This window comes from Bidens hawaiensis, unplaced genomic scaffold (assembly GCF_021521415.1).
Source record: "Bidens hawaiensis isolate Kalapana, Puna unplaced genomic scaffold, B.hawaiensis_p1.1 tig00005028_1, whole genome shotgun sequence".
In the NCBI taxonomy this organism is placed as follows: Eukaryota; Viridiplantae; Streptophyta; class Magnoliopsida; order Asterales; family Asteraceae; genus Bidens; species Bidens hawaiensis.
The window spans coordinates 576,653-648,741 of record NW_027491319.1 but is presented as its reverse complement, the minus strand read 5'-3'; the positions used below and the strand labels follow the sequence as shown (position 1 = coordinate 648,741).

At 38.6% G+C, this 72,089-nt stretch overlaps 2 protein-coding genes and 1 pseudogene across 3 annotated transcripts in view; all 3 read right to left on the bottom strand.

The window, feature by feature from the left end:
- Window positions 1-30,260: 30,260 nt before the first annotated feature.
- Window positions 30,261-32,357, bottom strand: LOC143628599 (putative NAC domain-containing protein 94). The gene is made up of 3 exons (XM_077098147.1): window positions 31,720-32,357; window positions 31,327-31,628; window positions 30,261-31,031 (listed from the first exon to the last, which is right to left on the bottom strand). The coding sequence occupies exons 1-3, from the start codon at window positions 31,934-31,936 to the stop codon at window positions 30,495-30,497; spliced, it is 1,056 nt and encodes a 351-aa protein (XP_076954262.1). The 5' UTR covers window positions 31,937-32,357; the 3' UTR covers window positions 30,261-30,494.
- Window positions 32,358-36,169: 3,812 nt separating this feature from the next.
- Window positions 36,170-56,449, bottom strand: LOC143628600 (protease Do-like 8, chloroplastic; annotated as a pseudogene). Its single transcript, XR_013152775.1, has 14 exons — window positions 56,274-56,449; window positions 55,208-55,215; window positions 54,609-54,728; window positions 54,441-54,523; window positions 54,235-54,333; window positions 54,092-54,158; window positions 53,936-54,011; window positions 53,767-53,833; window positions 53,480-53,697; window positions 51,333-51,400; window positions 36,891-36,970; window positions 36,723-36,809; window positions 36,543-36,650; window positions 36,170-36,459 (listed from the first exon to the last, which is right to left on the bottom strand). The product of XR_013152775.1 is annotated as a protease Do-like 8, chloroplastic (transcript).
- A 14,262-nt stretch (window positions 56,450-70,711) lies between these two features.
- The window catches only part of LOC143628598 (putative NAC domain-containing protein 94), a 1,987-nt gene continuing 609 nt past the window's right edge, over window positions 70,712-72,089 (bottom strand). The window contains exons 1-3 of the mRNA XM_077098146.1: window positions 72,079-72,089; window positions 71,686-71,987; window positions 70,712-71,343 (exon numbers count right to left, since the gene is read on the bottom strand). The exon at window positions 72,079-72,089 is cut by the window's right edge and continues 609 nt beyond it. Coding sequence (XP_076954261.1) covers window positions 70,807-71,343; window positions 71,686-71,987; window positions 72,079-72,089 — 850 coding nt within the window. The 3' untranslated portion in view covers window positions 70,712-70,806. The remainder of the gene's footprint in view (window positions 71,344-71,685; window positions 71,988-72,078) is intronic.

Here is a 72,089-nt window from a genome sequence, read left to right as displayed (position 1 = left end):
GAATGCCCTTTTTGGCAAAATCGCTCAGAGCCTGGGAGAAGTTTTTGGATTGTCCCCCCGACAGAAGGCGGTTATTGAATGCTTACAAGGTCCTCATGCCCAAGATTTTCTGACCGTTATCCCAATTGATGGCTTGGGCCAAAGCATGTCTGCGGTCGAGTATAGGTCCATTCTTAAGTACCGTTTGATGGTCCCAATGTACCCAGAAGACGAAACATGTCCGATCTGCCGTAAGGCTTGCCTGGATAAATTCGGAGAGCATGCGGTTCATTGCAAGGAGATGCCTGGGTTCAAATACCGACATGAGTGGGTGCGGGACGTTCTTTGGGACATCTTAAGGCGAGCTGGGATATCAACTAAAAAGGAAGCCCCTGTAAACTTCCTTACAGACCCCACGGAAGGGAGATCCACTCTACGACCGGCAGATTTGCTCGTCTTTGGTTGGGCCGGGGGAAAACACGCTTGTGTTGACCTCACAAGGGTATCTCCTTTAGCTGGTTTGAGGGATAATGGGTTTGTAGCTGGGCAAGCAATGAAAAGGGCTGAAACGAAGAAGGTGGAGAAACATGCTAAAGCCTGCGAAGAGAACCAACATGTTTTTGTCCCTATGGCTTTTGATACCTTTGGCTCATTGGCACCGGAAGCTATCCGTTTCCTAACCAGGGTCCATCGGGTTGTGCATAGCAATGTGTCGACTCCAAAGGTGCAGGGGTATGTCTTTAGCAGGTTAGGGTTTGCAATTCAGAAAGGGGTGGCGGCGCAGCTTGTTGCCCGCCTACCTGCTATGTTGATGTAATATCTATGTTTCTTATTAAATATATAATATAAATTTTATTTTGTTTTAAAAAATAAAATAAATAAAATAAATATTCTTATTAAATATAAAATTGAGATATATTTATAATTATTCGAATAAATAGAATAACAAATATATAAATGTTTGAATTGATAAGTGTTTAAGTAATTAATTATAATATGTAATAATAACGTTTAAATAAATATATCAAATAAATATATAAATGTAGTATGTAATATTTTAAACGAATAAGTATTTCGAATCTTTAACGAAAATCAATTTACGGAAAAATTATAGTTAACGTACTTTTTTATATTTATTATACCACTTAGTTATAAAACACACACACACACACACATATATATATATTATAAATATATATATACATACATATATCCTACTCTTCTAATAAAAGAAAAGAAGTATGACACGTGACACTTTGTGGTTAAACCTCAAATTTTTATCCCTCCAAAAACTAAGATCTTAATTGACCATAATATATGTCATAGATCAATAATTAACCAATTTCCTTTTACACCATATTTATATTATATCTATACATTTTTATAAAAATAAAGATTAACACATTATGTTACTATAATTCCAAAATACTTGGTGAAATTTAAATCCAACAACAAAGGATGTTTGTTAAACATTGAAAATAATATAATTTTAAATTTTATAATTAACATACTATACCATTAATATTGTTGAAGATTGTAAAAAACACAAAACTCGAATATGCTTTCATTTTTAAAACCAATTTTTTTAATCATTAAATTATAAACATATAATTAAAAGTCGATCCATTTTGGTATAATCATCCACTAATCTATTATTATTATTATTATTGTAAATTGTCATAAATTTATAAATTATAAGTATATGCTTTAAATCTATCCATTTATTTTTCCGGTTAATTTAGTAAACTACATATATGTTAAATTGTAAGGATGGTATACCAATCACTATCATATATAACAAAGTTTATCATATTTAATTTCTTAAATTTTTTATCAAATATTTTTTCGGGATTTTTGTGTAACTTAAATTTAATAATTATGCTTCAAAAGTTGGTAAATAAATTGTTTGGTACAAGCTAACTACATTCGGTTCAAATTGTTACGGGTCAAAAATGGAAAATATGAGTACTTTTAAAAGTTTGAGAATGCAAATAGATTTATTGTCAAATTTGTTACGGGTTCAAAGTTTAGACTTGAAAATGTCAAACTGATAAAAGTTAAAATTTTAAACATGATTTGGGTTTCAAATTTATTTTCAAGTGCGTTTTTGAAAATAATCCAAAGGTTCTGGATTTGACAAATTTACTATTTTTCCCTCGACTATTAAAATTTAAAAAAATATAGCAAACACTTCCGACATGCCACCCTCATGCCTATCAATGCTTATAACTTTATCAAATTTGAAACATTCGTGTCAGCATTAATTTTCCTTCAATGGTGATCAAAATGTCGTATGGGAAGCATATCATGCAAAAATATACTCAAATGAAGTAAAATATTCACAAAATTGAATGTGTTAACATGCTATTTTTTATATTGTAGTTATGGCAAAAGTCGAGGAGCCCCATGAAACTCATCAAAATCTTTTCATGGTGTAACTCAGAAAAACATAATTCTTGAAGAACAATGTCATTACAATTTATGGGTGGTAAATGATAAATATTTATATCAAAACGTAACACCCATTTGTATTTACGCTAAGTGATCAGAAATACTATTGTATGAGAAGTCTTCTTCCCGAAATTGGTTCATAACCAAAATTCTGTCAATTATACATATATGATACTAAGAATGGAATTTTCAATATAAGGGCATTCTTGGGTACGTTTTTGCATGCACATTTTTTTTATTAAGTTCATTTAAAAATTCATTTTGTGATATAAAATCAATTTATGTACGCATAGCATAGATACAAGCATATATGTAATATATTTTTCCATATATGTTATGTAATTAATTCTTTACTTGTAATTTTATAATTTGAATCATCCCATGTTATCCACGTGCTCTAAAACTAGTATACTTATATAATGGTTAAAAATACAAAGAAGAGTAAACGTCCAGAAATCAATATAAGGTGTCGGTTACATACATTATTAATTTATGTTTGTTATTAGTTATAGTTTAATTAATAAGCATTAAATAAATCAAAAAAAATGAAAAGACAAAAGTGGACTGGCCAGGGCTCGAACCCGCACCCCTGGCCGGCTCACAGATTCATAAGACACACCACACCGCAAGTTGCGCTGGGGTGTCTGATGGTAACAAAACACAAAGAAAATTTAAATACAGTAAACAGATTTTCCCCCAAATTGAATATGAACCCTAGATGGTGACAACATCAAGGTCGTATACCTAGGTTTAATTGGTTTATGATGTTCGTTAGATGGTATCTTCGTAAACGAGTTATAGGCAGTTGTAATAATATGTTAATTCGCATCCTATACGATCTTGTTTCCTAATTCCAATGGCGGTGAGGCCGTAAATGAAGTGAATAACAATATGTACAAATGAATTCCAAGTTTAGAGCGAGGATTAAGCAACAAGTAAGATAAACGGGTACGGGTTAGGGTTTAGATGTGGGCATAGTAATTAGGTTAAAGGTAAGAAATTAATAATATAATAATGTTGAAGATTTTACAATTTGGTCCCTGAATTATTGAGATGGAATCATATAAGGCTAAAACCATTGTTTAGGGTTATTTTTGTATATTTTTCAAAGTTAATTTATATATACTAATAATCAATTAAAATAAAATAACACTTACTCGAATAACGCGATGTTTTTATTGATAAAATTTCCTGAACATAAAACGGGTTGGGTAAACGGATAAAAATATTAAATGGAAAAACCGAGTTGTTATACTTACCCATAAATGTAAAGTTTTTTCCATCTTCACCCGATTTTCTAATCTCATCCGAACTAGGGATGAGATCGGGACCGTACCCGTACCTATACCCGTACATTTACCCGAAAGTACCCGTACCTAATATCAGTAAATCTTGGTAGCCATACCCGTACCCGAATTATATGGTACGGGTATGGGTACGGGTAAAGGTACTTTGGGTACGGTACTCATTTTGGTACCTCTTTGTTATTTTTTTTAAAAAAAATCTCCACTTAATTAGGTATCGGTAATTGTACACAATCAATTATCTATTATACCAAAACCGTAATACCGCAACCAAAACATAATACCAAAACGAAAAATAAAACAAATCCGACATATATAAAATCCATTCCCTTTTCCGTTTCTCAGTTTATTGTTTCCTCAATTTCTATAGAAAAATAAGAGAGAAAGTTAATACATGTTATTTGATTATATACACAATTACATATACATGAAATAAAAATATACGAATACACAATATATGAATATACACATATAAATTGAGAATGAACTTATTCAACTAATATATATTATGTTTTGAAAATCTCGCTTGAAAGTTAAGTTATAAGTGTTAGAAACATAATAAAAGCCCCTACATATTCTAAACGGGTACCAGTACCCGTAATACCCGTACTTGTACCCATAACTGTACCCGAAAATACCCGTACCTAGAATCAGTAAACTTGCATACCCATACCCGTACCCAATAGACACATACATGTACGGCTACAAGTACGGGTACTGAACAGGTACGGGTACGGGTATTTAGAAAAAAATGATCATCCCTAATCCGAACTATTAAACAATTTCAATGTGACAACAGTAAAGAATATGCAAATTCCTCTTTCCAACAATATTATCACCAAAATGGCATGGTTTTCGCTTCTATTGCCCACATACCTCTTCACAAAATAGAAAAGCCGAACACACCATTCAATCGATCAATAATATAATACGAACCCTAATGGACCAAGCTCACATACCAAAGAATTTATGGCATCACGCCTTGGAAACCACCACCTATCTTCTATACATTTTCCCAAAGAAAAACAACAAACTTATTAGTCCAACCCAATCACTCTACCACCACATATCCACATACAAACACCTTCATGTGTACGGATATCTATGATAGGGATGAGCAAAACCGGTACTGGTATTTCCTGAATTTTCATGAAATATCATTACCGAACTGCACATTTCGGCACATGTACCATATATTTTCAAATTTCAGGATCGGTATTTTCGGGGTCGGTACCGGTACCGTCCCAAGTTTATTACTAAGCTTTTCTACCCCGTTCTTCCTCACAACACAATCAACAAACTCCAAACTCGATCCAAACCATATGTTTTTCTCGGATATCCCACTCAGCAACGTGGCTACAAAATGCCTCGACTTAACAAATCATAAAGTCATCATTTGTTATCATGTTCACTTTGATGGACAACTTTTCCTTTTGCAAATCTTACGTAACCTAAACTTCAAACCTATGAATTCCTAACTAATTCTCTGCATCCCCTCTAATGGTCCCACACTAAAGTTATATATCGCCCAACCTAACCATCCTCTTCCCACTGCCCATAAAGCCCAACCCATCTATTCCCATCCCACCAGCAACCACCCCACTTTCTGGTTCAACTTCGGCACATAACTACAACCCTTATCCCACTACTAATCCACTCCAAACTTATAGCCCCAAGTCTCCAACCTACACTACATAAACTCAAACAGCCCACACCACATATACAAAAACAGTCCCTTCCACAGCCATCCCCAACCCTTCTGGCTCAAATCCGAACCCAATAGTCCAAACAACCCACAACCCACCTCCCACCGGTCGAAAAATTCAAACCCTCTCCATGGACAAAACTGATAAACCAAAACAACCATTTATCCTAAACACTACGGTCATTGAACCAATACCAAAACCCCAAACGATTGCTTTATCCACTCTGGAATGGCTCAATGGCATAACAATCGAGTTTAATTCTCTTATTAAAACCAACACGGGAAATTTAGTTCCTCGCCAACCCAATATGAATGTTATTCATAGCATGTGGCTATTTCGTCACAGGTTCAATTTCGACAGAACTCTTGAATGCTACAAACCTCGATTAGTATGTGGTGGTTGTAATCAACAAATTTGTGTGGACTATGGTGAAACAATTAGTCAGATCGTTAAACCAGCTACCATATGCACGGTAGTATCCCTTGTTGTAGCCCAATTTTGGTCTATCAACTAATGGGTTTTAACATCGGGATCTGAACCATGTTTGTTGTTCAAAGAAGTCTCTATGCGATTTAAAACAGACTCCTAGGGGGTGGTATCAACGTTTTAACAACTTTGAATGCTATTGGCTTTGTACAAAGTCGTTGTGACAATTCATTATTTGTTTACAACCATGGTCCGAACATGGCATATTCTCATTTATGCAGATGATATAATCCCTACCACATCCAAGGATCAACTCCACCTGATAGCTTGTCTATCCAAAGAGTTTGACATGAAAGATTTGAGTCCCCTAAGCTGTTATTTGGGCATTACAATTTCCAGGACATGTAACAATTTATTTCTATCTCAACAAGGGTACACAAGTGACCTCCTCAAATGTGTAGGCATGGAACACTATAAATCAGTTCCCACCCCTGTCGAGACTAAACCAAATCTAAGAAACGCATACAACCCTAATTTTGATGACCCGGCTCTTTTTCGCAGTGTCGTAGGGGCTTTACAGTACCTGACATTTCCACGTACATATATTTCATATGTGGTTCAACATATTTTCATCCACATGCATTTAGCAAACATTCGCTAGGAAGATCTCCAACACATTTTAAGGTATCTAAAAGGAACCGCCTCCTATGGCTTAACTTTAGGTTTTCGAAAACAGTCACCTTACGTGCCTACACTGAGTCGATTGGGTCGGCTTCCCCGATACACGTCGGTCCATGTCCAGATATTGTGTATATCTTGGAGAAAATATTATATCTTGGTCGTCTAAAAGACAAGCTACTATCTCCCGATCAAGTGCAAAAGCCAAATACCGTGTTGTGGAGAATGTCGTTGTCGAAATTTGCTAGTTAAGAAATCTCCTGCTAGTCCTTTAATATAATGTTAGTGCCATCAGCCTATCCGGAAATTCAGTTCAACATCGGCGCACAAAACATATAAAATTGGACATCCATGTTGTTCGCAAACAAGTTCAACGGGGCACTATGCGGATGTAGTTTGGAGCAGCATGAAATTCTTGAAGTGAATGTTGTTTGGAGCAGCAGATGTAGCAGAACCATTCGATTTGAAGCTTTGGATCTGAGTTACGATAGTAGGCATAGCCGCAGCAAATTCTTTGGTAATCCTAGCAGCCAGACGGCGGTCATGAGAACCACATAAACGACGTTGGTTACGATGATGGTCTCTTAGAAAAGACATTTTGCGGTAACCAGTAATGAAATTGCATAAAATGGAGGGTAAGTTGTGTAAATTTCATGAGTTGATGCAAAATAATGTGATCAATGAGAGATAATTAGGTGAGCGAGGTTTGTTTAAAACTTAGAATTATTTCATAAAACAGATTGAAATATTTGATAAAATTTATTGAGTTGGGCTCCCCATGAGCTTTCCTTGGCAATTTGAAAACCCAACTTAAATATTGACAATGCTTCGTGGGTTGGCCTCCCAAGCGCTTTCCATGGCATTTTAAGTTACTCAACTAAATAATGCGACAAACATTGTGAATTGGGCCTCTCATGAGAGTTCCATGGCATTTTTAACGGCCCAATTAAAATAATATAACTTCAAATCGTGAGTTGGGCCTCTCATGTGCGTTCCATGGCATTTTAAATGGCCTAACTAATTAACGAATTATCAAAAATTTAATTTGGTCGGCCCATGAGCGTTCCATGGTATTTTAACTGCTCCAACTGAATAACGAATTAACGAAACAAATGTATGGGTAGTTGGAACCACAACGGATGATAATGCTCCAACAAAATATAAAAGTCAAAACAGGTTGAGAAATGGATTGTTGGAGTGTCCATGAATTTACATGGGTTTTACACCCAACTAAACATTTAAAAAATATAATATAAACATCTGGAATTTTTTTTTCTGAATTTAGCCACGAACCACCGTGAATTCGGTTTTAATATCAGGAATATAACCGTTTAACTGGTTACGTTGACTACTTAAAGTTCCGGTTGTATAACAATTGTTCCAATTTGGCCTATAAGCTCGAGTACTGTGTCTGGGTTATCCTCCAGTTAAAGAATAGCATCTTACCTTTGATTCTCTGAATCGTTTTGCCAAGGCCCAACTCACAGTACTTTCATCCTTCTGGTTACTACAAGAACTTGTCATACCCCATACTTTAAGGTGCGGGAGTAAACACAAAAAAGGGAATTTTTAAGGAATTTCCCAAAATAAAATCAATCTACTAAGTTATTTAAAAAAAATCATTTGAGAATGAGGCATAGCCTCGGAGTTTCTGTGTGTGTATGATAAAATAAATAAATAATTAACTAATTAAATAAGTAAGTTGTAAACACATAAAAATAGAATGCATTATGTTGTCAAATAAGGATGTATGAGGTCCTAAGCATGTTACTAGGGCAACTCTAACGACCTATCTTACAACCTTCGGCTTTAATATCAATCTGTCGCACCCCCACCTACGGCAGAAATGTCGGGGCGCGAACTAATTGCTCATAGCTCACAAGGTACGACCATGCAATTTAAATATGACAATATCTAATTAATTATTTACTAAATCCAAAATTTCATACAAGTACACAAGTTCAAAGCAAATAACAAGTTAATCCCAAATCAACCCAACATCTCAAATACTAAAATCAACCACACTAGTCTTTTTATTAAAGTAACTTAAGGTATCTCTAAATGATTCTTCACCTTAGCTTCAAACCATATGGTAACCTGCAATATGCGAAAAAATAGATATATTTTGTTAACAATATAGTGAGTGAGAAAATCACCAGTTTTCGACACTAAATACAATATAAGATAAAAACTGCAAACCAATATTGTGAGTATCAACAATTAAATCAAAGCAAGTAATTGGTGTCGTTTGGCCATTGCTTAGTGAATCGGGCTTTGGCTACTAAGACGACATGCTAGAATCAATGATGGACCTCTCCGAATGCTAGAATTTAACAGATAAGAAAGTAAACAATTAACAAATAAACATTTAATTGATCAACAAAACAATAATCATGATTTTCTAGTATGAATAATATGTAGTATGAAAAATAAAAATTAGTACGCATAAAGTCCCCAAAAGTATTTGAAAACAGTAAAATATGGGAGTGATTACTCACCTTGACGATTAAGTGAGTACACTGTGAGATAGAACAAACAAGCAAGGTTATCGCAAAAAGTATTCTGATCCAAACACGCCTGAGACTTATACAAAAACAAATAGAGTAAAAACCGAGAATATGGCCGTTGTATTCAATCTAAACGGATGTATAGAACTCCAGTTATGAGGTTTTTAATATATAAGCGAGTTGGTACTGACCTGAATTCGAAAAGCGATTCGAGAGTCGGGTTTTTGGTTAGTGCACTAAAAATCTCAAAATAAACGTAAAGGTCTTCTTGCCCGAAAGCTAATTCTTACAAGAAGTGATAGAAATCGATTAGTCAACTTTGTTGACTAATTTGCCCTTGAACGGGTTGGAGCCCAATTGACCCGATAAATCCCTTCAATCTTAGAAATTGATTGAGGTTTAATGATTATTGAATAAAAGTGAACAAAATTGCAGAAGACAACTGATGTGTTGTAAAACACACTTACTTTCCTTATGATTTTATCATGGTTTTTATGCTTAATTGTTTATTTTATGAAAGTATTGGGGGTTAAGTGTAATAATTTATAAAGTTTAAATGTTAATTGTAGGTTTATGAAAGATGGTGAAAAAAGAGTTAAGTTGGAAGACTCTAGGGGCTTTTTGGTTAAGTTTTAAAACTACAACTCAAGGCCCGACCCATGCCCACAAGTTAGAAGCCTTACATGATATTATATTAAGTTAATTAACTTAATTTTCTGCCATAATCCAGCCCTAAATCCTGAAATTCAGCAGCCCCAACCCCCTAGGCAGATTGCGATCGGCAGCAGCAAGGAGAAGGAAGAAAAAGCTTGTAGCGGCTAGGGTTTGGTGGCTGTGACGGCTGGAAAAGTAGAAGAACACCAAGGAGGGTTTTATTCAGCAGCTAAAGGTCTTATAAATCCATAAACTCAGCTCATAAACCTTAAGTAATCATCTTTAAACTTTGTTTCTTGTTCAAGAACCCTAACTTTTTTAGTTTGATCTTTTTGTTGGATTGTTTTGAAAGTTACTTAGAGCTTGATTTGTGTTTGATTGTTCTTGATCATTGAATGAGTTTTCTTATGTTTATGATGAGTTATATGATGATTTACTCGAATGTATGCTGCTGTCCAAACTTAATGAGTAGCTAATCTTGTTTGTTCTACCTAGGTTTGATGAATATTGTTAGGTTTTGACTAGTAATATGGATTGTTAATGATCATGGCTTAAATTGTTAATGTAAAGTTTGATTTAATAGTAAATTAGATTGTGTTTAGTGGCTGTGTTTTGTTTGATTATACCTAATAACCCCGTGCTTTAATTAATTGAATCGGTTTTGATTAGTTGTTGTATGTTTAAGGCTCTTTACTTTGTGTTTAGGGTTTATTTGCGGGAAGTACAACCGTAGGGATAAGTGGGTAAATTAATTAGATAAAATCAGTTGTGAAACACCTTCTTAGAGACCGAGAGGTGATAAGAAGTAAACTCGTCTCATTACTTTTACTTGTTAGAATTAAGATCGCGCGAGAGCGGGTTTTGTTCTTGTCGGGTTTGGGTGTTTGAGCGATTAGTTGGTCTAGTTTAAGTTAAGTTGAATTGTTCCTCTATCCTTGGTTGCGTAGTATTCGTTTCCATTAGGCTAGTGTGTCGGTGAGACCGAGAGGTGAGTCGGCATTAGAACACGTTAATAATTTGTTTTCCCGGTTTGTTCTTAAAATCAACTAAGATAAGTTAGAGTTTGTTAGTGAGACCGAGAGGTGATCTGACCTTCTTGAGCGAACCTTAGTAGTGTCATCCTTTAGAACCGGTGTCGTGAGAGTTTTCAATCCATTGTCTTGTCATCTCCTTCAATATGATTCTTACCTAGGTAGACGTTTTTATCACTGCAGTCTAAGTTTCCGAAGTTTTGTCAAAAGTTTTCATTTAGTTAAGTTAAGTAGTTAAATCAATTAAATATTTTGGTGAGTCTTGGTTAGAGTTTAGTGATTATAAACGTTTTCACGTGTCTTCGAGTTCGATATCCGGACTTTCCTCATCTGTGCTATACGCGACCGGTACACTTGCCGTTTGTGTGAACTATGATAGATTGTTTGGTTTTTAAAGCTTAGTTGCGACTTGTGTTTTATATATATATATATATATATATATATATATATATTCGCACATCAAGTTTTTGGCGCCGTTGCCGGGGACACGGTTTGAGGCGTATTAAGAACGACTCGAGTTAGGACTTGCCTTGTTTACTACTTGTCTTTCTTATTTGTTTTGTTTGTTAGTTTAAAATAGTTTAGCTAATTATAGTTTCTTTTATTTATTTTAATAGTTGTATGCGACGTACTCAGTCTCTAGGACCACCAGAAATTGATGGATTTCCCGAACCAGAGAGAGAGCTTTTTGAGAGACGTCGTACAAAACCGTCTTCCAGTTCATCTACATCTGTCGGTAATACGTTCTCTTCTCCTACTTTTTCTGAACCCGTCATTAGGGATAGGATTATGGGCGACGCGGATCCACCACCGAGGAGGACAGTTGCAGACCGGGCCCGTCCGGTCGATGCTGGCGCGAGATCCAGCATTGCTCCACCAGCTATAGGAGTTCAAACGACTTGGCAGATTCCATCTAATGTTCTGAACACGATTGCTCATTCTGCTCAATTTCACGGGTTACTCCATGAGAACCCACATGCTCATATCACTCGCATCACACGAATTTGCGACACGTTTCATCTTGCCGGCGTATCCGAAAACGCCATCAAACTCCGAATCTTTCCGTTCTCACTCGTTGATCATGCGAGTCTGTGGCTTGAGTCCCTCCCATAGGGATCCATTGCTACTTTGGCTGCCATGCAGACCCAATTTCTTGAAAAATATGATCCTCCGGCTAAGGCCGCTCGTTTGCGTAACCAAATTCATTCTTTCCAGATGGAGGACACCGAGAGCTTCTACAAGGCGTGGGAAAGGTTCAAAAATCTACTTGCGTTATGTCCAAACCACGGCTACAAGACTGGTCGGTTGTTGAGAAGTTCTACAACGGAGTGACGTACGCAACTCAGAGTATGCTCGACACAGCTGCAGGAGGTAACCTACTGACAATGAAGGATACAGATGAGTGCATTGCCTTATTTAATGGTTTAGCCATGAGTGGATACCAGCGACCACCAGTTAAGAGTACCAAAAACGTCGATTCCCTATCACGCGGCATGCATTCGGTCGACACGAGCACCGCACTTGCGGCACAAGTTGAAACGTTAGCAAAGATCGTGAAGGACTTGCAGGTGAAAGTAGGTTATGCGAGATTTGTAGAAGGGGACATGATATTGTTCAGTGCCCCGTAGGTTTCCAGGAGGAGGCAGTCGACTTCGTTAATAATCCAAACCGAAATCAACATTCTTTCAATTCTTATAATTCAGGGTGGAGAGGTAACCAAAATTCCAACTGGAGGAACGGAAATCAGTCCGGCTTCCAGCAACGTCAGAGCCTATTCCAGGATTCCGGTGAGGGAACGAGTAGTGGGGAGAAGAAGCCCACGTTAGAGGAGATGATGGCACAGCAGACACAGATGCTGTCGTAACTCATGACTCGAGAGGACTCCCGTCACAAAGAAACTCAAGAGAAATTCCGGGAACACGAGTCATTCATGAGAAATCAAGGAGCGTCAATTCAAAATCTTGAGCGTCAGATAGGAGAGATAGCAAGTTGTCTAAATGAGAGGTCGCCAGGTACACTTCCAAGTAACAGTGAACAAAATCCGAAGGCGTTCGCGAAGGCTGTGACGACAAGGAGCGGTGCAGGGGCACGTAGCGAGCCCGTGATTCAAGAGGCGATGAGAGGAGTCGTTAACGAGCCTGCGGTAGATGTAGAGGAGCAGGTAGACGAGGAGATTCAGTTGGAGTCTCCACCGGCCAAGGTGCATCAGAGGCACAACCCCGGAAGTTCAGCACAGGCCGAGAACCAACCATTACCCAGCACACCACCGAGAGTCTACAAACCTAGACTCCCATATCCCGGGAGAGTCCGTAAGGATAGAGACGAGGAGCAGAACTCCAAATTTCTTGATCTTCTGAAGCAACTTCATCTTAATATTCCTTTCCTTGAGGCACTTACGCAAATGCCCAAATACACAAAGAGAAGTTAGCCGAAGTCTCTTCCATTCCTCTGAGTGCTGGTTGCTCTGCAGTCTTGCAGAGAAAGTTACCAGAAAAGTTGTCCGATCCTGGGAGTTTCACAATTCCCTGCATCTTGAGTGATAATACGATCGTCCATGCGCTGGCAGATCTTGGTGCCAGTATTAATCTCATGCCGTATTCCGTGTATCGCAAGTTGGGTCTAGGCGAACCGAGGCCTACCCGTATGAGTATCCAGCTTGCTGATCGTTCTGTGAAATACCCCCGAGGGGTGGTCGAGAACATGCTTGTTCGTGTCGACAAGTTCATCTTCCCGGTGGACTTTGTCATCCTGGACATGAACGATGACGATAGTGTCCCACTCATCTTGGACCGACCATTCCTTGCCACTGCACAGGCATTGATCGATGTCTGCGAGGGTAAATTAATCTTAAGAATTGGGGATGAGAACGTCACCTTTGACGTTCGACAGTCTCTGAAACACCCCAAGTCTGCTGATGACTCCTTATACTTCATTGATACTATCATGGAGCATGTTGGGGAGTTTATCAGCGAAATTTGTGGAGGATCTGCCTCCGACACCCAGATTCTCGATAGGGAGATTCCGGAGATTGAAATGGTTGCCGTAACCAATCAGTCCTTAAATGACGACACCGAGTCGCATACCCCTGAATCTGGCGTGTATGCTGAGATCATACGAGACGATCCGATGGACCGACCTTCGGTCGAGAGTCCTCATTCTTCCTTAGAGCTTAAGAATTTACCTTCCCACCTTGAGTATGCATTTTTAGATGAAGAGAGGAAGCTTCCGGTTATCATTGCATCTGCTTTGACCGAGGTCGAGAAGGAGAAGTTGTTGAGGGTGCTACGAGAGCACAAGGAGGCTATTGCATGGAAGATTATCGACATCAAGGGTATCAACCCTTCGTTTTGCACTCATAAAATCCTCATTGAGGAAAATTTCAAAAATGTTGTCCAGCCGCAACGGCGGCTTAATCCGAAAATGCAAGAGGTCGTAAAGAAGGAGATCATTAAACTCCTTGATGTGGGGATCATTTTCCCCATTTCTGATAGTGCTTGGGTGAGTCCAGTCCAAGTGGTTCCTAAAAAGGGTGGCATGACTGTCGTCACCAACGAGAGGAACGAGCTTATTCCCACGAGGACTGTGACGGGATGGCGAGTCTGCATCGACTATCGCCGACTGAATGATGCCACCAGGAAAGACCACTTTCCTCTCCCATTCATTGATCAGATGTTAAAGCGTTTAGCAGGTCAGCAGTACTACTGCTTCCTAGATGGTTTCTCCGGGTACTTCTAGGTTCCGATAGCTCCCGACGACCAGGAGAAAACCACTTTCACCTGTCCTTACGGAACGTTTGCTTACAAACGTTTGCCGTTCAGACTTTGTAACGCTCCGGCCACATTCCAGAGGTGTATGGTGGCCATTTTCCATGATATGATCGAGGACTCCTTGGAGGTGTTCATGGACGATTTTTCCGTATTTGGGAGTTCCTTCGATCATTGTTTATCAAATCTCGAGAGGATGATGTCCCGCTGCGTTGACACCAACCTAGTCCTTAACTGGGAGAAGTGTCATTTCATGGTTCGCGAGGGCATTGTTCTAGGTCATCGGATCTCAAGTGCGGGGATAGAGGTTGACCGGGAAAAGGTCGAGACAATTTCTAATCTTCCCCCACCTACTTCTGTGAGATCAATTTGTAGCTTTCTAGGTCATGCCGGGTTCTACCGCCGGTTCATCAAAGATTTTCTAAAATCGCGAGACCCATGACCAAACTTTTGGAGAAGGATGCTCCATCTGTTTTTTCTGAACAGTGTATCGAGGCGTTTGATCTTCTAAAAGACAAACTCGTTAACGCCCCAATCATGGTTGCTCCCGACTGGTCGTTAACATTCGAGTTGATGTGTGACGTGAGGGACTTCGCAGTCGGAGCAGTTCTTGGACAACGGAAGGATAAACACTTCCATCCGATCTACTACGCGAGCCGGACCTTAAATGGCGCACAGGAAAGCTATACCACCACCGAAAAGGAGCTTTTAGCTGTGGTGTTCGCTTTCGACAAATTTAGGTCCTATCTGGTTTTGTCCAAAACGATTGTTTATACGGATCATGCCGCTATTAAATATCTTTTCAGCAAACAGGATGCTAAGCCTCGTCTTATCCTATGGATCCTGTTGCTTCAAGAGTTCGATATAGAGATCCGTGATAAAAAGGGGGCCGAGAATGTGGCGGCTGATCATCTTTCACGTCTAGAGGGAGTTGATTTAGGAGATTCGGGAGTTAGGATCGACGATCGTTTTCCGACGGAGAGTCTGATGTTTGTTACTGCATAAGAGGAAGGTTTTCCATGGTTTGCTAATTTCGCGAACTATCTCGCTGACGGATACCTCCCAAAGATGCCTTACCAGCAAAAGAAGAAATTCTTTGCTGACATCAAATTTTACCTTTGGGGCGATCCATATCTTTTCCGCATTGGTGCTGATCAGCTTATTAGAAGGTGTGTAGAAGTCAAGGAAGGATGGCAAATTTTGAGCCATTGTCATGTGGGACCGACTGGAGGTCACCACGGTGTGAGTTCTACGGCAAAGAAAGTCTTTGATTCTGGTTTTTACCGGCGGTCTATCTTTAAGGATGCTCATCTGTTCGTTAAGAGTTGTGATCGTTGCCAGCGTGTCGGCAACATTTCTTCGCGAAACGAAATGCCCCAGAATGCCATTCAAGTTTGTGAGGTTTTTGATATTTGGGGTATTGATTTCATGGGACCGTTTCCATCTTCGCGTGGAAACAAATACATACTCGTGGCCGTCGATTACGTGTCTAAGTGGGTTGAGGCCAAAGCTCTACCCACCAATGATGCCCGAGTGGTAGTCCGTTTTCTAAAAAGTCTATTTGCTCGTTTTGGAGTCCCGAAAGCCTTGATCAATGATCGAGGTACTCACTTCTGCAACTCGCAGATGGATAAGGCGTTGAAGCGTTATGGGGTCACCCATCGGCTTGCGACCGCCTACCACCCACAGACTAGTAGGCAAGTAGAAGTGAGTAATCGGGGAATCAAACGTATTCTCGAGAAAACGGTTGGTTCAAATCGTCGGGATTGGTCCGACAAATTAGATGACGCTCTGTGGGCCTTCCGTACAGCATACAAGACTCCGACTGGTTCCACACCATTTAGGATGATTTATGGGAAGGCATGTCATCTTCTTGTTGAATTGGAACACCGCGCTTCATGGGCCCTTGAAAGGGTTAATCTTGATTTACCCGCCGCAGAGGGTAATCGTTTCCATCAATTACACGAATTAGAGGAGCTCCGGGATCACGCATACGCACAATCATTTCGGTATAAGGAGCATACGAAGGAACTGCATGACAGGAAATTGAAGGGTAATAAGCAGTTTAAGTGTGGGGATAAGGTTTTACTGTATAACTCACGGTTGAGGTTATTCGCGGGAAAGTTGAAATCCCGATGGTCGGGACCGTTCACGGTCACTGAGGTTTTCCCGTATGGCACGATTGAGATACAAGATTGAAGCGGGAAGTTTAAGGTGAACGGCCATAGATTGAAGCACTACATAGGAGATCCGATAACTGATCAGACAGTCAAGGTGTTCTACCTTGACTCATTCACCGAGGAATAGGCGTGATGGATGCATCACTCGGGAGACAGCCCAAGTTGTAGAGTTTGTATTATGATTCTCTTTATTATCTTTTTTTATTTGTTTTATTTTTATTTATATTTATAAAAACATAAAAATCAAAAAAAATAAAAAAATCAAAAAAAAAATCAAAAACACAAAAATATTTTTATTTTTTATGTTTTTGTTTTTTGTTTTGTACGCCGCTACATGCGAGCGAGTTTGAGTTTTTACAGGTATTATTATGCGCATGGTAGCTCTGATGGCATTTTGGAACTGGTTCACCCGAGGTTGCGGCCGCGAATGAAATGCTATACGGTCGTTCGTTCGAGTCATACACAGCTGATGAAGAATCTGCATCTAAACCAGGGGAGTAACTCGTTCTCTATTTTAATTTATGTTCTTTGAAGTTTTAATTTTATGCTTTACGTTTTATTTTTATTTTATTTCTTTTCCTTGTTCTCATCGAGGACGATTTCGTTCTAAGTGTGGGGATGGGAATTTATTTTACTTAGTTGTAGAAAAAAAATAAAAAATAATAATAAAAAGTTTCACTTGTTTTTCGTTTTTGTACGTTGTTTATGTTTAAAAAATGTCCATTGTTTTTAGTTTTTTTTGCATTAAAGTGGGAGATGATGATATTTAGCGGAAATCGGTTTTTCAAACTACTAATAATATGAGATAAATAAAAGAAAACGCACTTAACTTGGGATGTGTTGGTAGGCTCAGCCTTGAAAATGAAAGGGCAAATTTGATAAAACGGTTAAACGGAAATCTTTTGTTGGTAAAGCGTTTTGTCCATGGAAAATAAGCAATGAAAGGTCGGGCCATACTCAAGCCTCAAATTTTGGTATGAAAAAGTGGAAGTATCGTGAGTTTTAAAAATTTGAATACGTTATCATATGATGCTTGGGTAGGTTTAACGTTAGAGTATGCCATGTAGCCTGTGATATAAATCTTAAATTGCTAGTTTTGTGTTTTACACCTCATTGGCGTATGGTTTTATAACCTTAAATCCTGTATTGATGGGATGCTTCGGGTCCGGAGACCATGGGTCTGTATGCAATCTACTTATCTGGGTATTCACAATTCCAAAGTGGGGTTGTGGATATTTAAAATAAAGCCAAAGAGCAAACCCTTATAAGTCTATAAACATGATCACAAAAGTACAAATACACTACAAACCTGATCATCCACGCTGTTAGCCATGTGTGGTCCCCTTGCTCGCGTCTCATTACCATTAAGAAACGGACCACAAGGGACACGCTACATGTAAGCCCTACAGATGAAATTTTGCATACTCACCTATGGTGATGGTTTCGGGGTATTGCTTGATAACGGGGGTATGTCATGTTGTGGGAAACACTAGCTATAAATTAAATGAACCTTAATCGTATCTAATGGCTGCTTGGTAGACTTTGATGCTTAAGCTTAGGTGGAAAAACAATACCCTTGATCGTCTTAACTATTCATAAATATTGAGCAACAAAGTTTTAAATCTGCTAACTTTGAGGTTTAAGTCAAGTTGGGGTGGTCTGGTCCGGTAAAAGCTGAAAATAAGCGGGTCTTAATTGTGTAAACCACTAAGTAATATTATTGTCGGATCTTATTTGTCCCGGTAAAGATTAAGGCATGGGTTTAGGTGGACAACAATATCGATGATCGCAGTTTTTGCGTTTTTCTGAGCTTTAAAATCTAACCTATATGTTTGATTTGACTACGATTTTCCGATTCTGATCCAACTGCAGTCAAATCTTTTTCAGGGACGAAAAAGTCTTAAGTGTGGGGATGTTTGATGTGTTGTAAAACACACTTACTTTCCTTATGATTTTATCATGGTTTTTATGCTTAATTGTTTATTTTATGAAAGTATTGCGGGTTAAGTGCAATAATTTACAATGTTTAAATGTTAATTGTAGGTTTATGAAAGATGGTGAAAAAAGAGTTAAGTTGGAAGACTCTAGGGGCCTTTTTGGTCAAGTTTTAAAACTACAACTCAATGCCCGACCCAAGCCCACAAGTTAGAAGCCTTACATGATATTATATTAAGTTAATTAACTTAATTTTCTGCCATAATCCAGCCCTAAATCCCGAAATTCAGAAGCCCCAACCCCCTAGGCAGATTGCGATCGGCAGCAGCAAGGAGAAGGAAGAAAAAGCTTGTAGCGGCTAGGTTTTGGTGGCTGTGACGGCTGGAAGAGAAGAAGAACACCAAGGAGGGTTTTATACAGCAGCTAAAGGTCTTATAAATCCATAAACTCAGCTCATAAACCTTAAGTAATCATCTTTAAACTTTGTTTCTTGTTCAAGAACCCTAACTTGTTTAGTTTGATCTTTTTGTTGGATTGTTTTGAAAGTTACTTAGAGCTTGATTTGTGTTTGATTGTTCTTGATCATTGAATGAGTTTTCTTATGTTTATGATGAGTTATATGATGATTTACTCGAATGTATGCTGCTGTCCAAACTTAATGAGTACCTAATCTTGTTTGTTCTACCTAGGTTTGATGAATATTGTTAGGTTTTGACTAGTAATATGGATTGTTAATGATCATGGCTTAAATTGTTAATGTAAAGTTTGATTTAACAGTAAATTAGATTGTGTTTAGTGGCTGTGTTTTGTTTGATTATACCTAATAACCCCGTGCTTTAATTAATTGAATCGGTTTTGATTAGTTGTTGCATGTTTAAGGCTCTTTACCTTGTGTTTAGGGTTTATTTGCGGGAAGTACAACCGTAGGGATAAGTGGGTAAATTAATTAGATAAAATCAGTTGTGAAACACCTTCTTAGAGACCGAGAGGTGATAAGAAGTAAACTAGTCTCATTACTTTTACTTGTTAGAATTAAGATCGCGCGAGAGCGGGTTTTGTTCTTGTCGGGTTTGGGTGTTTGAGCGATTAGTTGGTCTAGTTTAAGTTAAGTTGAATTGTTCCTCTATCCTTGGTTGTGTAGTATTCGTTTCCATTAGGCTAGTGTGTCGGTGAGACCGAGAGGTGAGTCGGCATTAGAACACGTTAATAATTTGTTTTCCCGGTTTGTTCTTAAAATCAACTAAGATAAGTTAGAGTTTGTTAGTGAGACCGAGAGGTGATCTGACCTTCTTGAGCGAACCTTAGTTGTGTCATCCTTTAGAACCGGTGTCATGAGATTTTTCAATCCATTGTCTTGTCATCTCCTTTAATATGATTCTTACCTAGCTAGACGTTTTTATCACTGCAGTCAAAGTTTCCGAAGTTTTGTCAAAAGTTTTCATTTAGTTAAGTTAAGTAGTTAAATCAAATAAAAAAAATCAATTAAATATTTTGGTGAGTCTTGGTTAGAGTTTAGTGATTATAAACGTTTTCACGTGTCTTCGAGTTCGATATCCGGACTTTCCTCATCTGTGCTATACGCGACCGGTACACTTGTCGTTTGTGTGAACTAGGATAGATTGTTTGGTTTTTAAAGCTTAGTTGCGACTTGTGTTATATATATATATATATATATATATATATATATATATATATATTCGCAAATCAACAACTTACTCAAACACATATTAGAACTAGGAGAGAAACATTTGGTCAAAGAATCTTGAACTTGAAAGTCAACTTAGTAAATAAGAACTTGATCAATTCTTGAAGAAGATGATGAAAAGAGGAGAGGAATTTTGTGGGTTTTTCTTGAGATGGCTGAGATTAAAGGTTTTAGGATTTATGATTGTGTCTTGGTTAAGAATCCAGATATTATAACTAATTATTTTAGAAATTCCTCGATTAAGGTAACCGTCATAATGTAATTATGACAAAAACCGGTTTATAAAACACAAATATTGATTCTTGTAGAAGGGAAAAATGAATGTGGACATATACCATGACTAAAGGGGTTTTTTGGAGCTTAAAATACGATATTTGGGTCGAAAATAAGCGATTTTTGCATGAAACCCGTAATTAAAAAAAATTGACCTGCAGTACCCTGGCCACGCTACGCTGCCAGGTGAGGCCTTCCTCCCTAAGAGGCATGGCGTGGGGGGGTGTGCACTTTCAGTTTTGGCCAATTTTGGTCACTGTTCTAAAAATGGATTTTAAGTGATTTTAAGGATTTCTAAGGGTTTGTTTGACCAGTTTGAAAGTTATGAAAATATATAATAAGTTAAACCAGTTAAATACCAATAAATACAAGTTTTTATTAATTCGAAATACCTGAATTACGGTCCCGAATAGGGTAAACAAATACGAAACATCCAAAATGTTACAAGTATTGAGATTTCATTTATTAAAATCCTTTCCTTTTGTCTTTTCATTGAATCACTCCTAACTTGTTGCATTATTCTTTAGATAACCATTTGTCTTTGGTTATTTATTCACTGTAATATTCATTCATAAAAATATATAGAATGATTTCCCCTTTGATATCATCAGTGTCTACAACAATCTATCTCAACGTGTTTCGTATGTTCATGAAACACAAGATTATTAGCAATGTGACGTGTTGGTTGATTATCACAAAATAAAGTAGTTGGTTGTTCGCATGGAAATTCCAGTTCTTTAAACAACCAACACATCCACAGGAGCTTGCTAACTATTGATTCCATAGCTCGATATTCAACATATGGCGATGACTGTGACACTACTGATTTTCTTATTGGGTTTCCATAACATCGGAGCCCCTCTAAAGGAAGTAAATAACTAGTCCATAATCGTCTAGTAAACGAACAACCTAACCGGTCGGAGTCCCAATATGCAACCAGTTTAGTTCCTCTGTCTTTAGGTAACAAAATTCCTTGTCCCAGGGTACCTTTGAGATACCTCACAACACGCATGGTAGCATCTATATGAGACTGTCGTGGGTCTAAAACAAACTGACTCAGAATGTTCACCGAATAAGCTATATCAAGTCGAGTAGCTTGAAGATAAAGTAATCGTCCAACAAGACGTCTATATTGACTAGAATCAATATGAGTTCCCCCTTTATCTTTGTCTAACTTTAAACCTTGTTGGACAGGAAATGAGCTCAGTTTACAGTCTTGCATACCACAACCCTTCAAAATGTCAATGGCGTACTTTATTTGACCGAAAACAATGCCCTCGTTTGCACGTGCAACTTTAGTTCCTAAAAAATAATTCAGGCTTCCGAGATATTTGATGCTAAGCATTGTGTCAAGATATCTCTTTGCTTCTTCAATCTCACAAGATTATTTACAGCTATAACGACATCGTCCGCATATATAAGGGAGGTGTCATATATGTTTCCTTCTTTGTAAATAAACAATGAGTGATCTGACTTCGCTTGCTTAAAAGGATTTGTTTTAGTTTAGAAACTCGTGTTTCATGTTATTTAGAGAAACCTTGAGGAATCGTCATATACACATCCTCTACAAAGTCGCCATGCAAAAAGGCATTGGAGACATCAAGTTGGTGTACGACCCATTCTTTCTTGGCTGCAATTGCATGTTAAGTACGAACAGATACCAACTTCGCAACAGGAGCAAACGTCTCATTATAATCAATTTCCCCCTTTGGGTAAAACCTTTGCATTAAGCCAGGATTTGTATCTTTCAACTTCACCATTCGGTTTGTATTTGACTTTGTACACCTATTTGGAGTCAATTGCTCACTTTCCTTCGGGCAAGTTTCAAGTGTCTAGGTACCATTTTCTTCGGGGCCACGTATTTATTTCTTTGTTCCCTCTTTCCTTCTCTCATCTTTAATAGCTTGATGGAAAGATTTAGGCTCACCGTTTGAATCGATAGATGTTAAAAAACCTTATGAGATTCAGAAAATTATTATAAGAAACAAAATTAGACAAGGGATATACTATGGAGGAAGCTTGAGTTGACGGAGTTCGTGTGTGGGCGACCAATGGTGGTAATTTTACTATGTAGTCATCAAGATGCCTTAGACGGGCCCTGTTGCATTTTTGTATAACTGATTCGTGAATTGGATCTTATGGGCTAACACTTTCTATGATTTTGTTAGTTAGGTAATTAGAATTGTTTTGGTTTAATTTGGACTCGGCTTGCTCAACATGTGGACTTTCCAAATTTTGATCCTCCTGAGTTGGGAATTCATTAATGGGCATTTGGCCCATTTCAACTTCTTGATTTGGGCCTTCGGTAATGGGTATTTGGCCCACTTCTTTCGTGACATTTTCTTGAACCTCAATGGTTTGTTTGAAACCGTTTTCCCGTGGATTTTCTTCCTCCACAAATTCGACTTCAAGGGGATATTCCATTAGAGCTGTTTTTGTTAAATATATGCTCATACCCTTGAAAGGAAAAATATCCTCATGAAATTTCCCATCTCTAGAAACAATTCTTATTTTCAATGTCATAAATTTTATACCATTTAATACTTGGTGTCCCCTTTGGTTCGAACTTGTCTCCCTTTATTTCAATCGTTTCTATAGTATGCAAGACAACCGAATATTCTTGTAAAATAATAATCTGGTGTTTGACCAAATATGGTTTCACATGGGGTTCTGTTTATAATAACTATAGAAGGTAAATGATTAATGAGGTAGGCTGCAATTAACACACATTTACCCCAAAACCATTATGGAATATTGGCTTCAAATCTAAGTGATTAGGTGGTTTCAATTAAGTGTCTATGTTTTCGCTCCACAACCTCGTTCTGTTGTGGAGTATGAGGACAAGTTGCTTCTAGTAGCCATATTCATCGTAATATATGAGCATATCATTGGATGTGAATACACCAACCTTGTCACATCTAATGCATTTTATTGATTTCCCAAATTGTGTGTTATCATTTTCCAAAAGGAAAATTAGGCATTAGCTTACTTCATGCTTATGTTTTAATAAGAAAACCCAAATGTCCCTACTAAAATCATCGACTAAAGTCAACAACTAACTCGCACTCGAAAAAGGAGCGCAATATTTTACCAAATGTCACAATGCTAAAATTCGAAACAATCGTTTGTTCTAGTATTACTTTCTTAGAAAGGAAGGCGAGTGTGTTTTGCTTTTGAACATGAATCGCACAACTTATTGAAAGAAAATTTACCAAAGAAGTCAATTTGAGCTAGCTTGTCAACGGAGCATGTCCCAACCTCTTGTGCAATTTATCCCCAGATGTCATCATGGCTTTTCTCTTGGTTTCAATTAACCGCATCCAGTACAAACCTCTTATGCACTCACCAGTGACAATCAGTTTCCTCGTGTATAGCTCTTGCATTAAACAAAAATTAGGAAAAAAAGTTATAGACGACTGTAAATCATTGCTCAACCAACTAACGGATAAGAGATTGCAAGTAAATTTTGGTATTTGTAAAACGTTTTTAATCTTTGTCCCTCTCGGTAAGATACATTCACCTCTCCCTTCGACGGGTATAGCATCCCGTTGGGAATCACGACTGGAGTTTGAAAGCGATTTCGTATTCTATTTTCGAGGATGTCAATGTTGTGAGTGATGTGCCCGGTAGATCCCGATTTTATTACCCACTCAACATTTTCATCCCTTTTACCTGTCAAGTAACTGCCTGGTAACATCTCGTCCATGTATGCCTCCTGTTTAACAAAGTGTTTAACAAACATATCATATTGTTTGTTTGTCAAACCCTCTATCGGACTTGGATCGGTCTTGACCAAGACTTTTTGGGTTTGATTTCTTGTTGTTTCTGGTTTCGGACCACCACTCGGGGTATCCAATACGTTTGAAACAGCCTTCGCGAGTATGGCCATCTTTGTTACAGAATCTGCAATGCTTAATGACACCGCCTTGTTTTGGTACCTTCGATGTTGATTTGCTCGAATAGTATGGGGAATTCGAGTCAAGCGACTCTCTCCCGTTCTTTTGTTTGTCGACAGCATCTTCTTTACTGACCATGGTGATTAGGCTTTTGATTTTGATAAGGTTTTGTCGTTTAGGTTTTTTTTAGGTTAAACCTACTCTGATACCAAGTAGAAACTGATGATATCAAAGGGGGAATCATTTGTATATTTTTGTGATTGAATATTACAATGAATAAATAACTAAAGACATATTGTTATCTATAAAATAATGCAACAAGTTATGAGTGATTCTAAGGAAAAAACAAAAGGAAAGTATTTTAATAAATCAAATCTAATATGATATTGATTGTTTAATAAGTTTTTAAGTGTTTGTTATGGATTTTGGTCGGCATCAAATCGTTTATACTGTTTGCCACTATGTTATATTTACACAGTTTAGTTCTCTTTGCTTTTCGTATTCTATTCGTGTGTATTTGGTATTATGTTTTTATGTTTTATTTGATCTATTGTAGTTTATGGCAATGGCGAAGCTTGTATTGTGGCCTGGGAGTGGCTCTTGTCATCTCTTTTTTTTTCTCTCAGTAGTTTAAATTTATACGTTTTCTTTTAATAAATTTATATGTAGTGTAAACTTACCGTTTAGGTCTAGAAATTTTGAGCCCGGCCACCCTGGTTTATAAATTCTTTATACGTATTAAGTTCGGTCGTTCCAAGGTTTTCGTGAAAGCTTTGCCACTGGTTTATAGTGCTTGACCATGGAATGTTTTCAACGCACACCCCTCCGTTGGTTTATTGAAATTTAGGTTAATCGTTGAACGGATGATATCACAGGCTACCATCCGATCATTTCTATACTCTTGGTGAAAAATTTAATCAAAAAGTTAAATGTTGGCATGTTGTAGGATACTACAGCAAATATATCAAGTTATAAACAAAAAAGGCTATGCATAATCAATCTAATCTAATCAAATCTAACCATACTAATAAAAGAAAATAATGATGATGATATGGCAGTTTTATATGGTCTAATATCTCTTCGCATTCATCCTACCTATCCATGTGTTATGGGACAAAACCATTTGGCAAATGTTTTATAATTTCCTTTTAATTCTCTCATCTCATTCATCCAAGCTACCTAACGGTCATGGGTCAAAATAATTTTGGCAAATTGGTTATAATTTTTTTTTCTAATTCTCTAATTTTTCATCTTATTTATACTACCTATTAATGGGTCATAGGTCAAAACCATTTTAAGAAATGAGTTATAGTTGTATTCTAATTCTATAATCTCTCATCTCATTTGTTATAGCTATCCATGAAAAGTGGATCAAAACAATTTTAACAAATGTTGTATTTCTTTTCACTTTTATTTTTGTTCATTTCTTTCAAATAATAAATCTTTATGTATTAAAAGCTAGTATATGTCATATATGAAATGGTTCAATCTTTAGGGCACGGCTACATCAATTAAGAGATTTTCGTTATAGTTTGCAAATGAGATGGTTTCCTTATTTTAAACAACCACGTTGCTTGATAGATGATAACTCGTGGAAAAAAACAGTTAATAACTAATTAAGTTTTTTATTATTATTTCATTAAAATCACTCAAATTTTTTGTGTAAACAAAAAAACAAGAAACGTTAATGGTATGTTCTAGTGCTATGAGAATTTTTTTTTCAATGTTTAGAACGACCTCTAATATTTGAAGTAAGTTTTTCTGAGACTTGATGTCAACCGTTTACATTGATTTTGATGTTTTAGGCATAACTTACCCATGAACATCATTAGTGGTAGACCTAGAAAAATTTTCTTACAGGGTCGGAAATCTTTTGGGTCGGTTGACTATCAGTATAAAAAAAATTCAGTCTGGTTCGACAGTTGGGGTCTGTTAAATAAGTTTCATGCCCGTTAAATTTTGTAACCACCATACCCACCAAAAATGGTAGGATTTAAAATTTGTTAATAAGTTTCATGCCCGTTAAATTTTGTAACCACCATACCCACCAAAAATGGTAGGATTTAAAATTCACACCAACACTCACTCTGCCATGTTTTCAAGTGAATTCTCGCTGATTCCCAATCTCAAACCAAACTCGACTTAAATGTTAAATAAAATTTGTACGGAAATGGCAAGAGACTTAAACACACTTATACGTAAAGGTGCATAAAAAATCCGAACCCGGAACCGGTCTTGATAAAAATACTTGAAACCGGTTTTTTTATACCCGGGATTTTAATACCCCGAACCTGTACCCGACCCTACCCATATGGTATGGATAAGGTATGCATTTCACTATTTCAGTACCAAAACCCGTACCCAAAACCGGATGCGATTTGTACCGGTAATAACCAAAAACCCGAACCGGTTCCATACCCGAACCGGGTTTACAAATACCCGTAACCGGGTTTTTCAAATACCGGAAAAATAATCCTAAAATGTGCAAGCCCTAAAAATCCAATATATATCCGAAAAAAACCTGAAATACGCCAGAAAAAACCCGAAAATAGGGTTTTTTCAATACCCAGAAATAGGGTATTCAAATATCCGGTTTTAGAATACCCTATTCTATACCCGACCCGAACCCGATACATAAGGTATGGGTTTTAGAGACAATACCCAGACCCTAACCCCACCCGAGTATTACCAATACTCCATCATACCCGAACCCGAGTATTTAAAAATCCCGATTTGTGCAACTCTACACTTACGTACGTCTAGCGTCTAGCAAAACCATGACATTCTCAAAATAAATGCTAAACATTTTGTGCAGTTTTTGTATACCATTCTGATAGTCAAATTCATTTTTTTATTAATTAATATTTGGGCATAACTTAGATGCGGATATGAGGTTGTTAAGCATCTAATCTTATATGCGAAACTCTTAAAATTACGTATTTTTGACCTAAATCCAAACCATATTCACCATCATTCAGTTCCTTATACTTTCTTGCCGACGACTTCTATTGTTCTTCTCCTCCATCCCTTATGAATTACGCATATCAGTGAACGAAAATCCATTTCTAAATGTAAATTTACTCGTAAACCCAATTGATTGTTTCCTGTTTTTTCATTAATATGGATATATGCTGATTTGCTTTTTCAATCTGGTTGCTATTGATTTCAATCCAAAATTTAATCAACTTCTAAGGCGGCGTCTTTCTTCCTATTCCTGTACCAATTACTTGGAATGACAAGTGAAATCAATTTCATTTCAATTGTTTACCTTATTTCATGAAAGAATTTTGTTCGGTGCTTTAAAATAATGAATAATTGTTATCAAATCAGTTTTAATAGTTTAATGCCCACATCTGATTTCCTGAAAAGTTTATACGGGACTTTAGAATAATACAAGAATTGATATCAAATTAAATTTCTAGAGTTGAATGACTACCGTGAATTCATGAAGAATTGATTCCACGCACCGAACTTGTGTTCAACATAGAGAAGTTTGGAGCAAAATTAGGATAAAAAAGAATTTATTTCATGATATTTAAATTAGGTTTTAATTTGATTTAGGTCAAAACTACGTAGTTTTGGGAGTTTCGCATCTAATGTTAGATGCTTAACAGCCTCATATTCACTTTCTCCTTAATATTTTTGGTGTTAAAAGGGGGGAAATTTACAATTAAATTCAATTAAGTTTTGGCCAAAATTATGATTGGTGATAGTTGAAAAAAAATTGTTTTGTGAATCAAAATCTAAAATTGGATTGAAGGAACTAGATTTCGAAGAAAATGTTTTTAAGGCAAATTGAATCAAAAGTGTGATTTTGAAGGTTTTAGTAATAAATCAAAGAAGATTCAAAGTGATCATGTGCTGGTTAATAACATGTTTATTTTGAAATATTTGATGTACTTATATTTCATGCTTTGATTAAAATCTCCTAGTGATCATGTGTTGGTTAGTAACATGTTTAATGGTAAATGCTAGTATATCAGGTTGTTCGTGAAGCTGAATTCAATCCTAGCTAGCAAGATTGTTTTGGGCTCAAGCTCAAAACTACATCAACCGGCTTGAATTAGCTCGAAATCTTCCCCGCCCTGCTGAACTTGAGTTCGTACTCGACTCAATTAAAACTCAAGCCAACTCATTATTTAGAAATGTTATTTTCGTGAGGTCTTCTTGTTGACGTTATTTCTAACCAGCGAGGCCCCGGATGTTTTTGTCAGAGACACTCCATAGTGATATTCTGTCTACACAGTTTATTTCGAGCTAATTTCGAGAAAGTTATGAGCCACGAGCTAGGTGAACGAAAAATCTTTTGGGAAAGTGGGAAAAATTACAATACTTGTATTTTTTGGAATTTGTTAAAATAATTCACCGAAAGCATGTTCCACATGATATTTTCTTGCCGAATCTTGGACCTTCTTGATCCTATTTTCCTTCCTCGAGGCAGGATATAGAAACGTTTTCACAAGCATTGACCAAGTGTCTTAGAACCAGTCGATAAGATAGTATCAACGTTTGAAAGCTCGTCCATTTACATGACATAGGTATGGTTCCATTTCGTTCAGTGAGAATTATTGGTGATTGTAGAATGCCATTGTTTGATCCAAGTGGGACAGAAAATGCATGCCAAAAACACATCATATGCCAAAAACACATCATAGTCGATAAGATTGTTTGATCCACCGTTTCGACTATGACCGTTGGGTATTGATGATCACCTCTCATATATTGGCTTCGCAACTTGGTAGGACGAGTTCTCCAAACAAGATGTGTACAGTCAATGCTATCAATCATCCCAGGAAGGTGATGTTTTTGCTTTATACAAAAGTGCATTGTCGTGGTTTGTCGGTCTTTGAAGTACGACATAACTGAAAAATTTCATGCATTCACGCAAAGTCCTTTCATCCATACATAAATACTCATCGTATTCATTAGAAGGATTTTCAGTTGTATAACGATCGATGCGCATTTTTGTACCGCCGTAAAACTCTTTTTCATCCTCCCGTCTAGGCCCTCTTGAAATCATTTAAATTTTACTTCTATATTACGTACAATTTTTTAAAACAAACATTTCAACATACGATACCTTGCTTTAAATGTCGTTTCATTGCATTTTGGGTCGTCAACGAAACAATCTTTAATTAAACTTGGTGACCGTTTTCCGTGATCACGCGGCACGTATCTTTTCCTAGATGTTGTTGTGTCTTCATCTTCTGCTTGTTTGACAAGATCATAGAGAAATGAGAGGCTGCTGTTGGTGGAGAATAATCGTCGGATGAAACAAATAAATTTAACTCGTCATCGATCTTGTTTGTGTGTATGTAGAATTTTGATAGAAATGTTTGAAATTTTTTGAAGTAAAATGGTTAACGTGAGGTACATATTAAAGAGAATATTTTTGTTTTCTAACTTTTAAATGACCATAAAGCCGTTATTAACGGTCACTACCCGATGTGGGTACCTGCAGGGCTAGCGAAAGTGTAGCCGTGGCCCGTGGGGGCTGGGCTTCCTGAACGTTCCGCTAGACCCTAAGTAACTCAGCTAATTTAGAAATTAACAATCTTGACTGTGAATAACTAGACTTGTTTGTTACGATTTTAAATCCTCTCCTATACGGCTATACTTCCGAGATACAACATATGAGAAGGGAGATCAAAATGTCATAAAGGAGATTTTTATGCAAACAACGACCAATACAAATGCATAAAACTCCAAATATGACTAGAAACTTAATTTTGCAAATGCCAGCATTCCCATTCCTGAACCCACTTTATGGTCTTCCCCCATACATACACAAAAACCTGTACACACTCAGTTCTTTTTGTGATTAAAAACATCATGCACATCACCGGAAACAAACAATGTTCCCGGGACACATCTAAATTACACAAAATGTTGTTTCATTTTCCTTACATATATAGGCCCATCCCACAAGCCCACAACCAAGACAGCCCCCCAGCCGAAGTAAACGATATTGTATCCTACACATGTTTTTTTTTTTGTCAAATATGTCACTTATTTGTAGAATATGTAGTTGAGGAACTATGGCATGGAGGTGAATCCCAAGCGATATTAAACCATCCATCCATCGGAACATTCACCACTAGCTCGTTTTCATGCAAATGATTCACTGGAAAGTCGTTGTCTAAAGGTTGCTGTTCGTCTCCAAAGACTATACTTTCACAATTCTTGCTTGCATCCTCAAGATTCAAGACTCGTGGTTGTGGTGTATCGGCGGGTGGAAACATGAGCCCATTGGTACTAAAATCCACGTGTGGAAGTGGGAAAGGAGATGGCTTACAATCGGTTTGGTTTAACAGTCTGTATGATGGAGCTTCTGGACTCGGATATCTATTAGTGGACGTTGGTTTTATGGTGTAGCAAAGATGGTCAGTCATGCTAGAAATGTTATCAGGACTAAAGTGGCTCGAATGTGCGAAAAACTTGGATGTTCTGTCTTCTATTAATGAAGATACCCACGAATGCGAAATTGCTCGTTGGGCAACTGAGTTCGTCTTCTTGAATATTTTACATATCGCCCACGTGTCCTGAAAGGAAAAGGCATAATCATGCAATGAATTAAGAGACACATTTAGTTTGATGAAAAAACTCAATGAAGTTCATTTGCCACGCGGGTAAACACCAAAATAACTTATTGAAACTTGCATGTGTTTGCTTGTAAAGATTTGTAGAGATAGTGAACTCGCTAATAATGCGTAGACTTAAAAAAACATCTAAAAGTATTTAGCTGAACTATAAACCACGGCTAATTAACCATAAAACCCTGTATTATATATATATATATATATATATAATATATAATATAATAGTAATTTGACTTACATTAGGAGGAAGGTTTTTATCTTGAATCTTCTTATTCTGTTCTGGTTCAACAACCGAAGGCAGCCTAAACTCATGCATCATCCAATCCGTCTTCATCCCTTTTGCGGCTCGACCACGATAAAACACCAATGACTTCTTCAAACCAATGCACTTGCCACCATTAGACGAGTAAATCGGTCTGTCTGTGCCCGTAGCTTTCCAAAAACCAGCTCCAGTGACACGATTTGGTCGTGCACTATTCTTATATTTACGATCCCTTGGACAGTAAAAATACCACTCTTTTTCACCCAAAGGAGCCAAATCTATATCAATCATAAGTACATAATTATTAGCACGAGTATAAATATAATAATATGGTCATCATGTTAATTAAACAAATGATCATATACTTACTTGGAAGGTCCCATGGGTCATACTTGTATATATCCACTTGTTTGATTAGATCATTTGGAAGAACCTGATGTTGAATCTTTTTCCTTAAATAGAATCCCACAAGCTCTTCATCTGTTGGATGAAACCTGAAACCTGGTAACATGACTTCATGATCATGATCATCCACTTTGTCAACTTCAGAACTCTTCTGATCATCCATGAAAGTTAATGAAGACATTTCAAGCCTTTTAAAATGAAGATAATTTGAAGGTTTTTGTATAACCAATGGTTCCTGAATAGGGGTTTGTTTCCTATCTTTCTGGGGTTTGTTCTCGATGCACTTACACAGAAAAGGTGGTGGAAATGAAGAGCAGAAGTCAAGATCTTGGAGTTTTAAATAAGCAAAGTTTCAATCTTTTTGAACACTTATTTGGTTTCTTCAAATGTGATTTATAATCTCGATCAACAAGACTGGTAGCTTAGCAGTGTGTGTATGTATATATTATTGTTTAAATCATTTTGTATTAATTTATTGACATACTTGACCGAATCAACGTTATTAGATGACAAGGACAGGTTTATTATTGAATTCTTTTATGTACATATATATTTTAGAAGACTCCTGAATTATCCAAAAGAAAGAAAAATGGTCCATTCACTTCCATAATTTACGAGACTTTAATGTGGAAACCAACACTGCAAGTGGATGAACAGTTTTAACAAAGGAGTAATTGATAATATAAATGAGTATTAAGGTAGTTCTTGTTTATAAGAAATCAAAAATTAAATAAAAATAAAAGTTCTACAAAGAACCAAAATGTTTTTATTCAAAAACATAAGTTGTTTGTGGCTTAAAGGGACCTATTGAATTCCTTAAGTGCTTAATATATGGTTGAACGATAAGAACAAGATTAGAATGAAACACTGCAACTATTTTATCAAAGAATATGAAAGTTGAGAGTGACAACTTCAGCAGAAAATTTCATCAACGGTAGCTAATTAAGGTGTTTCCCCAATGCAAGGGCCACTCTCTATTGGGGTTTACACATAGTGGCTAGGATTGGTTGATGCTTCCCCATTAGGGATTAACATTTTGTTCCAAATACCCGTACTTGTACTCGTACCGTACCGTACCCGTACCCCGACTGATTTAGCCTATTCGGTACGGGTATCGGTACTCATTTTTGTTGAATTTTGGTACGGGTACAATCGGGTACATGTACGGGTACATTTGGTGTTTTGTACCTATTTGGATTATATAAGGGTTTAATTGAGATTCTTCATATTTAGTATATAAAATAAATTCTTCAACTATGTTATTATTGAACAAGTACCAAATGTTTCTTCAAAATTAAATAATATAACATCCAAGACACGAACCAACAAACAAATCACTTAAAATCGGCGACCGAGTTAGGGTTCTTCAATACTATCTAGTCGATTTAATAATATATTATCTAAAATGAGTTGAGTTCCAACAAAACAGCAAAAGTTTGATGGAACTTGAAGTCTTTGGTACAATTCACACTTGACAAATTAAGTCGGTAGGAGAAAACACTAGAATTCACTATCGACCTATTCATATTGTGGAAACCAAATTATATAACATGGTGAGATTCTTGTTTCTATCTGTTGATAATATTACAGAGTGAATAACTCATATTTTCTTATATTATGTTAGTTTGAATGTTGGAGAGATGACTAGCTAGGTTGGTATTGTTCACCCAACTGTAAATGAATTCAAGAAGCAGTTGAACAAGAAAATTGACTGTCTTAGTAATGCATCATCAAACTGTAACTGATGAAAGTTTCTTTTTAAACCTTTGAATACTTCTTGCTTATCATGATAATAATGATATCATCTTTTCTAGGTTATTTCCACCCAATATATGAAGTCAACATATATAAATGGAGTTATGAAGATTATTTATGCAATTAGAGATGAAATTATAAAATAATCACTATATTGCATTTCAGTATTGTTACAATGTCAAACATTTCATACTTCTTCAATAATAAAACCATTAAAGTTTTATTGTTGTTTCAAAGACATGAAAAACACTCAAATTAAATGACTAAAAAAAACTAATGAAACTTCACCTAAAAAAACTTGGTTATTATTTACGTGAAACTTGGTTAGTGAATTAGTGATTGGCTTTTCACGTGCAACTTTTCCCATTATCTAAGGAATATGTTTAGAACTATGCATAAAATATTTTAAAATCTATATATATGTCGTAAACTCATTTATATTTTGTAAGTATTAAAGCATACATAATGTCATAGTTTGTCTATGTCAAACTTCATCAATGCATTTTTCTATGTCAAAACTTCATCAATGCTTTCATAATAACCCCTTTTAAATCTAAGTTTAAAGAAGGAAGGTAAACTCTTCCAGTTTATTTGAAACCTCAGTAAAAACACCAACGTACAAGTCATCGAAACCAAACCTTACAAATTCCAACACCTTTGTCATAACGCGAGGTTTCACTCACTAGTAATAATATACAAACTGAGTAACTCTTAGAGGTTTGAGTTTCAATTTCACTTCTCATGCAATAAATAATATACATATTTAATCAATTGTTTATTGCAGTTTCAATTTCACTTCTCATACGACAAACAATATGCATATTTAATCAATTGTTTATTATTTAATCTTTTTCTTTATTAATTTTTCTTCGTTAAGAAGATAAGAGTGGGACAAATATGCATGTGAAATTTAAAGAAAAAGAAATCTTAAGAGCTCTATCAAAGATGAGGCATCATTTCATATCGGAATATCTAATTGACAAAAATAATATGGTTTATTGATTGATGGGATTTTGGAGACAATACAAAATTGTTTAAATTGTCGTTGTAATCTCATCGGGTCAACCTAATATTATAAAATAACTCAACTGGATATCTTTGTTTCTATTTTATCATCAACAGTGTCAATCTTTCACACTAGAAATATGTATTATAAGATTTACATTATGTGTTGTAAAAAATGCGTGTTGCGATGGAAATATGCGCATTGCGGTGAGGATAAGTTCGGTCTGTATCAGTTTGTTATGGTGATTCTTATTGAAATTAGTTATTATTAATTTATCTACTAATCAAAGCTAGTTATTTCTTTTTATTAGATACTTGATTCAAGTTTGTGAAAGATTTTACCACATTGTTGAAGCTAATGTACTGAGAATGCCAAGTTCCTAGTCCATTCATCACTAACATTGATGTTAGGCTAAGCATAATGCTTCTAACGATTTGTGGAAGTCACTTATGTTAGAGAGAAGCATGGCCGCTTCGAGTGGATGTTTGCTGAGGAACATATTCGAGAACTCTAGCAAAACCAGGATTGTGCTTAAAAACCATAAGTAACACGACCATGAGGGGTTGACTTAAACATAAACAACCACCACCAGTTCTAACGACAATTAGTAAGCTAAGTGTTCACATCAAAATAAATAAATAAATTTTGAGAACATAATTAGGTGATTCATAAAAAGTCAATGTCTACATCGATACAGAAAACAATGGGAACAAGCTATGTCGCTAATCCTTTTTGGATACCAAAACTAATTTAACAGAAAAAAAATATAAAATGGGTGCCAATTAAGCCACGTTTTTATTTTAATGGTTTATTGGATTTTAATAATTCCAACTAAATGCTATTGGCCGGTAATAATCTCAACTAAATTTATCGCCATCGGTGGTCCCAAATTAAAAAAAACTTCGCCCTCAGCAACCCCCCATTAAAAAAAATAAATTTCAAACTGATTTTTCAGGATTTTTGATCGAAAGGAGGATACGAGTCGATTGATATAAAACTTAGCTCAAAACCGTGCTCCCAAACACCCACCCAAATTGAAGCACTAATTAAGTCGTTAAATTTTACATAAATCGACTGTTATCCTCTTTCCGAACAAAAACATTAAAAAATCAGTTTGAAATTCGGAAAAAAACTTAACGCCGTTATGTTTTTTTAATAGGGGACCACTGAAGACAAAGTTTTTTTAAATTTTGGACCACCTATGGCGATAAACTCAATTAAGATTATTCTATGTCAATAACATTCAATTGAGATTATTAAAATCCAATAAACCTATTTTAATTTAGTCATAAATACAAGTTAAATACAAATATTAACTACTTTTCTAAATAAGTTTTCATCATAACCTTTTTTTCTTAAACATTAAACTTTGAATAAAGATTCTTATCACAACCTATAAATTAAATATACTTCAAATGAAATAATCAAAGGATCCCGAGTAAAATAGGAAATTAGGAATGCAAAAACATCAACCACATTCACACTACCTGAGTGAAATAATGGAAAGAATCCAAAATATATGGATCTTGTTTATGTTCATAATTTTAACCAGCCAACCAGTACCCTCGAACCCGACACAATTCTTCGCGCATATTTTATTTTAAGAGGGTAAAGAAAAACATAAGGTTGAGACAAATAAGATGATAATTTGTCTGATTTGAATCATGTTTCTTTGCATCTTCCTAATTGTGTCTTAAATGTAATTGACAAATGTGTAGCTACCATCATGTGATGTAACAGTTATATAATGTATATATAATAAATAATAAATAATAAATATAATATACAAAAAACAAATACATTAGAAGAAGTTATGTTCTCATGAACTCTCCTCTAAAGCAATAGGCATCTAGGGTTTCATTACCCCTCTGTATCTTTAGAAGGACCTTTTCTCCCACACTATATTCATCTAATGCTTTTAAAAACTCTGCCTTATTCTTAACCTGAATCCATCAAATCAATCCATTTTCATCAACAATTATCACCGTTTAAATACTATTTTAAGATAATATAAGAGAAAACTCACCGGCTTGTTGTCGACTGCTACAATGATGTCACCAAGAACAATATTACCCGCAAATCCCCTGGCAGTGGGAAGAAGACCAGCTTTTGCTGCTTGACTATTTGCAGCAACCTAAGTAAACAGGAAACGTGTATTAAAGTGACGACAAAGCAATGTCGTTAATAATTCAAATGATCATATTACCTGAAGAATAAGAGCTCCGTTACGAACATTAAGTTGATTTGCAATAAGATCTGGAGCAATCTCAATATTTAAACCAGCTCTAACAACCTAACATCCATGATACACGATTTTAACCCAAGTGTGAATATACATATACCAGTTTGATAATTAATAATACTAGTAACTTACTTTTCCAAACTGAATCAACTGAGGTACTATCTTAACCACCGTTGAGGACGGGATAGCAAATCCTACCCCTGCTGAAGTCCCTGTTGGGTCAAAGTTACAATGTGAATAATATGTCATCGGAAAGTATTCAGGTTTCAGACTATTTGCAGATTATTACTGAAGAAACGTGGATCTACTCACTGGTAGCAGATCTACTTTCCTCGGGTTTTGATTGTACTATTTCACCGATAGTTCTTCTGGATCTGTGTTCTTCCACCTACAAAATGAACAACGCCGTTAACTTACCCCTCAGAAAGGGACAGAGGGGTCCTCTTTGGGGTAACCCTCCGGCGTGAGAATAAGTATGTGTAGGAGAAGATAATAATGTGTGAGTAAGGGAATCTGGAGAGTATTGCTTAATAGCTGAATACTCTATGATTGTGTGACTGTGTTTTTGTATATAACTGACTGTGAGTGAATGTAATTCAATATGATTGAATGTGATATTACTGCCTGTAACTGTCAATGATTGAGTATGAATGTGTCCATCAAAGTGGAGTTGATGTTGTATTTATAGTGCTAGGGTTTCCACTGATTGGGCTCAGCCTCGTTGGCCTCCTCCAATCGCACTGCGCCACGTGTCCTCTGGGACACCTGGCGCTTTCTCGTTGGTTGTAATCACGTGGTAGCACATGTGTCATGCTGAGTTGTCGACCTTTCATTTGGCAGCTGTCAACATCAGCATATCCTTATTCCTTAAAAAGATGCCTTCTGGAAGGTTGTCTGACGTGCACAATCAAGGTTGCCCTAATCCTGATTTGGATAAGGACGAGGTTGATTATGTGCATGTGTGATATGCGCCCATCCTGAGGATGCGCGAGGTCTTCTCTTTATTCTCACGCGCAGATATTTCATGCGCAGATGTGATACGCACAAGCATGTAATACGTCACGCGCGGATGCCCCACGCGCAGCTGCGCCATGCGCAACTGTGATATGGGTGGGCATGTATGATGCGCGAGTATGTGATATGCGCCGCGCGCGGATGCGTCACGCACGATGTGATATGCATAAGCATATATGATGCGTGAGCATGTGATACGCGCGAGCATATGTGATGCATGAGCATATGTGATGCTTGAGCATATGTGATATGTGCAAGCATGTGATGCTTGAGCATATGCGATATGCGCTGTGCGCATAAGTTTTGGCTTTGTGCCTTGATAATATCTTTGATTTCTAATGTCTTGTATATATCTTGTGGGTTGACCCGCCCCGCTCGATGTTGAGGCGGGTACATACCTCTTCAAGCCCCCCCAGTCTAATGTGTGTCTTATCTCGCGCTAGCGCGGTAAGATAGATATTAGACTTACTGATTTGGTCTTTTTAATGGGGTTTTATCGTTTTCTTGGTTGTTTCCATCGTTGCGCGAAGTTCTATCCATTTGGTTGAAACGAAGGGTCCAAACACGTGGTTGGTTGGTGGTGACGTGCGCCGGAAACGTGTCAGACGTTTCGTGTGCTCGAGGTGCTACAGTTGCCTTTCATGTCCCCTCGCACAGCTGTCTGGAACACGTGTCGCGCTCGCATTGGTTTGCACCTGCGAGTGGGGGCGCGTCTCTGCTCCGTGGCAGTTCCGTTACGTTTTTATGTCCCCTCAACAGTGTTAGGGACACGTGACGCGCCCTCGTTGGCTTACACCTGCGAGTGGGGGCGCGTGAAATCCGATCAGTTGCCACTTTTCTCTCTCCTGGGCCTATAAAAGCAGGCCCTTAGGAAAAATTTTTATCTTCATCTTCATTGTTGTGTACTCCAAAGCTTCTATCTTTCCGATTTTCTGGTTATTGCTTCCAGATACCCTGTTATCTGTTGCTGTTGTTATTTTATGTCTGATAGCTCAGACTCCTCTAACCCCTCAATCACCTCTATTGCCTCTCGAAGACGCCGTGTGAAATCTGTGGTGATGTCGACATTGAAGCAAAAGGGCAAGGGGAAGAGGGTTGTTGAGACCACATCGGAGGAAGTAGGGAGGACCAAGGCCACGAAAAGGTGGAATGAAATCCCCTGAAAACTGAGGCAGGCCGATCTCGACAGCCTCATCTCGTCACAGGGTTTTCTCCCTGTGTTTGGCTGCATGTTGCCTGTGGCCGGGCAAACGGCGGCGGACCCGCCTCCCGGCTATATTTCACTGTACACCCATTTTTTCACCCACTGCAACCTTCGTCTTCTGATGACAAGGTTTGTAGGCGCGGTGTTACGGTTTTTCGGGATACATATATCCCAAGTCCATCCGTTTGGACTTGTGCGCATGACTCATTTCGAGTTCATGTGCAAATCACAGCGCGAGGAGCCCACCCCTCGTCGCTTTCAATTTTTTTACAAGCCCAAGATCCAAGATTCTTGGATCTCCTTTATTCCTCGCAGTCAGAAGGTTAAGTGCAGCACGGTGTCATTCAAGAGCCTTCATGACTGGTCTGAGAGGTTCTTCTACATCAGGGCTGGTGTAATCCCCATCCGCATGACGATGCGCGCGATCGATTGTGCGCCCGCGGATGCGGATGTTATTAAGAACCCAACCGGCGCCTGGGTTAAGAAACTGACCGCCGAACCATCCCCCGACAAGAAAATTCGCGAGGAGGCGCTGGTGGGGGTCGGCATGAGTAAGCTGTGGGCCGACAGCGCGGCGGAGCCTGTCATCCAAGTGGACGGCTTGCGTAAGTTATCGCATTGCTTTATTTCCGCGCTAATAAAATTTGCCTTTGCTGATATTATTTGTCTTGTTTTTGCGCAGTAACCAAGGAGTTTTTCCACGCCGACTACGACGATCAAGTGGAGGGTGGCTCCGTCCCGCTGGGCGCTGGGGAGGTGGGCTTCCCAGATCGCTTCGATGACATGTTCATCCCTGTGGATCTGGAATTTGACTTTGATAGCGACGCGCCTGGTAAGCCTTCGCACTTATGCTTATTCCTTTAGAATACCAAAGTTTATTAACAGTTCTGTTGCTTGTATTTGCAGATGCGCTCGAAAACTACGAGCTGGAGCTCGCGGAAGAGGAGGAGGAGGAGGAAGAGGAGGCGCCTCTACTAAAGCGCAAAGCTAAGGGGAAATCTGGCGCAGGGGGCAGTAAGAAACAGAAGAAAGATGACACCCTTGTCGCTCATCCCCATGCTCAAACGAAGGGACCTGAGGAAACCCAGGTGTTTACCACCAAGGTTTCTTTAGCTTCCCTGCCTGTGAAAGTGGGCAGACCTCCTGTCCACTTGAGGTATGGTGGCGTGACCTCCTCCCTTCGCGCGGCTGAAGAGAGAAGCAGTGTCGCGCCTGCGAAAGGTATACTTTGCTTACCCATAATGGTTCAATGAGGGCGATTCTGATTGAATTATTATTAAATGTTTTCGCATTTGAATGTTTGCAGGACCGGCGACGGTAGCAGATCAGCCGCAGGCGCAACAAGGTGCTGAGGCTGCGCCGGGGGCTGCTTCGAAGTCCCCTGTTCTACCCTCAGAAAAGGGTAGAATGAACTTTATGGCGATGTTCGCCGCGCGAACAGAATTGCGCGAAGGTATGTTTTGCGCCATTGTCTTCTGAATTTTTTGTTTTGATCAAATCATAAACCCTTTTTTGTTGTTGATTTGTTCATAGGAGTTGTAGCTGGCGTACAAGCTGCTGGTGACACTCCTGGCGCCTTTGCCGGCGCCGCTGGTTCTGCTCCTGCTCCTGCTAGTGCTGAGTCTCCCCTTATTGGGATTACAAAGGAGCAGGAAGCCGTATTGCGCGCCGAACTGGCGGCGTCGAGACCTCCCTCGCCTCCTCCTACGCGCAGCCCTCTCCGCGAGGCTGGTTTGGAGCCCTCCAGGTCGCAGGAGAAGAGGCCGATTGAAGAAGATGAGGAGGATGAGGGAGCTCAAGCTGAAGACTCCTTCGGAGTCCGTGCCAGCCCTGCGATGCCACAAGACTTCGCAGCGCATACTTCTGGTGGGGCTGGCGCTGACTTTTCTGCTTCATCCCCGCAGGTATGTTTTAATTTGTTGCTCCGCTGCGCGTACTTCCATATAAGTATGTTTTTATGACTTAAAACATTTCTTGTGTTTTGCAGGAAGGTGACCACGTTTACCGCCCGAGATGGAATATTAACGAAGACAGTTCCTTCCAATCCATGGGTGTATGCGAGGACTTCTGGGCTCATGCCGTGCCTCCTACTGAAAGGAGGTATCAGGAGGGGCGCACCCGCGCTGACTTGCTCAACGATCACATTTTCGCTGGGTCGGCTTTCTTTGCTGCCTCCCAAGAGCTTCATCGTGATTATATTAAAGTACGCGATGCTCTTGTGGAAGCCCAGCAAGAGGCTAAGGTGGCTGCCTGGAACCTTTCTGATGCTCGCGCACGAGCTGAGAAACTCCAGGCGGAGCTCAGCGAAAACCGAGCAAGTGCCAACACCGCCTTTATTAAGCGCGGGCATGAGCTCCAAGCTGCGCGGGAGAAGCAGCAGGTGGCGGAGGCCGAAGTTGCCAAGTACGCGCGGAGAGTGCGTAACTTGGAACTGGAGGCGGAGGCGCGTGACCAAGCTATCGTCCAGAATATCACTGAGAAATCATCACTGGAGAGTGAGGTTGCGCGCCTGAAGAAGTATTTGGCGGCCGCGCAGGCCGATAGAGATGAGGCCTTGGCGACGGCAGCGTCTAGCCAGGAAGCACTTGATGCTGCGCAGGCGGAGAAAGAAAAAATTTTGGCGGCAGCAGCGTCTGATAAAGAGGAGTTAAAAAAGACCAAGGAAACTGTTGAGTTATTAAACTCCCAGGTTCCTGCCCTCGAGACGTCTGTTGCTGGCCTCGCGCAGGATCGCCAATGGCTGGTGTCACAGGGCATGACTCGTTGCGCTTTGGCGATGAAATATTCTGGCGAGTTTCAGGCCCTTGTGATGGACTGCAATGCTGCCGCGCGCTTGGTGGGTCGAGCTGAAGGGTTTACGGATGGGTATGAATATGGCATGTTGAAGAAGAACCCATCCGAGTACCCTTACAAGAGCGACGCGGCCTGCGCGGACATGGCCGCGGTGGGGGAGAAGTATATGAATACTCCCATCCCCATCCTTGTGCAGGTACCTTGACCTTAATGAGTTTTTCTTGATTAATTTTCTAAGTGTTTTGTACTCAATACTTTTCTAATGATTTGCAGATAGCTGCGCTTGCTGACCAGCCCGACCTCGGCGCGCTAAAGAAGTTGCTCGATGAATGCGAGGGGGCTGGTGGCCATGATGGTGGCGCGGGGGATGTTGCCCCTGCCAGCGGCTCTGGCGCGGCGAAAGAATCTGCTCCTGACACCGTCGTGATAGAAGACTCCATTGAGGAGGAAGAACTTGACTATGGTCAGTTTGGAGATGAGGAGCGGGCCGCGCCAGATGCTGCGGGAGATGATGAGGGTGATGAAGTGGCTGACGTCGACGTGGAGACTTGAGAAGCCCTTCATCTTTCTAATTTTTTTTTTTTTGTTTTTTGTTATACTTGTAATTTGTAACTCATCACACTTGTAAATTTCAATGCTATGGAATGAAATTTGTTTTCCCTTTTTCACATCTTGCGCATTTCCATTCATCTCTTCATGTTTGCTTGTATAGATATAAGATATGCTTGCACGTTAAAATAAGAACAAGGTTGTAAGGAAATTATTTACTTAACCATAGTCCTATTTTGTAAGTGGTTTCGCAGTATCTTGTTTATGCTGACACGCGCGATGACTTTTCACTATTCCTTTTTTTGCGCGTCGTTGTCGCGCGTTTTTTATATCGAATTATGAGTTTTAGCCATTACATGTCAGCATGTGTTACTCAGATATCCACTATGATTCCGCGCGCGACCTCGACCTGAGACCTTAACAACTATGATTTGGCATGTACTTTGCCTTAGTTGTGTTTAGGGATTTTTATGATCAGGCTGCGCGGGATGTAAGATGGATGTTTGTGAGTGTTTTGAGCTAAGGCTCTTTGTTTTGGGCTAAGGCCCTGACGTTTTTAGAGTTAAGACTCGTTAACGCGTTTGAGCTAAGGCTCGTAGGTTTGGGCTAAGGCCCTGACGTTTTAGAGTTAAGACTCGTTAACGCGTTTGAGCTAAGGCTCGCGCATGTATGTTTTACTTCGTTTTATTTTGTTTTGAAGTCAATATAGTGTTTTCATATTGCTCCAAATTAATAAAGGAAGTGTGAAACATGTATGCAAAGGTAATAGAACAAATATTGAAAGATAGCGCGAATCATCATTCATGATGGCTTAAAAGCCTTGATTACATATTTGAATTTTTACATGAAGCATTTTCTAAGCTGTGCTGCGTTCCACGCGCGCGGTATTTTTTTTCCGTTCAAATCTTTTAAAGTGTACGCGCCTTTCCCCAATTCTTCTGAGATTTGATAAGGTCCTTCCCAATTGGGGGACATTTTTCCTGGGGGTATTGCGCGGCTAGCTTCATTGTTTCGAAGGACAAAATCATTTTTCTTGAAGTGGCATTCTTTAACGCGCTGATTATAATATTTTTCCAGCTTTTTCTTGTATTTGGCTTCATTGATGATAGCCGCTTCTCTGCGCCCTTCAAGCAAGTTGAGGTCCAATCTTCTTTCGCGCTCGTTATCAGTCTTGCTCATCATGAGTACCCTATGGGATGGGCATCCAATTTCTGCTGGGATCATAGCCTCTGTCCCATAGGTTAGGCTGAACGGGGATTCGCCATTGCTAGTTTTGCTTAATGTCCTGTGCGCCCACAGGACATTTGGTAACTCTTCGACCCAAGAATGGGATTCTCCCTCCAACCTTTTCTTCAGCCCATTTAACAAACTTTGATTCGCGCGCTCCACTTGGCCATTCCCCTGAGGGTGGTAGACCGAAGTGAAGATTTGGTTGATGTGCAATTCTTTGAGCCAGCGTGATATCTTCCTGTCAGTGAATTGTTTGCCATTGTCGCTCACAATTTCCATAGGAAGGCCAAAACGGCAAATGATGTGGCTCCAGATAAATTGCTTCATCTCCTCAGCTGTGATTTTTGCTAGTGGCTTGGCCTCAACCCATTTTGTGAAATAGTCTACCGCCACTACCAAAAATTTCACTCGCCCTTGCGCTTGCGGCAGGGGCCCCACAATATCAATGGCCCATTTGTGGAAAGGCCATGCGGAGGTCACTGGAATCAAGTTGTTCTTTGGCCGCATGGTGTTTGGCGCGTAGCTCTGACATGCCTTGCATTTTTGGATTTCTTTTATCGCATCCAAGTACATGCCTGGCCAATAGTAGCCTGAGCTCATTGCCTTGGCAACCACCATGCGCGGGCCAGCGTGTATTCCGCAGATTCCTTCGTGAATCTCCCTAATCACATAGCTTGCTTCTTCAGCATCCAGGCATTTCATGAGCGGTCCAAGATAAGAGCGTCGATATAATGTACCATCAAGCAGTTCATAGTTCTGCGCCTTGTGTCTTATCTTTCTCGCCTGTGCGCGATCGTCCGGTAACTTCCCCTCCTTCAGGAATTCCATTATTGGAGTTATCCAGGATGAAGAGGTTGTATGAATTACAAGGACACATTGCGTTTGCACTGACGGGTTGCTCATCACTTCCACCCTGACATCTTTGCCAAAGTGATCAAAATTAGTTGATGCCATCTTACTCAACGCGTCAGCGGACTTGTTTTCGCTGCGCGAGATGTGTATGATTTTGAAGATGTCAAACTGCTCAACGAGCTTTTTTGCCTGCTCTAGATATAGAGGCATGGTGTTCTCCTTGGCATCATAAAGGCCATTGACCTGTGCAGCTACCAAGTAAGAATCAACACGGGCCTCTAGCCTTTTAACTCCAAACTTGCGCGCAACGCGCAAACCAGCCAGCAGGGCTTCATACTCCGCCTCATTATTGGTACTCTTGAAGTCCAACCTAATAGCATAAGTATATTCATGATTATCAGGGTCCACCAGTTTGAGGCCTGCGCCGGACCCTTCGCTGTTGGAGGCTCCATCAGTGAATAGCCTCCAAACATCTTCTTCATCATTTGCTCGCGGAGGGTCTACCTCGCGCTGAGCTTCTTCAATCTTTCCCTCTGGGATTTCCGTGATGAAATCCGCTAAAACTTGACCCTTTATTGCTGGACGGGGCTTATAAGTGATCGTGTGTTCACCTAATTCCAGCGCCCACTTTGTCAGCCTTCCGGAGAGCGCGGGGCGTCGCAAGACTTGCTGGATGTTGTAACCTGTCAGAACTTCAATAGGATGACCATTGAAGTATCTATGAAGCTTTCTTGACGCGTGTGTTAGTGACAAAACTAACTTTTCCATGATGGAATAGCGCGTCTCAGGGTCTGTCAGCACCCGACTCACATAGTATATTGGCGTTTGGATCCCCTTGCGATCCACCAATAATACTGCGCCGATGGCGCGGTCTCCAGCTGACAAGTACAATGTAAGGGTTTCGCCAGGAAGTGGAGCTGTGAGCGCGGGCAGCTTTATGAGACATTCTTTTATCTCACTGAAAGCTTGTTCAGCCTCAGGCGTCCACTTGAATTGGCTCTTCTTCAAGCAGTTCCTCAAAGTGTTAACGAATGGAGTAGATTTGCTGGCGTGGTTCGCTAGGAACCTGTTGATTGACACCAATCTACCATTCAGCTTCTGAACCTCTTTCATGGTAGATGGTGAAGGCATGTCAAGGATGGCTTCCACCTTTTCAGGGTTCACCTTGAAACCATCCTTAGTGACCATTACACCAAGAAATTTCCCCTCTTCCGCGCCGAAAGTACATTTGCTCGGGTTGAGCTTCATGTTGACTTCCGTTAAGCGCTGAAGAGTTTCCTCGATGTCTTTGAGCATTTGTCTCTCCTCCCTGCTCTTGATCACCAAATCATCAACGTAGACTTCTAGATTTCTTCCGATTTGTTTACTGAAAACCGAATCCATAAGTCTCTGATAAGTGGCGCCCGCATTCTTTAAACCAAAGGGCATTTTTGTGTAACAAAAAACACCCTTGTCGGTTCTGAAGGCAGTCTTGTCTTCGTCTTGTGGTGCCATTTGAATCTGGTGATAGCCTTGGTAGGCATCCAGGAAACATTTGAGCTTGAATGGCGCCACGGAGTCCACCTTTGCGTCGATATTTGGGAGGGGGTAACAGTCTTTCGGACATGCTTTGTTGAGGTCCTTGAAGTCAATACACATCCTCCATGACCCGTTGCTTTTCTTTACCATCACAGGATTGGCTACCCACGTCTAGTATCGGATCGGGCGGATGATGTTTGCGCGCAACAGGTCCTCAACTTGCTCATTCATAGCCTTCGCCTTTTCATCCCCCATGATTCTCTTTTTCTGAGCAATTGGCTCCACCGACTTGAACGTGTTAAGAGAATGTTGCGCCAAGTCTCGCGGGACCCCAATCATATCGGAGTGTTGCCACGCGAAGACCGACGTGTATTTTGTGAGCAACCTTTTCATTCTCAATCTCGTTTCGTCTGAAATGGTAGCGCCAATTGTGACCGTTTGCTCTGGGAATTTTGGGTTTAAAATCCACTTCTCTGGCGCATTGTCCGCCATTGGAAGTTTCATTCTCCCTTCCCGCGGCGTACTTGTCACTGCGCACAAATGATCGCGGTAAACAAATGTTACGCCTGTTGGTGTAGGGAACCCCAATGCGCCGTGCGCTGGCGACGGTATAGCATTAAATTGGGCAATCGTTCCCCTACCCAGGATCATATTGTGGCATGACGTGGTGGGCAAGACCAAGAAGTTGACAACTTCGGCTCGCTTGTGCTCATCATCCCCCATAGTTAGTTCAAACTGAATTTGACCTAGGGGATGGATGATTTCATTTGAAACACCACAGATTGGTGCGTTCACCATCTCGAGCCGCGCTTGGTCTGCCGGGTCTAACTTTCTGAAACATTGCTCATACATAATGTCAGATTCGCTTCCAGTGTCCACCAGGACCTTTGACACTTCGTAATGAGCAATGTGTGTGGTGATGACGAGAGGGCTGCTGATTGAAGGGCCTCCCCTGATTCTTGGGAAGATAACTTGCTGCTCGCGCCAATCTCCGCTGATTTGCGCGCTTCTCTTTTTTGACGTCTGCCCTTGTCGTCCCCCCTCAGCCACACAGATTCTTTTGTATTTCTTGCTGGCAGAGGCTCCTTTCGGTTGCTCATCTTCTATTCTTGGGTTTTTTACCAAGTGAGCCAGCCTGCCTGATTTTACATCCTTCTCGATCGCATCCTTTAAATGATGGCATGCGTCGGTGTTGTGGCCCGGGGACCTGTGAAATTCACAATATTTGCCACTGTTTTGCGGTCCCTTGTAGTGTAGTTGCTTGGGGGGCTTGAATTGGACATTCTCAGTAGTTAACACCTGTGAAGGTGTTTTAGTGAGGGGAGTCCATATTCTTGGCAGAGGTCTGCTAGGATCTCTGCCGCCCTCCCTCTTGTCACCCTCCCCGCGATTACGAACATCTTTTTGGGGCTGGGGTGAGCTTGGTTGCGTTTGCTTTTCTGCGGAAGAAAAACTTGTTGGTTGCAACCTGGACCATACAGAGTTCTGTTTGGCCCTCTTCTCTTTGATGCGCGGTGATTCAGCCTGATGCGCTCTTTCTCTTGCCCTATCTTGGGCAATCTGTTTTTCATTTCTCGCGAAGACTCGCGATGCTTCCATTAGTTTTGCCCAAGTGGTGGGCATACCATCTCTGCTTACGAGAGCTCGGCGGAGTTGATCACTGCGCGCACCTTGTATAAAAGCCACGCGCAGGAGTTGCTCAGTTATACCCCCGATTGCCAGAGACTCCTGATTGAAACGAGTGATGTAGTCCTCAATCGTTTCATCATTCCTGCGCACGCAGTGCATGATGTCATCAGGATCGCGCGTGTGTCTGCGCTGCTGTACGAAGTGGGCTTGGAACTTTTCCAATAGTTCCTCGAACCCATTAATTTGCCCAGTCGGCAAGCTCTCGAACCAGACACGCGCCGCGCCCGTAAGGCAGCGGGCAAACATGTGACACCATGTTGGCATCGTCCAGCTCTCTAGGTTTCCCGTGTTATAGAAACCTTGCAAAAAGTCATCTGGATCTGTTGTGCCATCATATTTGCCCAGACCACTTGGCATCTTGGTCTTGTGCTGGATGGGGGCCTTAGTGATGCGCTCAGTAAATTTTGAGTGCTTCACTAAGATGGCCGGCCTGTACGGCGTGGTTACGTCCACTTGCCCCCTCACTGGCGGGCTGTACGGCATGTGCAGATCCAGATCTGCTCTGGCTCCAGGCGCCATGTTCACAGGCGCGCGGAGTTGTGAGCCTCCTGCATGAGTATCTCGCGTCTTCCTCATGCTATGCACTTCTTCATCACTGAACTCAGTGTGTGCAGTGTGAACAGAATGTCCGTCTTCCGGCGCGCGAGGCCTTTTTGTAGTCTGCTTATCAAACGCTTGCCTTTGTGTTTGGTCGACTAGCTTTTTCTGTTTGACCCTTTCATTGTACTTTTCCATTAGACGCCGCTGCTCGTTTATGAGCCATTCATTCGGATCATTTGTTTCTTCTTCTGGACCCATAGGTCCTTTCAGTTTCGCGCCGGCAAGATTTTGTAACGTGAGATCGTCTGGAGGAGTTTCAGTCTGGCCGTGAGGGGTTGTGATGAAAGGACGGTTACTGGTGGTGCGCGTAGAATCACGCGGCACCCTCAGAAACTGCTGTCCGTCATTGACACCCTCACGTTCAATATCCTCCAGAGCTTGATCAGCGTTACGAACGCCAGAAACCATGGTGATTGATTTTTTTTATGTAGATCTGATGAGATCTGATTGCCGTTTGTAACAGTGGATGGCGCCAATGAAGAAATGTGGATCTACTCACTGGTAGCAGATCTACTTTCCTCGGGTTTTGATTGTACTATTTCACCGATGGTTCTTCTGGATCTGTGTTCTTCCACCTACAAAATGAACAACGCCGTTAACTTACCCCTCAGAAAGGGACAGAGGGGTCCTCTTTGGGGTAACCCTCCGGCGTGAGAATAAGTATGTGTAGGAGAAGATAATAATGTGTGAGTAAGGGAATCTGGAGAGTATTGCTTAATAGCTGAATACTCTATGATTGTGTGACTGTGTTTTTGTATATAACTGACTGTGAGTGAATGTAATTCAATATGATTGAATGTGATATTACTGCCTGTAACTGTCAATAATTGAGTATGAATGTGTCCATCAAAGTGGAGTTGATGCTGTATTTATAGTGCTAGGGTTTCCACTGATTGGGCTCAGCCTCGTTGGCCTCCTCCAATCGCACTGCGCCACGTGTCCTCTGGGACACCTGGCGCTTTCTCGTTGGTTGTAATCACGTGGTAGCACATGTGTCATGCTGAGTTGTCGACCTTTCATTTGGCAGCTGTCAACATCAGCATATCCGTATTCCTTAAAAAGATGTCTTCTGGAAGGTTGTCTGACGTGCACAATCAAGGTTGCCCTAATCCTGATTTGGATAAGGACGAGGTTGATTATGTGCATGTGTGATATGCGCCCATCCTGAGGATGCGCGAGGTCTTCTCTTTATTCTCACGCGCAGATATTTCATGCGCAGATGTGATACGCACAAGCATGTAATACGTCACGCGCGGATGCCCCACGCGCAGCTGCGCCATGCGCAACTGTGATATGGGTGGGCATGTATGATGCGCGAGTATGTGATATGCGCCGCGCGCGGATGCGTCACGCACGATGTGATATGCATAAGCATATATGATGCGTGAGCATGTGATACGCGCGAGCATATGTGATGCATGAGCATATGTGATGCTTGAGCATATGTGATATGTGCAAGCATGTGATGCTTGAGCATATGCGATATACGCTGTGCGCATAAGTTTTGGCTTTGTGCCTTGATAATATCTTTGATTTCTAATGTCTTGTATATATCTTGTGGGTTGACCCGCCCCGCTCGATGTTGAGGCGGGTACATACCTCTTCATCACATGCTTGACGGATGGCGCCAATGAAGAAACGTGGATCCAGATCTACTTAATGCGCTCAGTAAATTTTGAGTGCTTCACTAAGATGGCCGGCCTGTACGGCTTGGTTACGTCCACTTGCCCCCTCACTGGCGGGCTGTACGGCATGTGCAGATCCAGATCTGCTCTGGCTCCAGGCGCCATGTTCACAGGCGCGCGGAGTTGTGAGCCTCCTGCATGAGTATCTCGCGTCTTCCTCATGCTATGCACTTCTTCATCACTGAACTCAGTGTGTGCAGTGTGAACAGAATGTCCGTCTTCCGGCGCGCGAGGCCTTTTTGTAGTCTGCTTATCAAACGCTTGCCTTTGTGTTTGGTCGGCTAGCTTTTTCTGTTTGACCCTTTCATTGTACTTTTCCATTAGACGCCGCTGCTCGTTTATGAGCCATTCATTCGGATCATTTGTTTCTTCTTCTGGACCCATTGGTCCTTTCAGTTTCGCGCCATTGGTACTTTTCCATTACCCTGTGATGGTAAAGAAAAGCAACGGGTCATGGAGGATGTGTATTGACTTCAAGGACCTCGACAAAGCATGTCCGAAAGACTGTTACCCCCTCCCAAACATCGACGCAAAGGTGGACTCCGTGGCGCCATTCAAGCTCAAATGTTTCCTGGATGCCTACAAAGGCTATCACCAGTTTCGCGCCATGCGCAACTGTGATATGGGTGGGCATGTATACCCCCAGGGCATCATCGGTGAAATACACGTCACGCGCGGATGCCCCACGCGCAGCTGCGCCATGCGCAACTGTGATATGGGTGGGCATGTATGATGCGCGAGTATGTGATATGCGCCGCGCGCAGATGCGTCACGCACGATGTGATATGCATAAGCATATATGATGCGTGAGCATGTGATACGCGCGAGCATATGTGATGCATGAGCATATGTGATGCTTGAGCATATGTGATATGTGCAAGCATGTGATGCTTGAGCATATGCGATATGCGCTGTGCGCATAAGTTTTGGCTTTGTGCCTTGATAATATCTTTGATTTCTAATGTCTTGGTTTTTCAATTGTACTATTTCACCGATGGTTCTTCTGGATCTGTGTTCTTCCACCTACAAAATGAACAACGCCGTTAACTTACCCCTCAGAAAGGGACAGAGGGGTCTTGGGGGACATTTTTCCTGGGGGTATTGCGCGGCTAGCTTCATTGTTTCGAAGGACAAAATCATTTTTCTTGAAGTGGCATTCTTTAACGCGCTGATTATAATATTTTTCCAGCTTTTTCTTGTATTTGGCTTCATTGATGATAGCCGCTTCTCTGCGCCCTTCAAGCAAGTTGAGGTCCAATCTTCTTTCGCGCTCGTTATCAGTCTTGCTCATCATGAGTACCCTATGGGATGGGCATCCAATTTCTGCTGGGATCATAGCCTCTGTCCCATAGGTTAGGCTGAACGGGGATTCGCCATTGCTAGTTTTGCTTAATGTCCTGTGCGCCCACAGGTAATGGATTAAAAAAAATACAATAATACCTGTTTGAGTGAATATGGCAGTGTTGATCCCGATTAGATTTCCTTTAGAATCTAACAAAGGTCCTCCACTGCCAAAATCATAATCTTTAGATTCTTGATATTTAAAAAGGGGGAAAAGTAACAAACTTTACACCTTTGCTTGTGCATAATCAGGTACCGAATAGATAAGAACACAATACATATAACTCAAAACAACTTGATTATAATGATACCATGACTCGGTATTTATTGACTAACCTAGACTCTAGACTACAACTCAAATTGCAAAAACACAGGTACTCTAACCAGCTTGTTTGAGTTGTACTCTGACTCCACCACCAACACTTGAACATTAAGCCCCCCCCCCCCCTTCTCTCTCTCTTTCTCTCCTAGTTTCTTAATTGAAATAGGTAATAGGTAGGTCTTCAACTCCAAGTAGTTCGCATATTTCCTTGATCCTTGCATGAGCTTTCGTCAAGTTGTCGACCGTTCTTACATGTTCGACCATTACTTGGTTACTTTCAACACATTCCGGAATAAAGTGAAACCCGATATGTATGTGGCAACCATGGAAGATGGGGTTCTTCTTAAGTGCAATTGCAAACTTTGTTCCACGCTTAAAAATACCTTTTGTAATTTTCTTCTGGCTATCTCGCTTAGCAATCATGAAGCCGAAAGGCTTGAGACGCGCTTTAGTAACAGCCATATACTAAGCTTCACATGATGAAAGATAGGGGTGAAATCAAGCCAAGCTGCTCGTGAGCTGCTCGAGCTCGGATTGATAAAATGTTCAAAACGAGCCAAGCTTTTTCAAGCTAGAGCCCTCAAATAAAGCTCGTTTGGTCATCAAGCCCAAGCTCGAACCTTTGTATGGGAAGCTCGTTTAGGCTCGTCGAGCCTTAACAGGTCTTGTGTATGTTTATGCTTGATCTCTTTTGGACTTCTATGTATTAACACTTCAAGCCGAGCTTGGGCCGAGCTTTCGCTCGTTTAAAGTACTAAACGAACTCGAGCAAAGCTTAGGCTTGTTTTAAGGTTTTTCTCCAAATATATAAAAATAATTTTAAAAAAAATATGTAAATTAATTAATGAATAATAAGAGCCAAGCCCGAGCTTGAAAAAACAACTCACGAGCCGAACTCGAGCTTTAGAAAAAGAGCTCGAGCTCTCGTACCTCAAAACGAGCCGAAATCGAGCCTAATCGAGCTCGGACTCGGCTCAGCTCGTTTACACCCCTAATGAAAGTGCCACCGTAGTTTGCTTTTGCGAGCACCATGCGATCGGAGCATCACCATAATAAAAGACATGACCATCCATCATCTTTATAAACATTATGACATTGCCGTTCGGCCCGTTCCCCTTATATATCGTATACTATTTTGCTTCCTCCACGAGCATACTTGATGCCAAAACCAAGCATTCCCCATATATACAGTAAGATATATTCAGTGGCGACTAGATGAGACTCCTTGGGTGTTTGCATGTATCAAATTACTGTAAGCACCCCACTAGTCTTCGACAATCTTGATTTCCAAATGAACTTTCAACACCGTTAACTCTTTCTTCTTATGCTTTCAACCTTCCGACCGCCTCTTGGAAGGTCATTGTGTTCAGATCAGCAAATTGCTTGATAGAGGCCACAAGCGAGATGAATTTTGCTGGTGCAGAACTAAGTAATTTTCTCACCAGCTTCTGTCTTCAATCGAAGACCCAAGAGCCACAGCTTCTTGTCATCAATCCGAGCCTCCCAAACTCGACCCACACTGATGCAACGCATCTCATAAATTTGCCACTTTGGCAGTAAAATTTGCTAATCTTGGGTGGCAAGTTTGATCTCAGGTGTTCTTAGGCCGGCTCTGATACCAATTAAAGGCCTAGAATCAAATCAATCAACAAGAAACGGAAATAAAACGTGGGTTTTGATCAAGTTTTGTTGATCAACACTTTTATTGACAAACCAGAAATTGAAAGTTACCCTTAACACTAAACATGGACCCATTATAAAGACCACAACACCCAAACCTAATTAAACTCATAATCCTAACTAATAGACAAATAAACTAACTATGTTGATCTTGGCCCATTAAGATATACCTACACGATAAATAAATCCCACATATCTAACTAAATAAATAAAAGTATGATTTATTTAAAAAAAAAAAAGACACCTGTTTCCAGGGTTGATGGCAGCATCTGTTTGAATACCTCCACCAATTGTGACTCCAGTCTGACTAAATATGTCGCGGTTAAGCCCGCTAATAACCCCAACTGTGAGTGTATGATCAAACCCAAATGGGTTTCCAATAGCTAAGCATTGCTGGCCCACCTTTAAGACAGAAGATTGCCCCACCTTCATGGGCCTTAGCAGATCCACCGGTGCTTCCACCTACATCAACCATTACAAACACATGTAAAAGCAGAAGGGGAAAATATTGGAAATTCAAAAACATAATACCTTTAAGACGGCAAGATCCTTTGACCGATCCGCACCGATTAACTTGCCTTCAAAATTCTTTTGTACCCTTTCAATATATTACATTTACATACACGAAACGAGGTGAGACAGTTCGTTATAAAAATTACTAATAATAAAGTAAAGTTAGATACGTAAATACCAATCTTACCCTTCTGAGGCAAGAATATTAACACGTGCAACAACTTGTCCAGGTTTTGGATTTTTTGATAGAGAATTGCCGATAACTGGATGACAAAAGGGTGGTTTAGTCTTTCATAAAAAAATGATCTCAAAATATAAATTTATAGAAAAATCAAGAACTTGCCATGGTAATTTGTGACAATGTGCCCTTCATCATCCCAAACGACTCCAGAACCATTTCCTTCAGGAATCTGCCAATAATAACATCAGCAATAATAATAAGCATATAAGTGGATACATGATTAGAATAAGGTCATGCACAATTACCTCAACTACCCCCGTGACATTAAGCTGAGGCCGTAACGTTACATCAAATATATTGACAACAGAGTAAGTGTTGTTTGCGAATAGGTTGACGATTCTTTCCTGCCAAGCATACACATATCAATTTACCTGCCATAAACATACATTATAAAGCCTGATATTGAATGACTAAAACGCAAATTAAGTAAACAGCAACAGTTTATACAAACCTCGGGTGGAAAGAGTGGCCCGGAAGGAACTATAACAGGTGTTACTTGTTCTATTGTCACAGATGGGTCGCCTAAAGCATTAGCTGCACAACCGATGTTTTTATAAACAATTTAAAAAACACAAATAAAAACAATTTTTTTAATGGAAACAGGACGTGTTGTTTAAACCTGATGAGTATTTTGAAGGCGGGCAATATAATGGCATTAATAAACTTGCTAACAGCATTCTACGCGTTGTATGGAACCCCTTTGTAACCTCTCCAACATCTTTAAATATTTTTTCACCAACTCTATAATATAAGAAACAACAAAAATGCAACTCAAAAACTGGTAGTAGCAGAAGCTTAGGAGGTGTTTGGATGCATGTTTACAGGTATGAGTGCAAACGAGACAAGCCGCTCGCGAGTTACTCGAGATCAGCTCGTGAAAAAGCGCAATCGATCCAAGCTTAATCGAGCCTAATATAAGCCCGTTTAATAAACTAGCGCGATCTTCAGTTATAATATGGACAATATATATATATATACACACACACACACGAGGTTATGATTAAAATAACTAAATAATATATATTAATTAACCGATAGTGAACGAGAGGTTGAAAACATAGTCACGGGTAGGGGTAGGGATGAGCGTGGGACAGTACCCGTACCCGTACTTGTACCCGATTGTACTCGTACAAAAAATCAATAAAAACACGTACCAATACTCGTACCAAATTTTTCGGTATGGTACGAGTACGGGTACGGGTATTTTCGGTATAATACCCGTTTTTGTACCACTTTGCTTTTTTTTCCAAATTTTTGACGATTTTGAAACCGGTACCGGTACAAGTAACAAACAACCTGAATTAGTCCGGGTATCGGTACTTGCACATGTACGTGACGGGTACCAAATTAGTACAACTACCAAATTGGCCGTCAATTTATTGATATGATAGTATTGAAGAACTCTAATTCGGTCGCCTACTTTAAGTGATTTGTTTGTTGGTTCGAGCCTTGTATGTTATATTATTTAATTTTGAAGAAACGTTTGGTACTTGTTCAATAATAACCTGGTTGGAGAGTTTATTTTATATACTAAATATGAAGAATATCAATTAAACCCTTATAGAATCCAAACATGTACAGAATATCAAATGTATCCGTACCTGTACCCGATTGTACCTGTACCAAAATTCAACAAAAATGAGTACCAATACCCGTACCGAATAAGCTAAATCAGTACGGGTACGGGTACGTGTATGGGTACGGTACGAGTACAAGTACGGGTATTTGGGACAAAATGCTCATCCCTAAGTAGGGGTGTGCAAGAAACCGAAAAATCCAAACCGAAAAACCCAAACCGAAACAAAAACTGAAGGTTTAGTTTTATGTTTTGCATGTAATAAAAACCGAACCGAACCGAATTCCTAAATTTTTGTTTTTTTATATTTTATATTAAGTAATTAATAAGAATTTAATAAATATGTAACTCCAATATTTTTTATCAAATGTATAATAGTCTATTATTTTACAATTAACAAAATTATTAATACCTAAATTCATTATTTTTGCCAATTTTTTTTTCAGCCTAAAATTTTCAAGCTGAAATGGCAAAAACCGAAAAAAACCGAAACCAAAACGAAGGTTTTAGCCAAAGACCAAACAGCACCACGCACGCCCCTAGTCACGAGCCAAGCTCTAAAAAAAGATTATTGGTACTTGAAATATGATAATGAAATAATAGTTAGCTAAATTTAATAATTTAAAAGGCATAATAATAATTGAAACGAAAAGACCAATTAAGTGTTAAATTAGGGGAATTCAGACATTGGGTTTTCAAATTGTGAATATGAGTAGCAAGTGTAAGTAAGTAATTAATTACGTGTCGTGATGTGTGTCTGAGGAAGTACAGACGGAGGAGATTCCGTCGAAACAGAGTTTCCGGCGACCCACGAACCGCCGTGCGGGAGTAATAAATATAGGTTCCGTTTGAGGAGGAATCATATAAGCCATTACCATTACCATCACCATCACCATCACCATTTGCCTAACCTCCTCCTCCTCCTGTTTCTGGTTTTCTTTTTTCTTTATATGGCTTATCGTTATTGCTTCAATAAATCTCTGTGTACAAAGTGGTTCACTACATAAACTAGAAATGCGACCTTAAATAATAATAAAAAAAAAATATCATTTATTATAACTTTTATTTAAATAACAAACATCCTATCAACTCAAGTCTCATCCAATATATATTTTTTACTTTTATCACTTGAAATACTTAGGGTGGAAGGAGTGGTTCTCGGGAAGTGGCCAGGGGTGGTGTTTCTCATGGTAAACACCGTTGTCACCCTTTTGATTCTTGTTGACGGTAGTTTGAGGGGTACTAGTACTCTAGTACCCGTGATATTTTTGTCCAAAGAGATGTTCATCGGATCTATCTCCCTCCTTTTTTTTAATCCATTAAACCCATTAAATATTCCATATTTCCTATTTAAATCTCCATTTTCTTTGATTTTTATACACAAAATATATATTACCTTTCTACCCAATTACACATCATTTCCTTTCTACAAAATAAATTTCCTTTCTAGCCAATGGATCCTAAAAATTCGAGAGGTTGGTGTTTAGGGAGTCACACGAAGGTTTGCCCGGCCTGTTGTTGGATTTAATTCTTGACCGCAAACGTCGAATTGCGAAAAAATACGGGTTGTCTTGTGATTTTTAGATTTAGTGTCATTATGTTTATTTATTTTTTTTTAGTTTGAATTATGTAATTTTTTAATTTTAGTTTGAATTATGAATTATGTAATTTTTAATGGAAGGTTTTATTTATTTGTGTTTGAAATTATAAAAAAAAATAAAAAATAAAATTATTTAGGGTAGTTTGGGTGCATCGTTGTCAGCTTTTAGAATAGTCTAGGGTAGTTGAGGGTAAAAATGATGTGTCTGATTGGTCAGTACTAAGGATAGTTTCACTACCCTTAGGTGACCGCTCCCTCCACCCTTGGCATTCTTTTTGTCATTAGTGATGAACTTGGTATGTTTCTCTGCTTAAGAAGATATCAATTATCATCTTAGGCTGAGCTTGAGTGCGTAATTAAAACCTTACATGAACTTAAACGAGAAAACTTTAAGGGTGTTTCGGTTCGCTAGAATGTAAAGAAAATGGACAAAATATATGAGGACGGAAACTACGAGTAGATTTTTAAGAGTAAATGTACGGTAACGTAACAAAAGCAAAACATAAGTGATGAGAAATAACAAGTGACGTACCATTGCCTACCACAATTCTATAAAGTTGAAATATGGTACTTAGGTGCTACATCATCAACGATTGAAATTTTTGGTGGCATGTATCATGTATGTTCTCGTGTCGTAATAACGACTCCACATGTCAACCAAATGGCATGTATATAAGAAAAAAGTAGGATTGAGTGTTAAACCAAAATACAAGGAATTTGATCATGGATGGGCCTAATGTCACTAACCAAATATTTGAATATCAAGATGTTTGATTTGTATTGAAACGTTTGAGTTTGTTGGCTTGTCCCGGACTTCATCAGGCACGGCCATGGTAGGAAAGGAGGCATACATGCCTAGTCGTGCTTACACGCCAAACGCATCGCTGGTAGCGAATTGTTGTCGCTCGTCTGATGACTCCAATGTAGAACGAAACCAGCAGACCCTAATCATAAGCAAACCGATTGGATGACTTCTAAAGCCATACGAAGTTTAAGAATATAAGTTTTTGACACTAAATACTAAAAGTTGCCATAAATCCATTTGTTTATCTGCATTCTTGACATTACACATCTGGATTTCATATGTGATGATAACCAATAGATGGTGACATATAATTCATTTATAATTATTTTGTCAATCAAACATATTACAAACTTTCATTTCATAGATTTTTAATATTTTCACATTCAAAATCTAACTACTCTATTAAAGCAATACAATGTTTTTCACTTGGCATTAAACTAGGCTATCCACCTAAAATTTCACATAAACTATTGTCTTATATATTACTAGGTTAGAACCCGTATCATACACAAGTTGCTAAAGAAAAGAACACTACTAGAAAAAAAAGCCTTCAATGACACGCATTCGTGTCACTAAAGGGTATATATGACACGCAAATGTGTGTCAAGAAAGCCCCTGTCATAAAACGAATATGAAATGCATTTGAGGTGTCATCTTGTATGACGCGCATTTTGACATACAATTACGACAAGCATTTACGACGCCCATTTATGACAGCCTTTATGCGTGTCATGGTTTTAGGTGTTTTAAAAAAAATTATTATTATTATTATTTTGTAATATTACTAATTTTCACATTAAATGATAATTAAATTTGATGATACAACATAAAAGACATTATAGCAAAACAATTCATTTCATAATATACGCATATTAAGTCAAATATATTAACAAATATGATAAAGTAACAAAAATAATGTTTGTTGATATAAAACTATTACCGAAAAATAAAAGTTTCCCCAAAAATCAACTATGATCAACCATAACTAATAAATCAGTCAACAACTCGGGCCGTTTTTCATCCGGGCTTTCTTGGTTATTTTCTTCCTCCCACGGCTTGCAAACGCAATTTCAAGCGGTCTATAAGTTGCCTGCATAGCAAACAATTATATTGGTTAACTACTCATTTAAAATCAACCATTTATTTGCCTTTTGATTAAACAATTAACATCATTTTGAGGAAATTCAATTAATGACCATGACCACCATTTTGAGGAAATTCAATTAATCCAGCCCTAAATCCCGAAATTCAGAAGCCCCAACCCCCTAGGCAGATTGCGATCGGCAGCAGCAAGGAGAAGGAAGAAAAAGCTTGTAGCGGCTAGGTTTTGGTGGCTGTGACGGCTGGAAGAGAAGAAGAACACCAAGGAGGGTTTTATACAGCAGCTAAAGGTCTTATAAATCCATAAACTCAGCTCATAAACCATAAGTAATCATCTTTAAACTTTGTTTCTTGTTCGAGAACCCTAACTTGTTTAGTTTGATCTTTTTGTTGGATTGTTTTGAAAGTTACTTAGAGCTTGATTTGTGTTTGATTGTTCTTGATCATTGAATGAGTTTTCTTATGTTTATGATGAGTTATATGATGATTTACTCGAATGTATGCTGCTGTCCAAACTTAATGAGTAGCTAATCTTGTTTGTTCTACCTAGGTTTGATGAATATTGTTAGGTTTTGACTAGTAATATGGATTTTTAATGATCATGGCTTAAATTGTTAATGTAAAGTTTGATTTAACAGTAAATTAGATTGTGTTTAGTGGCTATGTTTTGTTTGATTATACCTAATAACCCCGTGCTTTAATTAATTGAATCGGTTTTGATTAGTTGTTGCATGTTTAAGGCTCTTTACTTTGTGTTTAGGGTTTATTTGCGGGAAGTACAACCGTAGGGATAAGTGGGTAAATTAATTAGATAAAATCAGTTGTGAAACACCTTCTTAGAGACCGAGAGGTGATAAGAAGTAAACTCGTCTCATTACTTTTACTTGTTAGAATTAAGATCGCGCGAGAGCGGGTTTTGTTCTTGTCGGGTTTGGGTGTTTGAGCAATTAGTTGGTCTAGTTTAAGTTAAGTTGAATTGTTCCTCTATCCTTGGTTGCGTAGTATTCGTTTCCATTAGGCTAGTGTGTCGGTGAGACCGAGAGGTGAGTCGGCATTAGAACACGTTAATAATTTGTTTTCCCGGTTTGTTCTTAAAATCAACTAAGATAAGTTAGAGTTTGTTAGTGAGACCGAGAGGTGATCTGACCTTCTTGAGCGAACCTTAGTTGTGTCATCCTTTAGAACCGGTGTCATGAGATTTTTCAATCCATTGTCTTGTCATCTCCTTCAGTATGATTCTTACCTAGGTAGACGTTTTTATCACTGCAGTCAAAGTTTCCGAAGTTTTGTCAAAAGTTTTCGTTTAGTTAAGTTAAGTAGTTAAATCAAATAAAAAAAATCAATTAAATATTTTGGTGAGTCTTGGTTAGAGTTTAGTGATTATAAACGTTTTCACGTGTCTTCGAGTTCGATATCCGGACTTTCCTCATCTGTGCTATACGCGACCGGTACACTTGCCGTTTGTGTGAACTAGGATAGATTGTTTGGTTTTTAAAGCTTAGTTGCGACTTGTATTTTATTTATATATATATATATATATATATATATATATATATATATATATATATATATATATATTCGCAAATCAACAACTTACTCAAACACATATTAGAACTAGGAGAGAAACATTTGGTCAAAGAATCTTGAACTTGAAAGTCAACTTAGTAAATAAGAACTTGATCAATTCTTGAAGAAGATGATGAAAAGAGGAGAGGAATTTTGTGGGTTTTTCTTGAGATGGCTGAGATAAAAGGTTTTAGGATTTATGATTGTGTCTTGGTTAAGAATGCAGATATTATAACTAATTATTTTAGAAATTCCTCGATTAAGGTAACCGTCATAATGTAATTATGACAAAAACCGGTTTATAAAACACAAATATTGATTCTTGTAGAAGGGAAAAATGAATGTGGACATATACCATGACTAAAGGGGTTTTTTGGAGCTTAAAATACGATATTTGGGTCGAAAATAAGCGATTTTTGCAACAAACCCGTAATTAAAAAAAATTGACCTGCAGTACCCTGGCCACGCTACGCTGCCAGGTGAGGCCTTCCTCCCCAAGAGGCATGGCGTGGGGGTGTGTGCACTTTCAGTTTTGGCCAATTTTGGTCACTGTTCTAAAAATGGATTTTAAGTGATTTTAAGGATTTCTAAGGGTTTGTTTGACCAGTTTGAAAGTTATGAAAATATATAATAAGTTAAACCAGTTAAATACCAATAAATACAAGTTTTTATTAATTCGAAATACCTGAATTACGGTCCCGAATAGGGTAAACAAATACGAAACATCCAAAATGTTACAAGTATTGAGATTTCATTTATTAAAATCCTTTCCTTTTGTCTTTTCATTGAATCACTCCTAACTTGTTGCATTATTCTTTAGATAACCATTTGTCTTTGGTTATTTATTCACTGTAATATTCATTCATAAAAATATATAGAATGATTTCCCCTTTGATATCATCAGTGTCTACAACAATCTATCTCAACGTGTTTCGTATGTTCATGAAACACAAGATTATTAGCAATGTGACGTGTTGGTTGATTATCACAAAATAAAGTAGTTGGTTGTTCGCATGGAAATTCCAGTTCTTTAAACAACCAACACATCCACAGGAGCTTGCTAACTATTGATTCCATAGCTCGATATTCAACATATGGCGATGACTGTGACACTACTGATTTTCTTATTGGGTTTCCATAACATCGGAGCCCCTCTAAAGGAAGTAAATAACTAGTCCATAATCGTCTAGTAAACGAACAACCTAACCGGTCGGAGTCCCAATATGCAACCAGTTTAGTTCCTTTGTCTTTAGGTAACAAAATTCCTTGTCCCAGGGTACCTTTGAGATACCTCACAACACGCATGGTAGCATCTATATGAGACTGTCGTGGGTCTAAAACAAACTGACTCAGAATGTTCACCGAATAAGCTATATCAAGTCGAGTAGCTTGAAGATAAAGTAATCGTCCAACAAGACGTCTATATTGACTAGAATCAATATGAGTTCCCCCTTTATCTTTGTCTAACTTTAAACCTTGTTGGACAGGAAATGAGCTCAGTTTACAGTCTTGCATACCACAACCCTTCAAAATGTCAATGGCGTACTTTATTTGACCGAAAACAATGCCCTCGTTTGCACGTGCAACTTTAGTTCCTAAAAAATACTTCAGGCTTCCGAGATATTTGATGCTAAGCATTGTGTCAAGATATCTCTTTGCTTCTTCAATCTCACAAGATTATTTACAGCTATAACGACATCGTCCGCATATATAAGGGAGGTGTCATATATGTTTCCTTCTTTGTAAATAAACAATGAGTGATCTGACTTCGCTTGCTTAAAAGGATTTGTTTTAGTTTAGAAACTCGTGTTTCATGTTATTTAGAGAAACCTTGAGGAATCGTCATATACACATCCTCTACAAAGTCGCCATGCAAAAAGGCATTGGTGACATCAAGTTGGTGTACGACCCATTCTTTCTTGGCCGCAATTGCATGTTAAGTACGAACAGATACCAACTTCGCAACAGGAGCAAACGTCTCATTATAATCAATTTCCCCCTTTGGGTAAAACCTTTGCATTAAGCCAGGATTTGTATCTTTCAACTTCACCATTCGGTTTGTATTTGACTTTGTACACCTATTTGGAGTCAATTGCTCACTTTCCTTCGGGCAAGTTTCAAGTGTCTAGGTACCATTTTCTTCGGGGCCACGTATTTATTTCTTTGTTCCCTCTTTCCTTCTCTCATCTTTAATAGCTTGATGGAAAGATTTAGGCTCACCGTTTGAATCGATAGATGTTAAAAAACCTTATGAGATTCAGAAAATTATTATAAGAAACAAAATTAGACAAGGGATATACTATGGAGGAAGCTTGAGTTGACGGAGTTCGTGTGTGGGCGACCAATGGTGGTAATTTTACTATGTAGTCATCAAGATGCCTTAGACGGGCCCTGTTGCATTTTTGTATAACTGATTCGTGAATTGGATCTTATGGGCTAACACTTTCTATGATTTTGTTAGTTAGGTAATTAGAATTGTTTTGGTTTAATTTGGACTCGGCTTGCTCAACATGTGGACTTTCCAAATTTTGATCCTCCTGAGTTGGGAATTCATTAATGGGCATTTGGCCCATTTCAACTTCTTGATTTGGGCCTTCGGTAATGGGTATTTGGCCCACTTCTTTCGTGACATTTTCTTGAACCTCAATGGTTTGTTTGAAACCGTTTTCCCGTGGATTTTCTTCCTCCACAAATTCGACTTCAAGGGGATATTCCATTAGAGCTGTTTTTGTTAAATATATGCTCATACCCTTGAAAGGAAAAATATCCTCATGAAATTTCCCATCTCTAGAAACAATTCTTATTTTCAATGTCATAAATTTTATACCATTTAATACTTGGTGTCCCCTTTGGTTCGAACTTGTCTCCCTTTATTTCAATCGTTTCTATAGTATGCAAGACAACCGAATATTCTTGTAAAATAATAATCTGGTGTTTGACCAAATATGGTTTCACATGGGGTTCTGTTTATAATAACTATAGAAGGTAAATGATTAATGAGGTAGGCTGCAATTAACACACATTCACCCCAAAACCATTATGGAATATTGGCTTCAAATCTAAGTGATTAGGTGGTTTCAATTAAGTGTCTATGTTTTCGCTCCACAACCTCGTTCTGTTGTGGAGTATGAGGACAAGTTGCTTCAAGTAGCCATATTCATCGTAATATATGAGCATATCATTGGATGTGAATACACCAACCTTGTCACATCTAATGCATTTTATTGATTTCCCAAATTGTGTGTTATCATTTTCCAAAAGGAAAATTAGGCATTAGCTTACTTCATGCTTATGTTTTAATAAGAAAACCCAAATGTCCCTACTAAAATCATCGACTAAAGTCAACAAATAACTCGCACTCGAAAAAGGAGCGCAATATTTTACCAAATGTCACAATGCTAAAATTCGAAACAATCGTTTGTTCTAGTATTACTTTCTTAGAAAGGAAGGCGAGTGTGTTTTGCTTTTGAACATGAATCGCACAACTTATTGAAAGAAAATTTACCAAAGAAGTCAATTTGAGCTAGCTTGTCAACGGAGCATGTCCCAACCTCTTGTGCAATTTATCCCCAGATGTCATCATGGCTTTTCTCTTGGTTTCAATTAACCGCATCCAGTACAAACCTCTTATGCACTCACCAGTGACAATCAGTTTCCTCGTGTATAGCTCTTGCATTAAACAAAAATTAGGAAAAAAAGTTATAGACGACTGTAAATCATTGCTCAACCAACTAACGGATAAGAGATTGCAAGTAAATTTTGGTATTTGTAAAACGTTTTTAATCTTTGTCCCTCTCGGTAAGATACATTCACCTCTCCCTTCGACGGGTATAGCATCCCGTTGGGAATCACGACTGGAGTTTGAAAGCGATTTCGTATTCTATTTTCGAGGATGTCAATGTTGTGAGTGATGTGCCCGGTAGATCCCTATTTTATTACCCACTCAACATTTTCATCCCTTTTACCTGTCAAGTAACTGCCTGGTAACATCTCGTCCATGTATGCCTCCTGTTTAACAAAGTGTTTAACAAACATATCATATTGTTTGTTTGTCAAACCCTCTATCGGACTTGGATCGGTCTTGACCAAGACTTTTTGGGTTTGATTTCTTGTTGTTTCTGGTTTCGGACCACCACTCGGGGTATCCAATACGTTTGAAACAGCCTTCGCGAGTATGGCCATCTTTGTTACAGAATCTGCAATGCTTAATGACACCGCCTTGTTTTGGTACCTTCGATGTTGATTTGTTCGAATAGTATGGGGAATTCGAGTCAAGCGACTCTCTCCCGTTCTTTTGTTTGTCGACAGCATCTTCTTTACTGACCATGGTGATTAGGCTTTTGATTTTGATAAGGTTTTGTCGTTTAGGTTTTTTTTAGGTTAAACCTACTCTGATACCAAGTAGAAACTGATGATATCAAAGGGGGAATCATTTGTATATTTTTGTGATTGAATATTACAATGAATAAATAACTAAAGACATATTGTTATCTATAAAATAATGCAACAAGTTATGAGTGATTCTAAGGAAAAAACAAAAGGAAAGTATTTTAATAAATCAAATCTAATATGATATTGATTGTTTAATAAGTTTTTAAGTGTTTGTTATGGATTTTGGTCGGCATCAAATCGTTTATACTGTTTGCCACTATGTTATATTTACACAGTTTAGTTCTCTTTGCTTTTCGTATTCTATTCGTGTGTATTTGGTATTATGTTTTTATGTTTTATTTGATCTATTGTAGTTTATGGCAATGGCGAAGCTTGTATTGTGGCCTGGGAGTGGCTCTTGTCATCTCTTTTTTTTTCTCTCAGTAGTTTAAATTTATACGTTTTCTTTTAATAAATTTATATGTAGTGTAAACTTACCGTTTAGGTCTAGAAATTTTGAGCCCGGCCACCCTGGTTTATAAATTCTTTATACGTATTAAGTTCGGTCGTTCCAAGATTTTCGTGAAAGCTTTGCCACTGGTTTATAGTGCTTGACCATGGAATGTTTTCAACGCATACCCCTCCGTTGGTTTATTGAAATTTAGGTTAATCGTTGAACGGATGATATCACAGGCTACCATCCGATCATTTCTATACTCTTGGTGAAAAATTTAATCAAAAAGTTAAATGTTGGCATGTTGTAGGATACTACAGCAAATATATCAAGTTATAAACAAAAAAGGCTATGCATAATTAATCTAATCTAATCTAATCTAACCATACTAATAAAAGAAAATAATAAGGATGATATGGCAGTTTTATATGGTCTAATATCTCTTCGCATTCATCCTACCTATCCATGTGTTATGGGACAAAACCATTTGGCAAATGTTTTATAATTTCCTTTTAATTCTCTCATCTCTCGTCTCATTCATCCAAGCTACCTAACGGTCATGGGTCAAAATAATTTTGGCAAATTGGTTATAATTTTTTTTTCTAATTCTCTAATTTTTCATCTTATTTATACTACCTATTAATGGGTCATAGGTCAAAACCATTTTGAGAAATGAGTTATAGTTGTATTCTAATTCTATAATCTCTCATCTCATTTGTTATAGCTATCCATGAAAAGTGGATCAAAACAATTTTAACAAATGTTGTATTTCTTTTCACTTTTATTTTTGTTCATTTCTTTCAAATAATAAATCTTTATGTATTAAAAGCTAGTATACGTCATATATGAAATGGTTCAATCTTTAGGGCACGGCTACATCAATTGAGAGATTTTCGTTATAGTTTGCAAATGAGATGGTTTCCTTATTTTAAACAACCACGTTGCTTGATAGATGATAACTCGTGGAAAAAAACAGTTAATAACTAATTAAGTTTTTTATTATTATTTCATTAAAATCACTCAAATTTTTTGTGTAAACAAAAAAACAAGAAACGTTAATAGTATGTTCTAGTGCTATGAGAATTTTTTTTTCAATGTTTAGAACGACCTCTAATGTTTGAAGTAAGTTTTTCTGAGACTTGATGTCAACCGTTTACATTGATTTTGATGTTTTAGGCATAACTTACCCATGAACATCATTAGTGGTAGACCTAGAAAAATTTTCTTACAGGGTCGGAAATCTTTTGGATCGGTTGACTATCAGTATAAAAAAAATTCAGTCTGGTTCGACAGTTGGGGTCGGGTCATCATACCCACCAAAAATGGTAGGATTTAAAATTTGTTAAATAAGTTTCATGCCCGTTAAATTTTGTAACCACCATACCCACCAAAAATGGTAGGATTTAAAATTCACACCAACACTCACTCTGCCATGTTTTCAAGTGAATTCTCGCTGATTCCCAATCTCAAACCAAACTCGACTTAAATGTTAAATAAAATTTGTACGGAAATGGCAAGAGACTTAAACACACTTATACGTAAAGGTGCATAAAAAATCCGAACCCGGAACCGGTCTTGATAAAAATACTTGAAACCGGTTTTTTTATACCCGGGATTTTAATACCCCGAACCTGTACCCGACCCTACCCATATGGTATGGATAAGGTATGCATTTCACTATTTCAGTACCAAAACCCGTACCCAAAACCGGATGCGATTTGTACCGGTAATAACCAAAAACCCGAACCGGTTCCATACCCGAACCGGGTTTACAAATACCCGTAACCGGGTTTTACAAATACCGGAAAAATAATCCTAAAATGTGCAAGCCCTAAAAATCCAATATATATCCGAAAAATACCTGAAATACGCCAGAAAAAACCCGAAAATAGGGTTTTTTCAATACCCAGAAATAGGGTATTCAAATATCCGGTTTTAGAATACCCTATTCTATACCCGACCCGAACCCGATACATAAGGTATGGGTTTTAGAGACAATACCCAGACCCTAACCCCACCCGAGTATTACCAATACTCCATCATACCCGAACCCGAGTATTTAAAAAACCCGATTTGTGTAACTCTACACTTACGTACGTCTAGCGTCTAGCAAAACCATGACATTCTCAAAATAAATGCTAAACATTTTATGCAGTTTTTGTATACCATTCTGATAGTCAAATTCATTTTTTTATTAATTAATATTTGGGCATAACTTAGATGCAAATATGAGGTTGTTAAGCATCTAATCTTATATGCGAAACTCTTAAAATTACGTAGTTTTGACCTAAATCCAAACCATATTCACCATCATTCAGTTCCTTATACTTTCTTGCCGACGACTTCTATTGTTCTTCTCCTCCATCCCTTATGAATTACGCATATCAGTGAACGAAAATCCATTTCTAAATGTAAATTTACTCATAAACCCAATTGATTGTTTCCTGTTTTTTCATTAATATGGATATATGCTGCTTTGCTTTTTCAATCTGGTTACTATTGATTTCAATCCAAAATTTAATCAACTTCTAAGGCGGCGTCTTTCTTCCTATTCCTGTACCAATTACTTGGAATGACAAGTGAAATCAATTTCATTTCAATTGTTTACCTTATTTCATGAAAGAATTTTGTTCGGTGCTTTAAAATAATGAATAATTGTTATCAAATCAGTTTTAATAGTTTAATGCCCACATCTGATTTCATGAAAAGTTTATACGGGACTTTAGAATAATACAAGAATTGATATCAAATTAAATTTCTAGAGTTGAATGACTACCGTGAATTCATGAAGAATTGATTCCGCGCACCGAACTTGTGTTCAACATAGAGAAGTTTGGAGCAAAATTAGGATAAAAAAGAATTTATTTCATGATATTTAAATTAGGTTTTAATTTGATTTAGGTCAAAACTACGTAATTTTGGGAGTTTCGCATCTAATGTTAGATACTTAACAGCCTCATATTCACTTTCTCCTTAATATTTTTGGTGTTAAAAGGGGGGAAATTTACAATTAAATTCAATTAAGTTTTGGCCAAAATTATGATTGGTGATAGTTGAAAAAAAATTGTTTTGTGAATCAAAATCTAAAATTGGATTGAAGGAACTAGATTTCGAAGAAAATGTTTTTAAGGCAAATTGAATCAAAAGTGTGATTTTGAAGGTTTTAGTAATAAATCAAAGAAGATTCAAAGTGATCATGTGCTGGTTAATAACATGTTTATTTTGAAATATTTGATGTACTTATATTTCATGCTTTGATTAAAATCTCCTAGTGATCATGCGTTGGTTAGTAACATGTTTAATGGTAAATGCTAGTATATCAGGTTGTTCGTGAAGCTGAATTCAATCCTAGCTAGCAAGATTGTTTTGGGCTCAAGCTCAAAACTACGTCAACCGGCTTGAATTAGCTCGAAATCTTCCCCGCCCTGCTGAACTTGAGTTCGTACTCGACTCAATTAAAACTCAAGCCAACTCATTATTTAGAAATGTTATTTTCGTGAGGTCTTCTTGTTGACGTTATTTCTAACCAGCGAGGCCCCGGATGTTTTAGTCAGAGACACTCCATAGTGATATTCTGTCTACACAGTTTATTTCGAGCTAATTTCGAGAAAGTTATGAGCCACGAGCTAGGTGAACGAAAAATCTTTTGGGAAAGTGGGAAAAATTACAATACTTGTATTTTTTGGAATTTGTTAAAATAATTCACCGAAAGCATGTTCCACATGATATTTTCTTGCCGAATCTTGGACCTTCTTGATCCTATTTTCCTTCCTCGAGGCAGGATATAGAAACGTTTTCACAAGCATTGACCAAGTGTCTTAGAACCAGTCGATAAGATAGTATCAACGTTTGAAAGCTCGTCCATTTACATGACATAGGTATGGTTCCATTTCGTTCAGTGAGAATTATTGGTGATTGTAGAATGCCATTGTTTGATCCAAGTGGGACAGAAAATGCATGCCAAAAACACATCATATGCCAAAAACACATCATAGTCGATAAGATTGTTTGATCCACCGTTTCGACTATGACCGTTGGGTATTGATGATCACCTCTCATATATTGGCTTCGCAACTTGGTAGGACGAGTTCTCCAAACAAGATGTGTACAGTCAATGCTATCAATCATCCCAGGAAGGTGATGTTTTTGCTTTATACAAAAGTGCATTGTCGTGGTTTGTCGGTCTTTGAAGTACGACATAACTGAAAAATTTCATGCATTCACGCAAAGTCCTTTCATCCATACATAAATACTCATCGTATTCATTAGAAGGATTTTCAGTTGTATAACGATCGATGCGCATTTTTGTACCGCCGTAAAACTCTTTTTCATCCTCCCGTCTAGGCCCTCTTGAAATCATTTAAATTTTACTTCTATATTACCTACAATTTTTTAAAACAAACATTTCAACATACGATACCTTGCTTTAAATGTCGTTTCATTGCATTTTGGGTCGTCAACGAAACAATCTTTAATTAAACTTGGTGACCGTTTTCCGTGATTACGCGGCACGTATCTTTTCCTAGATGTTGTTGTGTCTTCATCTTCTGCTTGTTTGACAAGATCATAGAGAAATGAGAGGCTGCTGTTGGTGGAGAATAATCGTCGGATGAAACAAATAAATTTGACTCGTCATCGATCTTGTTTGTGTGTATGTAGAATTTTGATAGAAATGTTTGAAATTTTTTGAAGTAAAATGGTTAACGTGAGGTACATATTAAAGAGAATATTTTTGTTTTCTAACTTTTAAATGACCATAAAGCCGTTATTAACGGTCACTACCCGATGTGGGTACCTGCAGGGCTAGTGAAAGTGTAGCCGTGGCCCGTGGGGGCTGGCCTTCCTGAACGTTCCGCTAGACCCTAAGTAACTCAGCTAATTTAGAAATTAACAATCTTGACTGTGAATAACTACACTTGTATGTTACGATTTTAAATCCTCTCCTATACGGCTATACTTCCGAGATACAACATATGAGAAGGGAGATCAAAATGTCATAAAGGAGATTTTTATGCAAACAACGACCAATACAAATGCATAAAACTCCAAATATGACTAGAAACTTAATTTTGCAAATGCCAGCATTCCCATTCCTGAACCCACTTTATGGTCTTCCCCCATACATACACAAAAACCTGTACACACTCAGTTCTTTTTGTGATTAAAAACATCATGCACATCACCGGAAACAAACAATGTTCCCGGGACACATCTAACTTACACAAAATGTTGTTTCATTTTCCTTACATATATAGGCCCATCCCACAAGCCCACAACCAAGACAGCCCCCCAGCCGAAGTAAACGATATTGTATCCTACACATGTTTTTTTTTTGTCAAATATGTCACTTATTTGTAGAATATGTAGTTGAGGAACTATGGCATGGAGGTGAATCCCAAGCGATATTAAACCATCCATCCATCGGAACATTCACCACTAGCTCGTTTTCATGCAAATGATTCACTGGAAAGTCGTTGTCTAAAGGTTGTTGTTCGTCTCCAAAGACTATACTTTCACAATTCTTGCTTGCATCCTCAAGATTCAAGACTCGTGGTTGTGGTGTATCGGCGGGTGGAAACATGAGCCCATTGGTACTAAAATCCACGTGTGGAAGTGGGAAAGGAGATGGCTTACAATCGGTTTGGTTTAACAGTCTGTATGATGGAGCTTCTGGACTCGGATATCTATTAGTGGACGTTGGTTTTATGGTGTAGCAAAGATGGTCAGTCATGCTAGAAATGTTATCAGGACTAAAGTGGCTCGAATGTGCGAAAAACTTGGATGTTCTGTCTTCTATTAATGAAGATACCCACGAATGCGAAATTGCTCGTTGGGCAACTGAGTTCGTCTTCTTGAATATTTTACATATCGCCCACGTGTCCTGAAAGGAAAAGGCATAATCATGCAATGAATTAAGAGACACATTTAGTTTGATGAAAAAACTCAATGAAGTTCATTTGCCACGCGGGTAAACACCAAAATAACTTATTGAAACTTGCATGTGTTTGCTTGTAAAGATTGTAGAGATAGTGAACTCGCTAATAATGCGTAGACTTAAAAAAACATCTAAAAGTATTTAGCTGAACTATAAACCACGGCTAATTAACCATAAAACCCTGTATTATATATATATATATATATATATATATATATATATATATATATATATATATATATATATATATATATATATAATATATAATATAATAGTAATTTGACTTACATTAGGAGGAAGGTTTTTATCTTGAATCTTCTTATTCTGTTCTGGTTCAACAACCGAAGGCAGCCTAAACTCATGCATCATCCAATCCGTCTTCATCCCTTTTGCGGCTCGACCACGATAAAACACCAATGACTTCTTCAAACCAATGCACTTGCCACCATTAGACGAGTAAATCGGTCTGTCTGTGCCCGTAGCTTTCCAAAAACCAGCTCCAGTGACACGATTTGGTCGTGCACTATTCTTATATTTACGATCCCTTGGACAGTAAAAATACCACTCTTTTTCACCCAAAGGAGCCAAATCTATATCAATCATAAGTACATAATTATTAGCACGAGTATAAATATAATAATATGGTCATCATGTTAATTAAACAAATGATCATATACTTACTTGGAAGGTCC

Coding starts and splice junctions, on each gene's coding strand:
- LOC143628599 (XM_077098147.1), bottom strand. CDS start 31,936: ATGTCTTCATTAACTTTCATGGATGATCAGAAGAGTTCTGAAGTTGAC. Junction 31,629..31,719: donor TGACCCATGGGACCTTCCAA/GTAAGTATATGA, acceptor TGATTGATATAG/ATTTGGCTCCTTTGGGTGAA. Junction 31,032..31,326: donor ATAAAAACCTTCCTCCTAAT/GTAAGTCAAATT, acceptor TTTTCCTTTCAG/GACACGTGGGCGATATGTAA.